Below are 61,253 nucleotides of genomic sequence, written 5' to 3' on the forward strand. Positions count from 1 at the left end.
CAACGCACCATATGAGAGAACCAGAACCAACATCTGTTTTTCATTTCCACATGCATTTTACCTCAGACAGAAAGGTGTCTTAGAGGTATCCAGATATTTATGCTTAGAATTTTTCTATTTACCTATATCTTCCCTTTGCCCACATAGTTTTATAATTTCCAAATGACCACCTTCTACCACTATAGTGGTGAAGTAACAGAATTTCTCAGCTGTTTGGAATATACTTGGATTTACATGCTTTTCATGTAAAACTAAACTGTTTTTTAGTTGGTTCTGTGTTGCAGGCTTTTTTTTTCTCTAGTGATCAGAAATGTACCTGAGCTAAGCGGTACCATCCATTTAAGAAATACCATTGATTAGAAAGCACAGGATATACTTTAAGCACCATAGTAATAATTCTCTAGACTCTAAGCTTCCATCCCTAAAATAGAACAGCGTTTCTGTACCTTCCATTAGAAAAAGATAACCTTCAGAATTTGAACTAATGCATTCTGTTTTGCTGAGCTGGCAATTACTCAGTGTAAGGAAAGTAATGATGACTCCTCAAATATCCAGTCTCTTATGAGCTTAGAGCTTCATCTGTAATAAAATTCAATAGCCTTTCTAATCCTAGAAGTTCTCTATTTCTCCCCTGAAGTCATAAAGAAAAAAATTAATTAACCCCACTTTGGTTTGATTTTTGGCAGAGTTCTATCACCAACAACATGTATCAGAAACCTCCATACATCCGGACTGACACATGGCTTGTCCCAATCAGCTGCTTGCTATGCAGCGATTGCATGCTTCACAGCAACCAGTAAAGAAAGAGAAACAAGAAAGAGTAAGGCAGGAGTTCTCAAGAAGCTTACAGTCCCTCTGAGCCAATAAAAAATTATCTGGCGGGCAAAAATATCACTGTGCATGGTTCTCAAACCAACTGAGCCAAGGTACTCTGCTGTGGGAAAAAAAAAAAAGGCATGAATGAATGTTCTCAATAGAAAGTTTATGAATTTTTCCTGGGCTTTAGCAGTGACCACTATCTTTTTTAGAGAGATCCAGCATATTGCAAAATGAGTTAAGTGCCAGAAAAATTATTAACAGAATTATTAACAGAAAAACTGAGGATGAGCTAATCATACATAATTCAACAACTTGACTTTTTCTGGGCACATGAGCTCCTACTTGTGATTTACTTTGCACCCATTTCTTTCTGATAAAATGTTCTTATTTGCAGGATCAAATAAAACATCGAAGTTACGTGGTGCCCTACAGAGAACCGTGTCACTTGAACAAATCTGAAATCATATTCTGTAGTTCTTGTTCTTCATAAGCAAATGGGCTCAAAGGACAAAGCGAGAGTCCTAGCAGCCATCTCTTTCCTCCTCCTCCTTTCGCTCCCCGTAGCCCCTACAACTGTTTCTGCCTCTGGTAGTAGTTTTCCTCGGGGCTCTCTCTCACCACCCTTCCTCTGCATTCCACTCACCCACCACCCCAGTTCATACCAGAACAGCCATAACTCCAAACTGGTTCCCTTCCTATAGTCCCTGCCCACTCAAATCCATCACACTCTGTGCTCACAGACTCACCTTTCTGCAACACAGATTTTTTTCAAGCCCTTTTCCTGTTCAGAAACATTTAATGATTCCTTACTCCCCATTTAATAACATCCAGAAGTGGGGCACCTGGGTGGCTCAGTTGGTTAAACGTCTGCCTTCGGCTCAGGTCATGATCCCAGGGTCCTGGGATCGAGTCCCGCACCCGCTCCCTGCTCAGCGGGGCTTCTGTTTCTCCTTCTCCCTCTGCCTCCACTCATGTTCTCTCTCTCAAATGAATAAATAAAATCTTTTAAAATTTTTGAAATAAATTAAAAAATAATGTCCAAAAGTCTTAGAGTCAGAATCCAATTCTCCAAAATACAACTTCTGGTCTTTGAATATTTGAATGCAAAGTTTTGCATGCACGTGACCATGTTCAACCAAGCATGCTGAAGAAATTTGGCAAAGACTTCTCACATCAATGAAATAAGCAGAAGAGTTTAAAATGAATGTGGGGCTTTTTAAACAGCTGGTTCTCCTTGAGGAAGTGGCAGGGGCTACCTCAGTTTTTTCTCGTTTGCCTTTGAGAAACAATGGGTGATTTATCCTGACACCTATGGATAAATATCAGTATTCTCATCACTTAGAAATGATCAGTTGTTCTTTATGAATTTTCCTGTCACTGGATCTTTACTGGAATCAAAGCAAATGTGTTTATTAGGATTGTTGAGAGTCAGCGTGTCAGGATCACATAACCTGATGTTTGCTGTCAAAAGAAAATATGACTGGAATGGTATGTGCATATATATATGCATATATATACATACATATATATTTGTTGTTCATATATATATACACACACGGAGATGTCTATCATATTGTTTGCTATTAATTATAGGAGTTAAAATATTTTTTATAAAAGTTTAAAAAGATGAACTTTATGCCAAATGATTACCACTCCTCTAGGGTGGCATGACAGAGTATGACTCTGTTCTTCATATGTTGTTTTACTTTTTATTTTTTAATAAGCATGTGTTACTTTCAGAATCTGGAAAAATGTCTGTTTTTAACAAGAAACTTTAAAGTTTTCTTCAAAAAGTCATATGAACAGTTAACTGTGCAATTTGGTGTTTGTTGGATATTTTAAAATTAGCTACAGTGGCCTGTCCCCTCTAATGGGTTAACTTCTGAAAGGCATTTTTCAGGACATGTTAGACATAGCCACTGGGCTCAGAACTCAATAATGAGAGTTTGTTCATTTAGTCTAATCACTATTGACTAATGTGCATTTAGAATGCGATCTCAACCATTAATTAGTCATTCCTCAAAACAGTGCGATGGGAAAGATGAACATCATTAACCTTGTTTAAAAGTGAGACCAGCCAACCGTGCCCCATAGAGGAGGCCGACTCCCCTGGTTACCCAGTCATGACTGCTGGGAATCCTGCCACATTTCAGGACCACCACACATCTAGTAGGAGACACAAAAGTGAGAATTTTTTAAAAACACCTCCCATGTTTCTTTTTTTTTTTTTTGAAGATTTTATTTATTTATTTGACAGAGAGAGAGAGACACAGGGAGAGAGGGAACACAAGCAGGGGGAGTGGGAGAGGGAGGAGCTGGCTTCCACTGAGCAGGGAGCCCAATGTGGGGCTCGATCCCAGGACCCCGGGACCATGACCTGAGCCATCCAGGTGCCCCCAAACACCTCCCATGTTTCTATTTCACAAGCACTTGGGTTTAGATTTGTTCAAACTCTATAACATTGATAGTCTTGCAAACCCTTATAAATGCACCATCAGGTCTATCCAACCACTTTTCATGGCAACCAAATGTAAAATGTGCAGCATGATATATGTGCTTTTAAAACATTCACAAATTCCCCCAAATGTACTACAGAAGTATCATGGTGACGATAAGATGATAATCAGACAACAGGTGCATATTGAATATCCATTATACGCAGGGCTCCATTCTGGAACTATGAACAGGAATGGGGGAAGAAATCAGACACCTATGCTCTGTCTTTGTTCTAGGGTACTTATAGTTTGATAAAGAAACCAGGCAAATGCATATAAAACTTAAAAATGCTGTAAAAAAAACCTTTTCAATGTATATTTCTCAATTTTAGAATAAGCACTTTTTTATAATTTTCTCACAAAAAAATATATGTTTTTTGTAGTCATTTCAGTTAAGCTGAAGTTGCAATGCTTGGTGCACACATTACTTTAGAAGGTTGCAAAGGCCCTAAATTATTTATTTCATTATTTAAAGAATGCCGATGAACTACCTCTCTCAAGAAGGAAACTATGGAAGCCATTTTGAATTGTTAAAAAATTTTCCTAGCTGCCCACGGAAGGATAACAAATGTAATGAATCCGTGTGCTATTTTCCACTACACTAAGCCATCACACATAATAATTTTCTATGCTCTTCTAAAATATGCACTTGCACGCACATGTGCACACACACTCACACAAACATACATGCTTGTTGCTTTTAATGGAAGAGCATTCTCGATATCTCTCAAATGAGTGAAAATCTTGTTTATATTCTCGTCTGCCCCAGTTTATGGCCTCACAAAAACTCGCTCTTCATCCTAAGCACACACAGACTGTCCCGATTCCCCTTTTTGCCCAGTGAAGCCTCTTCAGAACACTTTAGGGAACAATGGATCTTTCTTCCTTGATCCCAGGGTAGAATCAAAATGAAAATAACAGACTTAAAGGGCCCAACCTCCTTCACGTCACCTCCGACTTCTCATTCAAAGGGGTACTTTGGGCGGCAGGTGGAGTTATAATTATAGAGTAGAAAAAAGCTACATCAGCAGCTGTTGCTTCTGTTTGTTCCCGGCTATAACTGTCATCAGTGGGCAAATTGGCATAAACAGGCCTCCACAAGTGGAAAAACATTTAACTCCTGGACTTGTCACACTCCGGGTCTTCTCGGTGGCCAAAGAAGGAAAGAAAATCTGAGTGTGCATGAGCGAAGCGTGAAACCGAGCGCAACACCGACCTGAAGGCTCCTCTTCAGGGGGAGCCTGAAATTGGAAGATTTTCTTTCCTGTCGGAGACTCCAAACCCAAGAAATAGGTTAGTGCACAAAGAGTACCCATGCATTTTCATTCTGACCTCTACTCTATCTGATCTTAATTTTTCAGAAGGCTGAAACAGACGGGTGAACTGTTAAAGAAAGTGGAGGACTGTTACCTAAAACGAGGCTGCCTGTGAGAACAAATTATGAAATGGGCTTAATTTATTATGCTCCTCTCCCCCAATTTTGGCTGTACTCACATTAGACAGAGAGACAAAGTAAAGACGGGAAAATGAGACTGGTTTTGTGGCATGGTTCCTGTCCTCTTGTAATGCCACTTACTTATGCCAAGAAGCCCCGGTTTCTTTACGAACGTCAGTGATGTCGAAGACTTAAGTTTGTGAATATAGTGCCAGAGTTTTATTTCTTTAAGGGAAACAAGGCAAATTAGAGTTGGATTGTTTTCCCACCTCTGAATAAAGACAGGAAATTTTCTTGTTTGTTTTTTTTAAGATTTTATTTATTTATTTGTCAGAGAGCACGCACAAGCAGGAGCAGTGGCAGGCAGAGGGAGAGGGAGAAGCAGGCTTCCTCCTGAGCAGGGAGCCCGATGCGGGGTTCGATCCCAGGACCCTGGGATCATGACCTGAGCTGAAGGCAGCCGCTTAACTGACTGAGCCACCCACGCGTCCCAGGAAATTTTCTTGTTTAGATAAAACGTGCGTTGCAGGCTACTTCATGTAAGAAATCTGCTAGAGGATTTACTTCCTGTGTCTAGCCCAATTCTACCTAAAACCTAAGTAGCTCTATAAGACCCTCCTCATAGATCCTTTTGAAGCAAAAAAGATTTCAAAGAAATTTCATGTTATCTGTATATGCTCCACGTTAGAGAGTAGTGGGGCAGGATTTTCAAACAAAGATTAGTTCAGGGCCATCTCAGAACTTGAATGTTTGCTGTCTTGTTGAAAAGCAATGGAATTGCAGAGAACTCACTGGAACGAGGCATTGGGGTCCAATTCTCATCCTACTCACATCTATGGAACAGATCCAAGTAGAGAGAGCCCAAATAATGGCCTCCTTTTGGTCAGCTCCAAACAGAAAGTGAACCTCCCTCAGTATTTTATGCATGACTTTTCCTTGGGGAAAGCACACCTATCCTACTACCACGGTGGCCCTTTCTTGTAAAGTGTACACAGTGCTTACCGTGCACTCAGAGCCCCACTACAGAGGTACCCACATCCAACTAACGCCACCAAAAGTGACCCATGAATTAAATTCCCATAAGAGGCTTCTTTTCAACAATTTATCTCCTGATTTCTAAGAAGAGAGCCATAAGATCCCCTTAGGAAATTTAAGGATGAAATAAATACTTCTTTACATACTTTAGCAAATAAAGACCCAAACAGTAAGTTTGGCCAGTGCTTTTGAAAATGTCAATTAATATAGCATACCGATACCCTAAATCTTCCCATGAATTAAGAAAATACATGACAGGTGATACCACAACATATTTCATATATCATATTTATTCATTCAAATATTACTGGGTGATGACTATAAAACCTGAAAATAATATTTAGAAATCGAGGCAGGTTCTAATATCACTTTTTCCAGAGACTACTTTCCTCCCCTTTTCTACCAAAAGATTTAACGCAGAGATGGTGCTTATCTCCAAATTCCAAATCGTTTAAACAGAGAAAGGCAGAATGGGGAGATGGCTGGTCAGTGGCTTGAATTTCTTTGAGACATAGACTTATGCTGAATCTTAAACATTGCTTTTTACTTGTGTTTTGTCTTCTTGCTCTTCTAGAAAAAAAAGCTCTCCAAGATGACTGTCACGTACTCCAGTAAAGTAGCAAATGCCACTTTTTTTGGATTTCATAGGTTACTCCTCAAGTGGAGGGGCAGCATCTACAAACTACTGTACAGGGAATTTATTGTCTTTGCTGTTTTTTACACGGCGATAAGTTTGGTGTACAGGTACCCTCCTTTGCATGTCTCTTATACGGCCATCAAATATCATGTAAGAATACAGTCTCAAAAATCTGAGCCTTTGGTTGCCGCTGACTTTTGCATTATGTAACCTCCTCCTTTGCATGATCCTCTCTTGCCTCTTCAACTCAGGACAGAGTATTTTAATCCACACCTAACCGTGCTTAGGATGCTAAGTAGACTCTAACTATCATATTCAGGTGGCTCTCACTCCCGCCCCACGTTAATTGATCACAACGAGGGATTAGTCATGCTGCCAGAGCTTTGCTAGAGGTACAAAAGGGAAGATTTATGCGTAAATCATCGCTCAGTGATGATTTTGAATGGCAAAGGCCACAGATGAATAACCATTTGTGCCTATCTGCTATGTCATTGATAATTTCAGTTTATGATTTGACAGCTCATAGCAACTACCCACATAAGTAAGGTGTTCGTGAGTGGTGTATATCAGGCAACTTTCCTTTCTTTTGCCTGGAATGACAAGATCTTATCCCGGATGGTGCCTGTCAATCTTACCAATACCTCAACTAAGCCTGAAAACTAATTTATTTATATCTTCTGAGTTCGGGGCATGTTACATTCACAACAGAAGATGTTTATTCTTTATAACATCACAACCTATGCCTGTCAGACTGACAGAAAATTTGAGAAAAATCATGTCCAAGAAGTACTTTCATGTCTAAAATTATAGTCTTAATAAAATTTTATCAGTAATACCAAGGAGAAGCTTTATGAGTTTTTTTAAATTAAAATTGATGCATACATTTCTACTCTGGGGAAGTTAAAACTTAAGAAAGCTAAAGGTTTTTGAGGCTGTATTTCCACCTTTTCGATGTATTTCAGTTTGTTCTTTCCTGCATACAGATGAACAAATTTGTATTATCATTGCTCCTTACCTACCTTCTTTGCAGCAGCAGGACTCCATCTGAAGAAGAGGGATAGTAATTTGGCCAGCTGATAATTATCAAAAGTAGAATAGGAAGAGCTATTTTGCTGCCTATCAAAAATATCTGTAAAGGGAAAGTTTTATTTACAAACCTCTAATGATCTTTCAGATGTGTCTTATAAATACAATATTATTTGGACAATTTATTTTTGTGTCAACTAATCCTTCAGAATATGAAATGGTGGAAGGCACATGACGTTTCAGAATAATTGTCTCATTAGTTTATTTTTACTAATGTGAGTTTATTGCTGCTACTGCTGCTTAGGATAGAATAGCATTCAGAGCAGCTGCATCATAGCCAGAAATGCTCCATGGGGCCTCAACTTTTGCTCCAGGATCTTATTTATACCCCACAAAATTGTATGCATATATTCCTTCTAAAGACCAAAGTGCTTACATTTATAACTATGATCAGTTGTGCAAATCATTCTTTGTTTTTTCAAGTTCAACTATAAAATCTTGTTAAAATAGATGTTTGATCTTGATTGAAGGTATACCAAGATCTATAGGCTGAATTTACCAAAAAAAGCCAAACATACTTGTAGAAAAATATAGACATAGTGTCATTCTCATGTGTACTAATCCTGTTTTAAAATTCTATTATAAGCAAATAATTATACTCGGCAAAAATCGTAAGACAAAGCCAGAATTCATTTCTTTGATTATATCTCTTTTTACTTTTGGATGAACTTGACAAAATCATCATTTTAGTACTTTCTAGCTAGTACACTTTCTATGTAGCTAGTAGCTGAATATTTTTTCCTCTGGCCAATTATTAATAATAACAACCCCTTTATTATCAATTAAGTATGACACCATATGTTAAGTAGTTGTATATATAATATATTCTTTAAGCCTCATAACATTCCTAACACATAGGTATTATTATCCCCATTTACCAATGAGAAAACTGAGGCTCAGAGAAATTTAAAAATAGGTTCCAAGTCCAAATCTGTAAGTGGCAGGTCTGGGATTCAAACCTGGCTTCGTCTGATCTTATGGTCTGTGCTTTCCATATTTAAATCCTTTTTGACCATTTCTATTTGAGTATCAGTAACTGTTCTGGCTGTGACTTGTCATTGGCATGACCTTGATGGGCCTGTGTAACCGGTTCCTGACTTGAGAACTTCTGACACTTCCTCCAAAGCCGAGGCGGGAACTCCAAGCCCACCCTGCACCCCAGACCCCTCTGTAAGCACCCGCTTTTCATCTGCAGCTGATTGATGGCTCACTATTACCTCATTATCCCTCTGCTTCCTGTATCCAAGTTCTACTGCCTCAAACAGGCCTTTGGCACATGTTATAATGGATTTCCCAGGGATTTCTTCCTCCCTTGGAACAGCTGTTCTCATTCTTTCATGCAAATTCATCTGTGTTGCTCCTCTTTCTAGATCTTGGCCATTACTATTAACTTGCCTTGAGACCTTTCTTCTGAATCTGAATCCCCTCCCTATAATATAAACATCAATAATAGTTTCATCAAACGAATTTCTGTCGAACAATACCAGAAAATGAGTTTTGGTCAGATCTGTAATATAAATTTTTATATTTATATTATGTAACTATAAAAACTTTTTACTTCTAGTTATATCTGTGTTGTTCTATATTTTAAGTAATTGTAGGCTGTAAAATAAACAGTTATAATATCCTTCGAAGTACAGCACATATAATCAAGAATGTGCTAAGTAGCATATTCAGGAGAGAGTAAGACCAGGATGTCAAATTTAGGGTTATTATTTAGTAATTAACTTAATAACTGTAATTCACTTAATCAAGACACTCTTTTTTTAAGCCTACCTGATGAATAATTGAAAATTGGACCCTTTCATGAGGTATTTTGCTCTAAATCCAATGTATTCATCACATAAAAGCTTAAAATATAAAGTATCTAAAAATAAAAGTTAATAAACCCCACTGTCTAATGGCCAATAACATTTATGTATTAAAAACATTGGTACTTGAACCATTCAGCAATTAAAAACTTTTGAGATACGTCAGCTTAGGTAGGAAAAAACGTTATTGCTCCTTAAAAATAATTACAATTATTTGTGCTTAATTGTTTGCACTGAATATCACTTGCAAAGCAGGTGCAGAAGTATAATATCATAAAGGGCTGTGCATTTTATTTTTGCTCCAGATTGTTACTTACAGGAGCCCAAAAACGTTACTTTGAAAAATTATCAATTTACTGTGACAGATATGCTGAACAAATTCCAGTAACCTTTGTGCTTGGTAAGTATAGGTCACACGCAGAATGCAGCCACACAGCTGTCTCCGTTAGGATGACATGGATGACTCTGCATGGGAGTGTTTCCAAGCTGGGAGGCATGCCTGAAAAGCCACTGCTTTGCAATAGAACCCCAACCACCCGCAAGGTTTGCCTTCAGGGCTGCTTTGGCTAAATTAACACCAAACAAGTTTGAGGTCATCATTTGTTATTGGACAATCAAGCTTCCTCTTCACTAACTGTCCATTTTTGCTGTCAATATTTGAACTCTAATACCCACTTACTGGGTGCTATGGCATCGCCAGGCACAAATTACTTAATTTTTTTCTTTGGAGGGCAAATTCATAAGATACAGATAACAACATATTTTTACACCCCAATCCCTAAAAAGGCTGAAATTCTGCTAAAAGCATCAGGGTCAACATGTCTGCTGTAAGAAATTGCTTTAGAGTTTCCTGTTATTTTGCAGGGTTTTATGTTACTCTGGTAGTGAACCGATGGTGGAACCAGTTTGTGAATCTGCCCTGGCCAGACAGGCTGATGTTTCTCATCTCTAGCAGTGTTCACGGAAGGGACGAGCATGGGCGCCTACTCAGAAGGACATTGATGCGCTACGTAAATCTCACATCTCTGCTTATCTTCCGTTCTGTGAGCACAGCTGTGTACAAAAGGTTCCCAACGATGGACCACGTGGTTGAAGCAGGTAATTCTGAATGATTTTGCCCTCCATGGACTACACTCAGCCTGGATGGGAACCTTCAAAATTCCTCTGAAATTTTCTTTTATTTATTCATTCATTCAAGAAACATTTATTGATGACCTACTATGTGCCCAAAACAGTCTTAAGAGGCAAAAATTAGTAAGACATAGTTACTGCTCTCAAGAAGTTTACTTGGGGGCAAAGGAGGGAAAGTGGCAAATAGTCAACTTCAAAATTAAGTGGCAAGGAGTCACATGGCCTTTAGGTAAATATACCATAATAATAATTACCATATTTATTAGAACCATTTTAATATTATCTGACCCTTTCTAGCACTGTATAGTTTATCCATTTTCATAAATATTATTTCACTTGGGCCTCAAAAAATAAATAAAACATGAGAAAGGTAGGAAGATTCAGAGAGGTTGTGACCTGCCTTGGATCAACAGCTAATTAGCAGAAGAGCCAGAATTATAATTCAGGCTTGGAAATCCTAAGTTAATATTTTTCCCAAAACATAAGTAGATTCTAGTAGGAACCAGCAATGTGAGTTTTCACCTAGGCACTGTGGCTCTGTTGTCTCTCTCTCTCACTCCTCAAAGTAGATGGAGTTGGGGGCGCCTGGCTGGCTCAGTCTACAGAGGGTGCAACTCTTGGTCACGGGTTGTGAGCTCAAGCCCCACGTTGGGTGTGGAGATTACTTAAAAAAAAAATCTTAAAGAAATAAATGCAGTTATTCAACCTGGACTCCTGGACACAGTATGCTGAGGACAAATCACGTTGGAAGGATGGTTCTCTTTGGTGTGTTAATATTTAGGAGAGAAGCTGCCCTCAATGGGATGCGGATTAAATGAGATCATTGTTGGCAGGCACTGAATAAAAGTTGGTTGTTGTGCTGGGTTGTTGTTAGTCGATCTGATAGTCTGTTGTGATATATTAATGAATACATATTTAAAAACCATGAGATGATTCTGCCTTTATATTGAGTATAGTCTCAAATTAGGTTGCTGTATCCAGTCTCCTTCTCTGAAATGGCCTTGAAAACAGATTTTTTTTTTTAAAAAGATTAGTATTCTGGGGCTTTTTTTGGAGGTCTTTATGCATGGGCATAACAAGCCTCCTTCTGACTTCAGTGACTCAGTTGGTTTGTGTTGAGCCTCTGACGGAGGACAGAACTGACGGAGCCAGGAGGGGCTAAAGCCTGTGTGGGTGCCTTTGTGGCCACCGCTGATATCACAGTGAACATGTCCCTACTGTTCTCGTTCACTCCTCAGTGTTCTCACAAAAAGCAGAAAAGGCGGTAGTTGGACAGCTTGTGCCCCCAGGAACATAAAGTTTGTGCATTGGGCAGCGGGGCCAAGGTTCCGAACCACTGCCCTCGAAGCTGGGGGAGCCACTCCAGAGGCCGGGTCCTTCCTGACTGCCCACGGCCCGCCACATTGAGGGGTTACCCACTCTGTGGACTGGCAGCCGACTCACCAGACCTCTTGTTCCTTTCCCCCACAGAGAGGGCTGACTCAGTGTGCACACGGGCTCAGTTTCCAAGCTCCCCGAGCTGGACACATGCCTCCGCCACTGTCTGACTGTCCTTGGCCTGTGCCAACGTTTCTGGGAAGAACAGGAAGTTCAGGGATGGCGGAAAACATTTGGCAGAGGCCCTGAGCCCAGAGCCAGGGCACCTGCTCCGCCTGAGGGCAGAGAGGGCTGGTAAGTAAAGCACAGGGGCCCCAGAGGGGCTGGGGCAAAGGCTGGAGGCAATGTTGAAAGCACAAGAAACCCTACTTCCTGTCAGGTGACTTTCCTACATAAAATCCCCTCTCAGAAAAAGTACATGTTCTCAAACCTCAGTGCACATTAGATATTATTAAAAAATCAATATTGCTAAAAACACAGATTCAAGATACCACCCCCAGAGATTCTGATTCAGCAGATCTGGGGTGGTGTCCAGGAATAAATGGATTTAACAAGCCCCTGGACACTCTGAGGCAGGGAGTCCCTGGATCACATTCTGAGAAACAATGGGTTTTAAGGCAATCAGAGTCTCCCTCTAACCTCTGCACCTGCCTTCATGGAGGGTCCCTGCCACAAAGATTCAGGACTGGCCAGGAGGAACTGAGTGAGAGGGCGGAAAGAACGAAGACCAGCATCTCCTTCTGAAGCATCTGGCAATCCCTTGACCGGAGCCGGATGAGCTAGGTCACTCATCTGCTCATCCCCCAAACTTTCCTTGCTTAATTTTAAGTTCGACAGTCAAGTTCCAATAGCCTGGAAAATTAAAAGGACCAAATGCACCCCATGGGGGTAATACATATGCTCTGATGTTACAGGTTAAATTTCTCAAATTAAAAATAAAATGGTTTCATTTCTGCTTACATGAAAAGAGAAATAACAGAGTGCAAAATAATATCTATCATGCTAAAAATTCCCTAAACTAGTCTGTTATCAGTTATTTACCAGAGTAGCTGTAACAGAAGCATCTCTATCATTTTGCCTATTGGCAACAAACCTGGCCTGGAAAATTCCAGTCATTCCAATCACCAGCCCTGGAAGATGTCATTCATCTTAGGTCAGGTGCACAATCCAGACCTTCTGCCGATTCAAGCGACGGCCTTAATTGGGTGTTAGCATTATGGAATGAAACTGAATCAAAACATTTTATCTGGTGTTTCACAGTGATCAGGAGAAAAAAATATTTCTCTCCAAAATTACTCACCAGAAGCACAAAAATAGGTAATGGGAAATTATCTACATTCCTCTAAAAGAAACGTTACTAAAGCTGTTGCTAAATCTGTCATGCATTTGCTTATTTAACAAAGATCTACTGAGTGTATATGATATGCCAGGCACCGTGCTGAGCACGGGAGCACAGCTCTAAGTGAGAATAGATCTGGTCCCTGGACTCAAGGATCAGTAAAGATTGCTACAAATCTTTGCTCACATGAATCATTTTCAGAGACAAGCACAACTGTATTTACAGCTGAACTTTATATCTCTACATTGCATTTCTCTTTCTCCAAAATCGGTTCCTTCTGTGCTTGGTAGCCCATAAGAGTGATTAGAAAACCATAAAATTTGGGGTGCTGGAGTGGCTCAGTCAGTAACGTGTCTGATTCTTGATCTCAGCTCAGGTCTCAATCTCACGGTCATGAGTTCAAGCCCCACATTGGGCTCAGGCATGGAACCTACTTAAAAAAGAGAAAGAGAGAGAGGAAAAGAAAAACAGTAAAATCTGAGGAAGGGGCACTATTCAGTTTTCTTAAAGCCCCAGAATCATAATGTGAAGTTCCTTGAGCTTCTTCTATAATGAGAGAGCCTGAGGAGACCCCATCAAAATTTTTATCGGCACTTATGGTTAACAGACATTAGTACAACTAAGCAAACTCCTAGTTGTCAAATGGCCTTTGAGACACAAGTTCTACCTTTAGATGCACTGGCCAGAAAGCTAGCCCTGTACTTAGATCATGTAACCTGTGATCTTCTCTCACTAAGCAAAATCGAATGGATGTTGTATAGTATTGACTTTCTGCCCTGTGGTCTGCTGTTCAAGTTCCTTCGGACGCATTCCATGACGCTGGGGCTCCTTGGTCTCTGTGAAATCTCTAGCTACTCTGAGCTCCAGAGAGATGACCAAGGGGTTGGTGGTATTCACGGCTGTGCCAGTTTTTATTCTTGGCTGAACTTTTACAACCTGAATCAGTTACCCCTATAGTCTCACATGATGCGCCCAGAACAGACAGAACATCATCCTGTGAGTGAAACTTAACTCACTTATGCACACTTGCTCTACACAGGAGAGAAAGTGCACGGTGGAGCTAGCCCTACTTGAATTAATGCCATGGATGGGTAGTCTCAGCGGGTCAGTGCTTGAAAATCCCACACAGTTCTAAAAGTTAAATCAAGGCATCCACTCACTGTTTCTCAAAGTATGATCGTAGACTACATTTATTTATCAAGGGTACTTTAATTTTTTAAAGATTTCATTTACTTATTTGACAGAGAGACACAGCGAGAGAGGAAACACAGGCAGGGGGAGTGGGAGAGGGAGAAGCAGGCTTCCTGCTGAGCAGAGAGCCCGATAGGGGTGCTCAATCCCAGGACCCTGGGATCATGACCTGAGCCGAAGGCAGACGCTTAACGACTGAGCCACCCAGGCACCCCAATCAAGGGTACTTTAAATTGCACGTTCCTGGGCAGCTGGTGAAATTGGAATATCTGGGGCTTAGCACCTCAGAATCCCCATTTCAAACAAGCTCCTGGAAACACTGTAGGATGTTTGACCCACGCTGAGAATGCTAAAAATGGCACAGCAATTCTGTGCACTAGGGTAGATGTTCCTAAATTTTGTTGCAATTTAAAATCACTAGGGGTCTTTTAAAAATACTGATGCCTGGCTCCCACCCCCAGACATTGGGGTTCAATAGGTGTTTGATTCAACCTGGGCAGTGGGAGTTTTAAAAGCTCCCCACCTGACCATCCTAATATGCAGCAGAGTTTAGGAAGCACTGTACCAGAGCATAGAGCACACTGTTAACTCCTCCAACCTCACCAGCAAGTCACCTCAGGTCTATTCACTCCGGGCAAATGAAATTCTGGGCCACCTGGACAGGTGAGGATTAAGAGCACTGATTTGGGGGGTGTTATTTCCTGTGTGTCCTGTGTAGAAGGCAGTGAACTATCAGGGGACAGGGATATGGCTGAGTAGAGATGTTTTACCCATATCAGGAAAAGAGAGAAGGTTCTCTGTCTCTGGTCAGCATTGCTATCCTAGAAACTGATTTTACTCGACCAAATCCTATTTCAAGTTTTTCAAACTATGGGTTGTAACTCATTATTGCGTTCTTTTTTTTTTAAGATTTTATTTATTTATTTGACACAGAGAGACACAGCAAGAGAGGGAACACAAGCAGGGGGAGTGGGAGAGGGAGAAGCAGGCTTCCCGCCGAGCAGGGAGCCTGATGATATGGGGCTTGATCCCAGGACTGTGGGATCCTGACCTGAGCCAAAGGTAGACACTTAACGACTGAGCCACCCAGGTGCCCCTCATTATTGGGTCCTTAAATCATTTTAATGGCTTGCAACCAACATTTTTAATGGGATGGAATGGAATAGAATAGAACGGAACCGATCAGAAAATATCAGAGAGCATACCAGCTGGAAGAACCAATCATTGTTTGGGAACCCCTGTGGTTCATGGTTAAAAAAAAAAAAAAGTCTGACATCTTGCTGTGCACAGCATTTCACAATGTGATACCATCTCTCTCCCTCAACCTCTCTTATCTCCATCTGATTTTTCCAGTTGACAAGTATTTCTAAACCTCTACTGTTGAGTTTAAAGGAGCGCTGTAGTTGACTCCAGTGGCTTTGTTCCATTCATTTTGAATGTACAGTACAGAGATGAAAATGAGCCAAGCACACTGCAATCTTCCTGAAAAAGTCATCTCTCTGAGAAAGGCTCAGATGCTGAATGCACAACTTTATCTTTCAGAAAGAACTGGCAATAAACCCATTCTGCCTTCAGGTTCTGAGATGCCGAGCTTTTAGTTCTTCTGCTAATAGAGTCTCATTGCACTTGCACACTCTGCTTTAAAAGCAAAAGACATCTGCCTCAAAAGCAAAAGACATCTGCCTCAGCTTCAACTGAGGCAAAATAGACCAACTGTACAGCAGACAAAAATCTATAAAGACTGGACAATTGTTTATCAGTGGACTTAATTAGGCCTTTGGCTTGAGGGCAATAACATTTTGCCTTAAAGTAGGAGGTCCTACTCTATCAAATCACAATTCAAGTTGCCATCGTGTGGGTGTGTTTTACTCTGATTTGAAATATTAAGGTTTCTTGGGATAAGTAGAAAAATTGCTGAGCAAAGCTGAACTGGCCAGAAAGCCAGAAGGAAGAGAAAGCAAGAGAAGTTCTGGGCACATGTAACGGCAAGATAAAATAGCAATGTCAGGGCTGTGGATAGGGCCCGAGGGTACATGGCATGGAGAGTGACAGGTCAAGGTCACAGGGTTGTGTGAGGACCAGCCCAACTGACAGGACTACCAAACTGTGGCAGATCAGTGCCTGTGGATCACACAGTCCTAAAGATGAGGGAAATGACCGCATTCTGAGAAAGATCATTGGTCTCTGGTTACAGTGGCCTGAAGTCCTGATAAAGGTAGCATTCCATTTCATAATAAACGTTCTCTCAACTGATTTGACCAACAATCTATATATATTTCCTTGTATTTGACCAATGACTTGATTTCCAAAGACAGGGTTAGTTTAGATAAGACATGTGACCCTGTGGGGAAGAGCAAAACCACCGTGCCTGTGCACTCTTGGAGGACATATTAATGTCTGGTTTGTCACCCATCTTCCATGGAGCCTAGCAAAGTACTCTGTACCTCTGGGCTGAAAAATTAAAAATCACCAGCTTTCCTTGCTCTGCATTTCCCCTTCCAGTTGGTGGGTGTGCTACCTAGGGGAGGAGCTAACTCTAGCTTTAGGGTCTGCCCGGAATAAACCCTCTGCATAGTTACGTTCTGCTAAGAAGCCAAGAACTTGCGAGCACAATGTGATCCATACTCTTGAATAAAAAATAAGCAGAGGTAAAGTTATTCTTTGGTCAAATGACAGAGATTGCAGCTAGTATATAAATGGGGTAATTTTTGAAAATTGCAGTAAAATCCCAAGAATATAACTGCTAGCCAATGGATATGAAATATCTGAGAATAGGCTTCCAGGTAAAGTATGAACCACTGCTGCAAATCTTTAAGTATAGATCCAAGACAAGTCAAGTGTATTAACTTCTTGTAACAAGGTTCAATCATGCTCTGCAAGTCTTTAAAAAGAAAAAGAAAAAAAAAAGCAGAGTATCTGGATCAGGCAACAACTTTGAGATGCACTGAGAAACGAGAAGAGAATGATCAGGCTCATTATTTTTGACATCCAGAGGAAGCCCAATTCCTCAGACACGGGCAGAACCCTTCTAAACTAATATAAATAACCTGAGCATTATCTAAAACGAGTCTCCGGTTGGTAAATATTGGCTTTGTAGTTGATACTAGGTTTACTTCAAATACTGAATAAATAGAATCTTCATTCAGCAAGGTAGTGATTTTAAGATTTTATTTATTTGACAGAGAGAGACACAGCAAGAGAGGGAATACGAGCAGGGGGGGATGAGAGAGGGAGAAGCAGGCTTCCCACTGAGCAGGGAGCCTGGACACGAACATGAGGCTCCATCCCAGGACCCTGGGATCATGACTTGAGCCGAAGGCAGACACTTAACTGACTGAACCACCCAAGCACCTGCATCATTATTTTTTAATAGCAAAAAAATTAAAACTTAAATGTCTATTCAAAAGAGGACTAAATAGAACATTGTATATGATTAACCATCAAAAACAATGATGTTGCTCTGCATATATTAAAAAAAAGATCTCCAAGATATAATAAAAAAATAGAAACAAATGACAGATATGTATGTAGTGTAAAGCCATTTGTGTTCTTAAAAATTAAGGCTGTACGATATTTCTCTGGAAAGATACACAATACACTGGTCATAGTGATTCCTTCAGAGAGGGAAACTTTGTGGCTGGGAAAATGAGACTAACTCTTCTTATTAATATTCTTTTGGCCCTTTTGGGTTTCTGTACCATTTGAATAACTCAAAAATTTTTTAAAAAGTAGAAAGTCAAGTGTAAACTGTAAGCTTTTAAAGTACATATTTGAGGGGCGCCTGGGTGGCTCAATTGGTTGAATGTCCAGCTCCTGATTTCGGCTCAGGTCATGATCTCAGGGTCATGGGATCCAGCCCCACATGGGGCTCTGTGCTCAGTGGGGAGTCTGCCTGAGATTCTCTCTCTCCCTCTCCCTCTGCCCCTGCCCCCCCCAAATAACTAAAAAATAAAGCACATATTTGTATGAACAAACCCTGGTACATAATAGACATTCAGCAAATGTTTGTTAAATAAACCTGCTCCCATATTTCTCCTCTCCTCTTACTCAAATCTCTTCTTTCCTTGGTGTGCAGGTTGGCGGGGTGGGGCGGATAGCTAAAATTTCATAATGTATTATGCCTTGGCACTTCCTGAGTGCTAAGTATGTGCTAAGCATTATGTTAACCTCTTGACATGCAGTCATCATCTCAGGTAATTTTGCAACGTCCCTGGGAAGTAGATATTATCATTTCTCTTTTACACCTGGGAAAACTGAGGCTAGAGATGTCACTGCAAGCTCAGGCAAACTGTGTTATATACATGCACACACACAAATAAAGACTGTAAAAAATATACTTTTAAGATATGCTGTGGGCACTATGAAGATCATACACTCATTGCCCTTCCAAAGGGTCTTGGCAGGAGAAACTTTTATGTATGACATTCCTATAATAAAAGGCAACAGAGAGCACAGTCTGGGAGGTTTGAAGGGGAGAAATCCCAGGGGAAGGAGAAGACAGGCATCAAGGAAGGCTTCACAGAAGGGGACCTGTTTGATCAGGACTGTGAAGGGAGCGAGAGATCAGGAGGAAAAGTATGTGATTCATGGTTTCCACGCTATACTAAGTGCTTTGTTATGTTAACACCTTTTATTCTTTTAATCCTAACATATTTTTTTTAAGATTTTATTTATTTGTCAGAGAGAGAGAGAGCACAAGCAGGGGGAGCAGCAGAGAGAGGGAGAAGGAGGCTTCTCTGATGTGGGACTCAATCCCAGGACCCTGAGATCATGACCTGAGCCAAGGGCAGACGCTTAACCGACTGAGCCACCCAGGCATCCCATTAATCCTAACATTTCTAAGTATTCATGTTCCCAAATTTAGATGAATAAACCAAAACCTAAAGAGGAAACCTTCCCCAGATGTTCTAGTCCACATTTAATGTCACCTTACTTCCTACTGGCCATCTCTATGACGGATTACCAACATGCCTTGCCTTATATATTATTGTTAGATAACTTGTGTGTGCACTCACACATACACACTCCTTATCTCTAATACAAGTATAAACTACTTGAGGCAAGAACCTTCATTTTATGCATTTTTAATATCTCCCCATTGTATGCTCACATAGTAACCATGAAAATATTTATGGTAAATGTATTAGTGCTAAACTAATTCTGCATAATTACACTATTTTTGTTTTGTACTAAAGGTTTTATGACAACAGATGAAAGAAAATTATTTGACCATCTCAAATCTCCTCATCTGAAATACTGGGTTCCATTTATCTGGTTTGGAAATCTTGCAGCTAAAGCCCGAAAGGAAGGTAGAATCAGAGACAGTGTTGATCTGCAATCATTGATGACTGTAAGTACATCACAAACCATCAGTATAAGATGCTAATCAAAGACCAACAGGCATCTGGATGTAACAGGTTGTTCTGGTTCCAAAGGAACCAGAAAGACTGGGCTAGTATCAGAACCCTCAACATGCAGGACAGGAATAATACATAGGTTTTAAGTCATATTGATTGGTGGTGGTTGTTTAGAAACTCTGTCTAAACAGAATTAGGCTTTGTAATAGGCTCTGTAAGAAAGTGTCCCTTAATCGATTAGCAATTGCTGCCAAGAGTTCTGAATGATCTGGTGCCCACGTGGCATATTTACCACCCCTGGCTCCAGGATCCTAGAATAAAATCTAGAGTACAAATAAACCTGCCCAGTCAGTTCCCGCAAACTGGAATTTCCTGAGGTTAAGCCAACTTTTCAGATACTCCAGGAAACAAAATGATGTTTTCATTAAATGAAATAACCCTGAGTTCATCTGAGAAACAAATTTACAGAAGGGCTAGATAGACATGTACCATGACAGTCTCCTGCCTGAATTAGGCAAAAATGGGTGAATGATATAAAAATAACTCCTAAATTAACAGAAACTCTTCTTCCCAGTCTTACATAATAACTTATACATGACAAAGGGGGGAAAAAATCAATAGATTCGAGTCCTTCCTGCTCCAAAGAGAGATATTTTCTATTAAGTGTTGTAAAGTCCTCATTTGAGGGGGTGGGGGCGTGCAGGATGTACCTCTTTTTTTCTAAAATCTATAGTAAGCATGTTTTCAAAAGAGGTAGGGAAACAACAACAAAAAAGTCTGCTCTCCACAGAAATTTACCAAAATGGATAGAAATGACTTATTTAAAATATTAACCCCTGCCTTCCCATCACCACTTTGGGCCAATATACATGTTGGAAATTATGGATGCAACAGAATAGGGGATAGTTATATAAAGTCCTGATTTAATATTTTTTAAAATGTCCAACTGTAGTCGTCCTTTTTGCATTGTGGAATGATGTTGATTGTCATTTTCAGAATTTTCCTTTTGGAGTTGCCTTCTGAACCAATTACCAGCCTTACAAAGTCAGCCTCATCATTTACAGACATTCATAAAAGCCACAGCCATATTATGAATCCCAGGAAATATTTATTGCAACACCCATCATTTTAGTAAACTGTGTTTTATCTGTTTTTGGCTTAGGAGATGAACAAATATCGCTCTTGGTGCAGCCTCTTATTTGGCTATGACTGGGTTGGGATTCCGCTGGTCTACACCCAGGTATCAAACACTTCGCATGTGGTTTTTCCTCGCTACTTACTGCGGGTGCTGGGCGCCGGGCTCTCACTCAGGCTTCTCCCCATCGCAGGTTGTCACGCTGGCTGTCTACACCTTCTTCTTCGCCTGCCTGATTGGACGCCAGTTTTTGGATCCCACCAAAGGTTACGCGGGGCATGACTTAGACCTTTACATTCCAATCTTCACTCTCCTGCAGTTCTTCTTCTACGCAGGATGGCTCAAGGTAGCCCATGGTCTCCGTGCCTGAGATCCGCTCTGTAATCCCTGTCCTGTTCTACACTCTGTACCCTGGTCCTTTACTGAGTCACTCGTTCAGGAGCCCTTAAAAGGTAGATTTAACATTTAATTGCCCAGAGATGTCATTATTTTTAAAGTAGGGATTCAAGAGGTGGTGAGTACCGCATTACAGCAATCTGAAGCGAAGAGATTACAAGAACACTCTTTTATGGCTTCTGATTTTTGTAAGTCTTTGTGTGCTCCCATTAAGATTATAGTAATGTAGGGGCGCCTGGGTGGCTCAGTCGTTAGGCATCTGCCTTCGGCTCAGGTCATCATCCTAGGGTCCTGGGATCGAGCCCCGCATCGAGCCCCGCATCGGGCTTCCTGCTCAGCAGGAAGCCTGCTTCTCTATCTCCCACTCCCCCTGCTTGTGTTCCCTCTCTCTCTGTCAAATAAATAAATAAAATCTTAAAAATAAAAGATTATAGTAATGTAATTAAAGTAATAACTGTAACTGCCTTGATATTTTATGCCACAATAGGCAGCTAGGCAGAGTACAAGAGAGTAAATAAGAAGCCTTAAGCATTAGTATTGTGTTATTATCTTGGTTCGGCTCAACTCCATAGTTAACTGCGACTCTCTGAAATCCCACTAGCTGTCCCACATTAAATGCATCCCATTTTCAAAACCAGAACTGAGCCTCAGAAAATGATTCATCAGAATCAAAACCAGAAACACCGGGATTTATGACGACATTCGGTTTGCCAGGAAATTAAAAACATCAGAGCCATGAGAAGGACTTGTCCCACCATCAGTACAGAATTGCACTTGTCCCCACCCCCAGCACCCCCCTCCCTTCCCCTCCCCCCACCCCACCCTGGACGCATGCGTAGACATCATGGCCTGAGTCTTCCAGCTCTTCTGTGAACTTCCGAAAGAGAAGTACACATACACACAAAGATAATGGCTCCATTCATTGAAATCTAAAGACAGTTTGAAGATGACTTGAATAAAATCCAATTGTCCAACGTTTGACCTTCCAGCCAGCCACATGTTGCATGTGGGCACTGAGGCGGCCTTCCAGGCTGTGGCAAAATTTTCCCCGCCAGTGCCTTTACTTTTTGGTTTGAATCGTAACCAGGGAAAATAAACATGTCGGCACTTCAAAAACTAAAGGCGAGTCCTTTTTAATTGGCGAAAACATTTTCAGCCAGGTGACAGTGATTCTTATTTTTACCCATTTAAAACAGAGAAAGAGCAAGAGAAACTAATAGCTCTCGTCTCCCATTAGAGAAAAAAAGAAGACTCTAGTCTTAGAAAATCACCACGCTGGCCCAAATGCTCCATCATTCCGGTCTTTTATTGTCCTGTCCCCTGAGTTGTGCTGAGCTTTTTATTCTTTGCTTTCTGTCCATATGAGGTGTTTGCCCAGTGTGTTCAGAACCGTTAGCAGTTCCTGCCTTCTGAAATGCTCTCTAAAATATTAACATTCTGTTCCTTTATAAAATACTTTTAAAGGCAAAACATGAAAATACAATCTTAGCTCCTCTAAGAGACAGACAACCCTAAAAGAAGTATGTTCCCACCCAATGGATTATATCTCACTTTCTAAGTAGCTGCTTTATCTTTCCCATCCTAATATTTATAAATCTTTTCAAAGTGTAAAAAAACAACAACCCATCTTAACCTTATACACAGTATATTACTCAGTTATTTGCTGTAAAGGGAGCTTCTAAGAAAGTAAAGGATATTTTTTGAGATAGTCAATCCAGAAACATAAGTATCATTTGGGTAGGTAAATGTAGACTCTAATACTATATACAGGACTGATTCCATAAAAGTGAAATTCTGGATGTAACAAAAATATTTTTAGGGTCTACCCAGTGGCCCGTTAAGGAAAACCCCAGGCCAGAAAGGGTGGATAACCCCTGGAAGTTGCAGTAAAGGACTTTGACGTGGATATTGCTGTGAAGCTGACTGATTCGGGGCACAGGCACTGCCCAGTTTTGTCACTTACAAGAAGGGAGATGTGCCTCTCCAAGTCGATGGTTCTCAACTCCAGCCACACACTAAAATCTCCGGGAGCTTCATCCAGTACTGATACCTCAGCTCAACCTCACCTCCATTAAATCAGAATCTCTGAGGGAGGGACCCAGGCATCAAGGCCCTTTAAAGTTCCCCAGGTGATTTGGATCATCCAAGATTGAGAACAGCTGCTCTAAGTGGTTAGTGGTTAAACTTAAATCCTAAAAACTAAGTAGGTAGATTTTCTGCCAAATAGTCTGAGAATATAGAAACTCAACTAATCAATGGTGCCTTTATTTTATACACTTGTTTTTCCCATCTAGACCCAATGTAAAATCACACACACACACACACACACACACACACACACACACACACACACGGACATATCTAGATAATAAAAATCAAAGGGATTGTTTTAAGATTTATTTATTTATTTGAGGAGAGAGGGATAGTGCGAGGGGGGAAGGGGAAGAAGGAGAGGGTGCAAGAATCCCAAGCAGATTTTGCACTGAGCGCAGAGCCCCATGTGGGGCTCGATCTCACAACCCCAAGATCATGACCTGAGATGAAACCAAGAGTCGATGCTTAACCAACTGAGCCGCCCAGGCACCCCTCAAAGGGATAATTTAAAAAGGAGCATTACATATTTGGCATATAAATCTCTCATCAAGTCTCTTCAATTCCGGAACACAGTAGATCATTTCATATTGATTAACTATTAGAAAATATGTGAAAAAAAAATGCGATAAGGACCTACCTAAACTTTTCCAGTGGGAAAACTGACTTACCAGGTACCAGAAAATCCTTTAGAGTAAAACAAAATGAGACAAATTCCAGCTTTATGACTTGCTAGCTCTCTGACTCGTTCATTTAGCTGTTATGTCCAATAAATGTGAAAAGTCCTTGTATTATTCTCTTTAATTGTGCTTTAAGTCTTTCTTTGCTGTTTTATCTTCCCCGTGGTTACATTTTGTCTTATCACCTGGGGCCTTGTAAATTCCTTAAGGTCACAGGCTACGTAGCCCTGCAGGTGCCCAACATAGTGCCTTGCACCTCGTCAGTGCTCCTTCAACTCTCACTGGCTCGATTTGTACCTGAACATCAATCATTTGGCTCCTAAACGGTACACAGCTTCTCCTGGGGAGGGCCTGCACTGTCCCCAGCTGAACAGACAGATCACTGGAGACCAAACCCATGCAGGTGCTTCATTCGTGGTTTGAGAGTCAAGTCTCACTTGTGGATAAATATCGGTATCCGTGAAACGACCCACCCCCCCACCCCGGGCTTCATATTATGAAAGTAGCAAAGGGCATCATCTTCATCACCTTCAGCCTGCATTCTTAGTCTTCACAAGCATCATGATGGACTTATTCTATGTTCTCAACTGCAGGTAGCTGAGCAGCTTATCAACCCATTTGGAGAAGATGATGATGATTTTGAAACCAACTGGTGCATTGACAGAAATTTGCAGGTTAGAGGAGCTTCTCTTTCCTGTGCAAACATTAATAATGAATCACTTGTGATGTTTCAAATCTGAACAGACTCTGAATACAGGCCCCTGAACTTTAGAGCTTTAGTCACAGATGAAAGAGGTTTGGCTTTTCAGTATGTTGTCTCACATCCTTCTGGAACCTCACAGGCCCTGGGTCTCCGTTGCAGTGAAGTTTAGTCCCTTTTAAGCAGAATTTCAAGCCAATTTTCTTTGTAAGTTTCTTTATTAGCTTTACACAGCCTCTTCCATCTTCCTATAGAGCAGTATTTTCATCCATTCTTTCATCTGTTTTCTGTTGCCACCCAAGTGAGGTTAGCAGGGACATAAAATGGCAGCCAGACATGATCTGGTGTGAGGTGAGTTCCTGAATTCATGTGATATAGGAGCCTGCGGTCAGATGACTATGCAGCTGGACACTGGGCATGTGGGCTACACCAACTTGTGTCTCAAATCTGCCTGAACTAAACCAAATGGACCCCAGGACCCTGACCCCAAAGCACTATTCCAGAGAGGTTTTTCATGAAGAACCAGCATGAGAGAATTTTCCTCTCTGACAGGACTCTCTTCAGACCATTCTCTTGCTCACAGGCTGAGAAAAGAATTTCAACTTGTCTACTTGCTTTAGGCTCTTACTCGGCTCCTAAAGAGGTTCAAATGTTTCACCGTAGATCACTGTTGGTTCACCAACTGGCCCAAACATGGAGGGTCAGCAGAGAGGGAAGAAAGGCCACTCCAGATTGGTAGGTGGCAAGTTGACTAAGCAAGGGGACTGAGAGACCAGACTTGGCTTGGGTGGCTGCAAGACAGGTAGATCTCCATGCCCACCTGCTGGAATCTTCCAAGTTTATACAGAGGCCTTAAGTGGGTTCAGCCACACTTCCAGTCCAGATGGTCTCAACAACACGTTGCTGTCCCAAGGCTGTGTCCTTGAAGCAGCTCCATTGTGGGAACAGTGAGCAGAATGTACATTCCAATGACAGGGTAGGGGTGGGGGGTGAGGGACCTACGATTGCCTGGGTTCAGCTCTCGGGTCAACAGAAGTTACTTCCTCTCCGTGACCTTCTCCAACAATCACACTGTCAGTCTGTCAGGGAGGAAGCATAATGGTTAGGCCACTTGCTCTTTGTAAAAATTGGATTTGCAGAAGATTAATAATTTATTCATGCATCAGTGTGTCAAAGTCAGGAAGAGACCGCTATATATAGCCCTAGGCAGTGTAGACTTGCTGATATAGTTTTCCAAACAAACAAACAAAAAATCAGCCCACATAAGAAATGATATCAAGTATAAGTATGTTTATGGAATCAACAGAATGGGATATTGAGAATCTTCAACTTCCTGTAATATCTGGAACTATGAGTTTGCTGTCAGGATAGCCATTAGACAACATGGTAACTTTGAACAAAGAAGAAAAACGTGTCTCTCCCGCCTCCAGGTAAAATATAGCTAGCTCCATTCTGGGAATGTGGCTTGATAAACCAAGTCTGGGCAATTTTATAGCCCCACTTAACCCCCATTGCCAAGTGCTCTTGGCAGTAAACAACACGTATAACTGTGCGGCAGCCCTGGTTACAACAAATATGAACAATAGACATTTGTATATTTACTCTTTCAGACTGTTCTATCCTCCTGCAAATCCCATCCACCCACTGGAACTTTCTTTCTTAATACAACTCACAACCGAATTAACTCTAACAATAAAACGATGATTTTAGGTCTCTCTTTTAGCTGTGGATGAAATGCACATGAGCTTACCTAAGATGAAGAAGGACATTTACTGGAACGATTCTGCTGCTCGACCACCTTATACATTGGCAGCTGCTGACTACTGCATACCCTCATTTCTGGGGTCAACAGTCGAAATGGGGTAAGTGCATTTTTAAAAATCATCAATATTTAGAAAATAATGAGGGCACTGTTCTGATTTTTTATGTCCTGATCTTGAATTTACTTTCATGACAACTCTCAATTATTAATATCTTAGGAGGCTAGACTTTTCAAATTTTCAGATATAATTAATATGCCCACGGAAATTTGAGAATAAAGAAACTATCGTTTCTGTTTTTTTTTTTTCTTCAAGATTTTATTTATCTATTTGAGAGAGAGAATGAGAGACAGAGAGCACGAGAGGGAAGAGGGTCAGAGGGAGAAGCAGACTCCCTGCCGAGCAGGGAGCCCGATGTGGGACTCGATCCCGGGACTCCAGGATCATGACCTGAGCCGAAGGCAGTCGCTTAACCGACTGAGCCACCCAGGCTCCCTCGTTTCTGGTTTAAATGTGGTGTGTGTGTGTGTATTTGGGGGTAATTTGCACTTTACCTTGTTTTTATACCACAGAAAACTTTTGCAATAGTTATGAAACTATCCTCTTTTTTTTCCTTCCAATTTGAAAAGTAGTTTAATTATTCAATTATATAGTCATTTAATTATGACTATCATAATTAAATGTATTTGTAACAAGTATTAATTGAGTGTATACCGTGTGCAGGCACTGTGTTAGACTATGTGGAGACAAGCAAATCTTAAGGAATGAGGTAAGTTTTATCAAAAGTTTTCTCTAGGATTTTAATTCAACTATGTTTAGTAGACCAGTCAGTCTCTGTTCTGCAGTTTTAACATAACAATCTGTCCCTGTGTACTTAGCTTTAAATAAATGGGCTGAGGCCTGAAGTAAATCATGCACAGTTTTTGAATAATTTTATTAAATCTGATAATGTATTTGATTTTGGAGAAATGTGTGAATGTGGGGGAAGTTTAAGTATATTTGTTGAAGGCAGATGCCACAGTTTCTAAGTAATTTAAAGAGAAGACTGTGGACAAATTTAGAAAAATAAGAAGAACCCCTCTAAAAAATTGTAGAAAAGGCAAAAAACTTTTGCAGGATTTTTCTTATAACTTTTGGCTAAACTGTTTGCTGTTCTTTGAGGCCAGCCCTCAGCAGATTTGTGAGGCGAGTTCATGTCCTGTCGTTGCCCCCTGGGACCTTCTCTCCTCTCCCCCACAGTGTTCAGCCCTCCTCTTTCCCTACCATCAGGATATCTAGCTTCCACCATATTCCTATAAGGCTTTACCCTTGGCAGAATGTCTCTTAATCCTAACAAATACTGGTTTATGGCACTCCTGCTCCAAAGAGGCCTCTGAGGCTAAAAGCCTCTCAAGATCCAAAGGAAAAGATGACAAAGTAGAATTTCAGGAGTTGTGGCAAATAATGAGATGATTTAGGAGCCAGGAGAGTTGCCTTGTTGTCCTCAAAGCACACCTTAGAGAAGTTTGCACGTTCTAGACTAGGCTTGCCTCTGCTTCTAGAAGGCCTGCTAAGCCCGGTACTCCCCTGGCCAGGGCTTCCTCCAGCCTGGGGTGCTCATCCCTCCCCCTAGCCGGTTGCTTGGGCTCCACGAAGAGTCATTCACTGTTGTTTGCACTTCTCAGCCTTTTGTCATTAATTCTTCAGGAGCAGTTTCATGGATTTTGAAATCCTTCTCAATTTTGAAAAGTAACTGATATTTTTCTGTGAGTTTGTTTTTGGACATCTCAGTAGGCTTTAACCTTTCCCTCCATTTCCGTCACTGTTTAATGCAAAGTGTTTGAAGATCTAATTTGTAAGAGAAAAGAAAGCAGCACATTTGATAGGGTCGGGGAATCATGGCAGTGATGCTATTTAGACCGTCAGCGCCCTTGGACTCTATTGCTGTTGTCCATGTAGTTGTTCGTACAGGATGGTTAAAATGGTATATTTTTGGTCTCAAGCTTTTTATCTTGATCTGCACATTCATCCCAATCATCATAATTTTACATTCTCATGCAAGTGTCCATGTTCCTTACAAAGTATTAGGATATATATTTCTCCTATTTCTAAATATAGAAACTCAGACTTAGGGATTTACAAGACCTCAAAGAAAATATCTACCCCCAAATAATTATTGAGAAGATTAAATGAGATTGTAAACCTAAAACACTCCAGATATAACCATAGAGCGTTGTCAGTATTGACTTGTGTAAATCTCTCATTTGTGGACGTCAAAGTGAGGCATAGAAAAATTAAACAAGTCTAAGCCATTATTTGTATTAAGCCAGTTCTGGGAAATTTAGGACAGAAAATAAAATGCTTCAGAGAAAACTAGGAGATGTGACATTTAAGAATGCAGCAAAGTTTTTAGCTGTCAGAGAGAATTCCTGTAATTAAGACGGGCTGTTTGTTAGCAGGATGGGAACAGGCACAGGCAAAGGCCAGAGTCTATTAGGGGAGGCATTTAACTGGACTCCTCTAGAACCAATTGATCAAAGAAACAATTAGGCAAAAGCTCACTTGGTCTTGATTTTCTGCATGAATGAGGAACATTCAAGGGGAGCCTCACAACCCAGGAAAAGTCGCTCCAAGAATGCAGGCTTTTGGAGAATTCACAGAAATGCCCTCTTTGATCCATCACTGTCAATTCCTTTCAGGACTGTGCTATTAGACAAGCTGTTTCTGGTTGCTTGTGATGGAAAACCAACTCCACTAACATAAGGAAAAAGAGGTTTCTTGGGTCACATCTAGAGACTAGTCTCACTTTGAGTGTGGCTGGATCCAGATGCTCAAAGAATGTCACCAGGACTCACTCTTGCCCTCTCTGTTCCCGCTTTTCTCTCCACTGGCTCAGGTTTCAGGAAGGCTCTCCCCTCCTGATGGCAAAATGGCAAGATGGCAGCCAGAAGCTTTAGGCCTACAACCTTCTCAGCAAACCCTATGGAAAGAGTACATCTCTTCTCCAACTCTTAAAATTAAAGTACTGAATTAATTGGCTGGGCTTGGCTAACATGCCCATTGTTGAACCAATGACTATCAACAGGGAGACATGATGTTTTGAATAGCCAAGGCTGGTTCACATGTCCATCTTTGGACTAAGGGGTGTGGCCAGCCCCAACCAACCATATGGAGTAGATGATGTCTTAAGAAAACTAGGGTGGTGGGGGCGCCTGGGTGGCTCAGTCGTTAAGTGGCTGCCTTCGGCTCAGGTCATGATCCTGGGGTCCTGGGATCGAGCCCCACATTGGGCTCCCTGCTCATCGGGGAGCCTGCTTCTCCCTCTCCCACCCCCGCTGCTTGTGTTCCGTCTCTCTCTGTCAAATAAATAAATAAAATCTTTAAAAAGAGAAAAAGAAAATTAGGGTGGTATTACCAGGAAAGGGTGAATGGTTTGCTAGGCTGACAAAAGCAATAGATGTCCTCTGAAATCACAAAAGATAATTCTCTATGCATTTTATTGTTCACTCACCAAATACAAGGTCAATATCAAGAGAGCCATCTGACTGAGGCTCAGGGAAAAGGGAAGGCAAGAGTAAGGATTATTGTAGCACAGGTGATTTTATTGATGATGACTGAGCCAAGGAGCCCTTTGCATTAGAATAAAGACCAGGTGTCAAAATAGTATGGATGCAAACATTTCAGACAAGTGTTTGCTGCTTGATGTGCATGTAAAATCCTTTCCTGGATGAGTTAGTTTTTTATTTTCTTATTCTATTGAGGATGTATGTTCCCAGCATATTTAATTCAGAAATCAAAGTTCCCTTATGTTTTCATGTCAATGTTTCAAGCTTATGATCACAATTCCCATGACCCAGAAATTCTAAAAATTAAGGCGATGCCCTTCAATAACTGAGCAAAAGTACTGTCCAGGGGCAACCTGAGAAATTACTCTGCTTCATATTTTCCTTCACATTCAATACACGGCTCATTTCCACATAAAAAGGAAATTCCTTAGAGACAATTCCTCTCTTCTCTATATTCAGGAACATGTTCCAAATATTGCCATATTTTCTACACATTTATCAAATGTATATTAGTGAAATAAAGTTTTTCCCCATTTTTTATCTCAAGTACAAATTTACAATATCATGTTTTTCCTTGTATCTTCACATACACAACAAACTCATCCATTTATTCTAGGCAAAATATGCTTTCAGGGCCTGGTATATGGTAGGTTATATACCAAATGCTAGGCAGAGGCAAAAAAAAAAACAACAACAAAACAAATACCTCTTAAGCTCACAGACATAATGAGGAGACAGGTTATAATACAATGTGGTAAACACAGCAATAGAGAAATGCTCACCCAGCCCGGTGAATCAGACAAAGCTCCTTGGAGCTGAGAAGTCTAATGTGCATCTTTAAGAATAAATTAGGAGCTAGCACAGATAGGAATAAGGATTCAGCAGAGGGTAAATGCATTGTGGTGATCTGCTGTTTTAATTAAGGCATCCTGGCATTGTCTTTACCGTGAGACACTATTAACCAAGACGAAGAGAACACAGGCAAGCAGCCATAAGAAGAGTTGTCCATTAAGACACACATAAAGAAAACACGGCCCAAGCCCTGAAATGCAAATGGGTCTTCTTTGGGCACTACTAAACACTTATGTCTAATAAGCCAAACTTTATCAAAACAAACCTAGAATGCTTAAACTCATGCCAGCATTGCTGAAAATAAACTTCTTTTTAAAACAAACAAAAAATAAGATCCAGGCCTAGCCTACCACAGCTAGCTGGAGGTAGAATGCTTTTCACATTATACCATCATGAGTCACTCTAAAATCCTTATTCTTTTTTAAATACTCGGGATTATCCATTAGCGCAAATTTAAAAGTCTCTGAGGAATGGAACACATGGAAATGAAAGACCTGAAGTCTCATAACTCCCTTTAATCCTATCTTGAAAATCAAAACCACCAAGAGTAAAGAAGCAATAATCCCTTAAAGGCATTGGAAAAACCCCAATGAAATATCTATCCATAACAGCTGAAGGATTCCAAACCCTGGAGAAGAGGGGCTGTTGCTGCTTACGAAATGGATCACACTAGTGTATACACATGGGACTGTGCTCGCGCTCACTGTCCTGCTGATGTAGATGCATGCGCTCAGCTTGGGAACCTTGAACCTCTGACTGCAGCACCATTTAAAGAACACTGCTTTATTGGGCTTTCTGCCAGGATTCAAATATGTCACCGCTTCCTCACATTTAGAGCGATCTTAAGGAATGGGTCTATGAAGTCAGTTCAGGACGCACTTAGAAAAGAGGAGAAATATAAATATTTTTGTAGGAGTTCCTTCTGGTTCAGAGCTGAGGGATTTATTTAAGATTTATTTGGTACTGTAAAACTGCAACCACTTTACCCGGAAACAATGACTTTTACTTATCTATCTTTATTCCAAAGTTTCTAAGAATGTGTAGAGATAATACAATTACTTTTTTGCAATTATACATATATATTTAATGTGCACAAAGCATTAGGATTGCATGGTATAGTCAGAAGTATTCTTAGTGATACTAGCCCAAATATACCAAAACATGTATTTAACAAGCAAATACTTTATTAAATTGTGGTTAAATACACTTCTAGATGGATGTTTTAGTCAGTAATCCTTTCTTAGGTAACTATATTCAAATATTTTAGCTTTACAAAAAAATACACAGTCTGATATATACTATTGCATGTTTGGTTATAAACTACCAAAAATATCTCAATTTCCAAATCACTAACTTCAACAAAAATGTATTCTTGGAACATTGATTTTCACTTAATGTACCAGAAAGGAAGGAGAGATGGAACCTCCCAAGGAGATGGCATTAAGTTTGTAATTTTAGAACTTTCCCAGGGCTTCTTTCATATGCCGACATGGGTTCACTACTGGCACTCAATTTTCACCTTCTAAAAGATATAAGAGGTATAGATGACTTAATTTCCTTTTCTAGCAAAACTCTCGTAGAATACGACAGTGTGGAAACGTGGGGGATTGTAAGTGAACCCCCACTTTGGACCACAATTTATTTTTGTGTCAGCCAGCGGAGGCTAAGTGAGCATAACCAGAGTGGTAACATGAGGCTAGATATGCCTGTTCTTTTTACCAGATTTGCCATAATCCTCAGTCCAAACTAGCAGAGAGGCAAGAGAGAGGTAGCAGGAGGGTGGCCAGCTCCGTGTGCACCTCTCTGGGCTAAGCAAACCTCCCATGATGCTCCACTTCTGGAGACTGTCCCCCAGCAAGGGAGTGCTGGGCAGATACAGCCTTCTGTCTGCTGGATTTTCCTCACAACGCTTGGCCCCGCACCTCCCAGCACAGAATAAGAGTTACCTTTCCCATCTCATAAATCCTGGGCTACCGCTTTGACAAGCTTCTGCAGTGCAGATGGTTATAAATAACAGCCTTCGCCTCTGATGGCTTTGCCATGAATAAATGCTCCTCCACACGTGCTCCTGCTGCCCTGAGAGATTTTCAGGCAAATTATCGGCTCCCTCCAAGGCAGCTGCCTGACTTTGAGTAACACCAGCAATTTGAAAACAATAAATCTGATGTGAGAAGTAGAACTCATCATATTAAACATCAGTTTCCTAAATTCCTCATTAAAAATCTGTTAAAATGACCTAAATTAATTGAATTTAGGTTGGCAAAATACTGCTTTAAATGTGGCACAACAAGAACAAAAATGGCGACCACGTGAGGTGATGATGTTGGCTAACCTTATTGTGGCAAACATTCCACAATACACACATGTATCAAGTCATCACATCGTACACATTAAACTTCAGAATGTTCTATGTCAGTTGTATATCAATAAACCTAGGGGGAAGATTAAAAAAAAACAAAACAAAAACATGGCCCAGACTAAAAAAGGCAAGCATCATCCACTTGTACCCTTCAACCTTTGGAAGCTCTATTTTTACCTATCATACACATGAGAAAGGGGTTGCTTTGTAAAAAGCTTGCTCAAAAAAAAAAAAAAAAGCATTAAATCTCTCAAGTCATCAGGGTTGTTTTGGTCTTTCCATATCAGACACACCCCAAGGATTCTGAAAGTCACCACCATCTCCAGCAGTCTGGTCCCCTGCCTCTTATTATGGCAACAGGAGGTGACAAGTGTTCTTCAGCACCCTGACCAGCTCAAGCAGCTTCTCAAAAGCCCTTAATTAAGTCACTACTGCTCATGCCTTCAGATATCTGTCACTGGCAAAGGGGACTGTGGGGCTGATGGTGTTCTAAGTGCTCAATAGATATTTCGAAAATGTAAGTTGTTCGTCTTTTTTAACAGCTGAGATTGAAATAAGAACACATCCAATCCTGGCGCCAATGCGACCTGTAGAAATTATGCATGCTCTCCTTCCTAGGCTCGGCTTGCACCAATTAGCCTGTCTGTCCCCCACCTCCCTTTCTCAAAAAGAGCCCAATACTTGGCACAACCTTCCTTATTCTCATTTCTCCCGTATTAATGATTTACATTGTGCAGTCAGTGTTTCCTGCAGGATTCGGCCATGTCTGCTAGTGGCACGAACACCACCTGATCAGCCCCATCTTCCTTCTCCAGAAGAACCCAGTTTCTCCCGTCTCAATGCTTCCCCTCCATTCACTCAGTGCCCTCGTCTAACCATGAAATGACTTAGAGTCCTCCCTTCTAAGGCGTTCATTGTCAGTTGGCAGCTCCAAGGTGTAGTGACACTTTTAACATACACTCTTGGAGGAGAAAAGGGAGTCACCTTCGGGCAGACACTATCCTTTCCTCCAACCAGGTTCAAGAAGTCAACAATGACTTGGAAGTCACCTCTGACAGTCTGCCGGTCCCTGACAGAGACCTTTTCATATCATCTACCCTTCAAAGCTTTTCCACATCTATTACTCCTTTTGAACTCCCAAATAGCCTGTGAGGCAGGTGGAGGAAGTGGTTTATCGAGTATGATGCTGAGTCACAGAAAGGTTAAGTGGCTCTCCTAAGGTCACACAACTGGTTAGAGTCAGCCCAGGCAGCAGAAATCCTGGCTCTGCAAGCTCCCGGAAATCAATCCTTTTCCTCACCACAGAGACAATTCTCAAACTCTGTCTCTGGACACTAAGGGCTGCATGGCACTTTCCATGAATGTCCTCCTAGCTCTAATTACCTGCCTATTTAAGTCCAAGCGAATTCCAGAACGTAAGACCTTTTTCAGCTGACCTTCTCTAATGTAAAGCAATACAATGTTTCTGCTATCATTGTTTTGAGGCATTTTAAGTGGTGTTATATTGGGGCCTCGGGATTGTACTCACCCCATACTAAAGGTACACTTTAAAAGCCAAATAAGGTGGGCACCTGGGTGGCTCAGTTGGTTAAGCGACTGCCTTCGGCTCAAGTCATGATCCTGGAGTCCCGGGATTGAGTCCCACATTGGGCTCCCGGCTCAGCAGGGAGTCTGCTTCTCCCTCTGACCTTCTTCCCTCTCATGCTCTCTATCTCTCATTCTCTCTCTCTCTCAAATAAATAAATAAAATCCTTAAAAAAAAAAAACAAATAAGGAGGAGAAGAAAGTCTAAAAGGACCTAAAAGATACATCCAAACCTCCCAACTGGGAAATGAAAAACCTTAAATGTTTTCTATTCCATGTACTCTAAGCTTTAAACCATTTTGTTCTTAGACCATGGTTTCTGCTATCATACTGGGAACCATGACTATGGAAGAAAGGAGATGGGGATCATGTGCAGGCAGTGAGACGTTCGCTCATGGAAACATTTGGACGAAAGGTTGTTAGGTTCATCATGCTCGGGAGTCTCACTCCTGCTCTTTGATAGCATAAACACCCGGAGGGCCTCCTTCACCACGTCAGTCCCCCAGATCACAGGCAGCCAAGTGATCTTCCAAAGACCCACTAATAGGTCCTTCTGACTAATAGCATGGAAAGTTCCCACATCATGTTTCTCATCCAAAGCACTTCTAGATGACAACATTCATCAACTTTGCCTTCCAGGTAGCTTTTCCAGCTTGCACACTACTACCAAACAGCACACGGCTAGTTATGCCCTCCATTCTTGAGGAGTCCAAAGCTGCCCACTGCCTCTGCGTAAAGTCCAAATCCCTTGACCTAGTATGTGAGACTCCATAACACAATAAAGGCTGCCTTTTCAGCTGTCTGCCTGACACTCTTCTGTGCTTGATACAACCCAGGTATCTCCTATTCCTCACAAACACCCTAGAGTTTCCCCTGTCTTATTTGCTCAAGTCACTTCTTCCCCTTGGAATACTCTGTCCCTTCTCCGCCCATTCGATTCCTACTCAATGTCAAAAGCCAGCTCGAAAACTTGGCCCCAAATGTAGCTATTTATATACAAGCTTTCTCCCTCCTTTTAAATGATGTGATACAGTACTTATGCAGCCAATTTATTCATAGCTGGTGCTCAATAGATTGAGTCGGGTAAGTGGATAAATCTCACGTGTCCACACCACAGTCTCCTGAGGCAGGAAGGTGCAGTGGGGTCTCATTGGCAGCCCTACCTGGTGTCATTTGGTGAATCGGTATTGATTGAGCAAGAGCAAGAGCATTGCCCTTTTTGCAGTTTGTTCTTTGCAACTGGTCTGTTTTTCTCTAATTTGTGGCACAGGGCCTTAATCCTCTTGCCCCCATTGAATATACACATCCATCACATCAGTGCATAGTGAGAAAATTGTGTCCTTGGGATTTACAAAGTTTTGAAGTACTAATAGTACAACCGGGTTTCCTGGAAGATGTTATCGTTTTTACACGGTTGTGTGGTTTAGAAGAAGGCAAGGAAGACAAATCCCGTATAAAAAGTCAAGATCCCAAATGGAGGACGGAGCCTCGCCCTATGAAGGGAGATGGCCAGCTCTGCCTCAGATGCCCAGCATGGCGATCTTGGTGAAAAACCCGTGCCGTTGCTCCCCCAGTGCCCTCCGTAACTGAGTGCACTCTTGAAGTGTGACTGCAGATCTGACCTCATGAAATCCAATGAGCTGGGCGCCCGGGGCCGCTGAGGCATGAGTCTGAATTTCCCAAGTCCGTGCAACAGAATCGGAGCCGTGCACAGCCCAGCTGTGGGGGGCAGGGGTGGCAGGCAGAGGCTATCTGGTAGCCAAGGGCCCTGCTGGGGTTTTAGAATAACAGCACGAGGTTGTAATCGGATGCCATTTGGGGACATTTAGCCAGTTAATCCTCTCAACCAGCCATCTTTTATTCATAAACATGGAGGAACAACGTTCTCTTTGCTGTTCACTTTGCCCTTTCAGGTTACACCAGTATTGTGCTGTTCCAACTTTCCCCTTTGGGTCACAGAAAGTGCACCTGGCATTGTGTAGGCGTCTTGTCCCCATGGATGTCCACATGAATCCTGCACCGGGGTGGACAGAGCACAGTTGCTCCCAGAGCCGTCGTGAGCATTTGCAGTTTAAGGGCAAGGCTTAAGTAGCTCTTCTTCGAACCTCAGTAAGACGGTACATACACCACGTACTGTGAGGCCGGACTTGGTCTTACTACCCCATAGCCCTCACTGTCATCCCAATTATCCATTTTCTTTCAGCCTTGAAGGAGAAGATTCAAAAGGGTAGGATTATTTGTTTTAGGTCTCAAATGTTGAAAATTCAACATTACCAAATCAAACTTCAGCAGCAGGGAGCCCGACCACACTGCGAGGCCACATTGCAAGGCCACACACAGAGTTCACATTTCTCCTTCCTTAACCCTAGGTGAGCAGACCAGCGATGGTAACAAATTACCTGTGGGCAAAGATCGTTTCACTCATTAATCTGCACCTCCCCCCGCCCAGGCTCCCCCTTGTCACCTGATACCCATGTATATAAAAGGGATTAAGAACAAAGGTTTTGGAGTCAGATTTCTGAGTTCTGCCCCCACTGGCTACACAGCCTTCAGGAATCTCTCTGGGCCTCAGTTTCTTCATCTGTAGAATGAGAATCATAATAGCTCACACAATGAATATGATAATTAAGTGAATTAATGCATGGAAGGTACTTAAATGTCAGCTGTGTTTTGCATGGTCTTGAATTTAGCTATGATCTATTATTTTGGGGGGTTTTATGGATCCTTAGTTCATGGCCTTAGTTCACCTGTAATAAGGGTGAAGGAACACCCATTGTATCTTTATTTTTTTTTTAATGTCCAAATCTCTAGATTAGTGATTTTCAAAGTGTGGTCTGGGAACTGCTGGGAATCCCCAAAAACCAAGGCCCCCAAGACCCAAGTCCTTAAGATCAAAACAATTTTTGTAACAACACTAAAATGTTATTTACCTTTTTCAGTCTCATTCTTCCCTGAGTGTAGAGTGGAATTTTCCAGAGGCTCCATGCTATGTGATGATGTCATCACTTAACATTTAATGGAATGTGAGCTTGCACATTCTTGTATGTGTGGGTTTTCTTTTTTCATATTCCTCAGTTATTTCCAATACAATAAATAGCAATAGGTATAACCCACATAAACAAATCTCTTCGGAGTATTCAGTAATTTTTAAGAGTTTAAAAAGGTCCTGGGACCAAGAGTTCCGAGAATCTCTGCTGGACTCTCAAATTAAAATCTCCATTTCAAAATCTGGAATGCGAACATACCAGACTCTGTCCTTAACTTTGAGGCATTGCCCAGAGAGTCAGGGCCCCGAAGCTGAGCTGCCTGCCTTGTGTCGTTGTGTGTTTCAGACTGTCCGGGTCCGACTTCCCTGGAGAGGAGTGGCTGTGGAGTTACGAGAAGCACGGCCACCGCCGTTCTGTGATTAGGAGAGTCAAGAGGTTCCTGAGTGCCCACGAACACCCCTCCAGTCCCCGGAGGAGAAGCTACGGCCGGCAGGCCAGTGACAGCTCCATGTTCTTTCCCCCAAGTGGTGAGGTCAGCCCAGCCAGGGATCTGCTGGATGTGCCCTCGAGAAGCCCCCACCGTGCCTTAGGCACCCAGAAGCAACCCTGCTCCCCAGAGGGGAGCAGTAAGCTCTACTCCAGCCTGGGGGAGCTGTCCACCATCAGGGAGACCAGCCGGACGAGCACTTTGCAGAGCCTGAGTCCACAATCCAACATGAGGGTCTCCCCCCACAAAATGCCGCAGGTCCCCGAGGTACTGATCACAGTGGCTGAGGGACCGGTGCCCGTGTCAGATGGCTCCACTGCCTCCATCCAGAGTGCAGATTTTACTGGGGTAGAGCCAAGCAGAACTGGACAGCAGGAGGTCCCTGTGGGGTTGATTCCATGCCCCACAGAGAAAGGGACACCTCCTAGGGACCCCAGTCCCCAGATTAGTTCAGCCAAAGATGAAAGAAACGTCCACACGTTTGCCTCTGGGGAAGACCCTAATGATGACAAGTTCCTGAAAAGGTGGAGCCTTCCGGGGTTCCTGGAGTCCAGCCACACCTCACCAGCAGGCCTTAGTTCAGATCCCGTGAGCCCTCAGCCCGTTCTTTTACTTGACGCAGAAACATCCTCAGAGACCAGTGGAATCAACATTGTGGCTGGCTCCCGAGCCTCTCCTGATATGCTGTATTTAATGGAAAACCTGGACACCAAGGAAACAGATATCATAGATTTTAACAATGAGCCAGCTGAGGAATCACCCAAGGGAAGACCAGAAAGCTCTAGGACCTGGTTCTAGCTGAGGTTCTTACTTTCGAACTGGTCAACTTTTTAAAAAAATTCATAAGCTACTTAAAACTGAGGGCATTTGATCCTAGCTTCTGAGAACTGTTATAAGGTGACTTTCACGGAAGTCACACAGACCACAGTGACATATCTTAACCAAATAGGGAATCTTAATAAAATATATATATGACTTACAATTCAGAGATTATGTTAGATTTGGAAAGGGCCTCGTAGACGATAGTCCCCCAGTTTTGCTTACTGGGAGACAAAGGATGCTCTCCTCCCCACTTTTTCTCTTTTCTTCAGCTCCTCAATCATGAAGAGAGGGAGATGTGTCACACAATGCCACAAAAGCTCCTTCCTGATACTGACTCTTTGAGGCTTTCTAACCGTCTCACTCCCCCTTTCTAGAACTGTTATCACTTCTTGATTCTTAAGCTTCATCAGCATCACAACCTCCATCTCCCTTCAGTTTCTTTTCCTCTGTTTTCTTTTATTCTCTCATCCTTTTGTCTTTCCCTTCTACTCTGTCCCACCTTTCAGGTTGCACTATTTTCTCTTGCCAACTCTGCTGCTTACTTTTTGCCCTGGTTTGCAAACGATGAGGCATTGGCCATGCCTCCCACAGGGCAATCAAAATGTCCGCAAGTCCAACCTGACACACTTAGGCCTCCCGGTGGAAGGCGCGTGGGGGCTGATGGCAGCCATTGCCATTCTTTCTGTAGCCACACCCTGGCCTTGAACACTGGAGAAATCGGAAGCCAAGAGGACAAGGAACCTGCCTAACCAAGTGCTTATGGAACCAAAGAATAACAAGGCTTGAGTGTATTTAACTCGAACTCCGAAGCAAAAATCCCAATCATGTCACAACATGGGACCAGTTACTGTGTCTGCCAGGTTGTTTGGCATGAGGTAGGATACTGGAGCCAGGAGGTTAAGGGGGTCCAGGATGGCATGATGGGGACAGGACGTTGACCAATTCCCTCCAAGGAGTTGTTGAGGGTGGCGGTTGGTTGGGGCCTCCGACTTTGTGTGGAGAACGCTGTGTCTCACTATCTCTGTTGTATGATGAAGCTTGACTACATATGACTTAACAAATAAAGTAACCCTAATTGCTACCATTTATCAAGTACTCATGGGTCCAGGCAGCAGCCTGTAAAGTTCACAGAGAATTTCACTAATCCTCACAGGAATCCTATGGGTCAATATGCTATTCTCTCCATTTTAAAGATGAAGAAAACAGAGCCTTTGGAAAAGCAAAATAGTGTGACTAAATCACACAGCCAGAAAGTGGTAGAGCTCGGACTCAAACCCAGGTTTACCCAAGAGTCCAACCTCTTAACCTGAGTGCTCCCTCACTGTGTCATGCCACGTATAAGGCCCTGAATCGGCCAGCAATTTGCCCACAATTTTGGAGGATGCCCCAAGGAAGCCATGCCTGACCTTCTCCAGCCTTGGCAGGCCCTCTGAGTCCTCCCTGCTTGAGTCTACCTGGTCTTTTCCTTTTTTTAAGATTGATTTTATTAATTAATTAATTTATTTATTTATTTGAGAGAGAGAGAGTGGAGGAGGGCAGAGGGAGAGAATCTCAAGCAGACTTCAAACTCAGCATGGAGCCCAATGCGGGGCTCGATTCCATGACCCCGAGACCATGACCTGAGCCACTCATGAGGCTCACGAGATGCTCAACTGACTGAGCCACCCGGGCGCCCCTACCCAGTCTCTCATGCATGCATACAGGAGGGCATTGCTCCCCACTTGAACCCAGCCATGGTCCTCTTCATTTTTCTGAAAGAAGAAAGTTGGCAGAACCCTCCCCCCCAACTTCTCCCAGCATGCAATGTTATAATTAGCACATTTTTATAAGACACTGCATCCACCTGGGCCACCCAAGCTGCACGACAGCAGTGACATTTACTTCAACTGGGTTTTCTCAAAAGACTAAAAGGAAATAATATTGGAAGAAATACTATACATTGATGGTTCTCTATGTGGGTCAAGAGTGTTAGCCCCTGGGAAAGGACCGATGTTCCCAAAGCATTTGTACGGACTAGGCAATCAAGCATATATCATATAATATGATATCACGCAGCTGAGAGCCAGGAACCCTAACCCTTTCCCAGCCTCTTAATGCTATTCTTTTGGCTGTTTCAACTTAAGACCCTCTACTCTCTTCTCTTTGGCTTTAACTATTGCTCAAATTCAAACAAGTTTCTACTTAGCTGCTTTCAAAATATAACCAATTTTTGGGCGCCTGGGTGGCTCAGTTGGTTAAGCGACTGCCTTCGGCTCAGGTCATGATCCTGGAGTCCTGGGATTGAGTCCCGCATCGGGCTCCCTGCGCAGCGGGGAGTCTGCTTCTCCCTCTGACCCTCTCCCCTCTCATGCTCTCTCTCTATCTCATTCTCTCTCTCTCAAATAAATAAATAAAATCTTTAAAAAAAATATAACCAATTTTTGTTCATAAATCCAAGGTGATAAATTATACACAAACAGAATGTATGATTCTAGGAGTCCACTCTCCCAGACTAGGAGAGTATTCATTCATCTCTGCTTCCATCTACCCCATATGCACCTTTGTTTAGAGAACTGTTTAATTTCCTTAAGATTTCATCAGACTCTGAGGTGGGCTCCCATTTCCTCCTTGCACTGGAAGCTGAATAATGACTCACTCAATGAGCCCATGTGGTTGAATTCAGCTATAAATTCAAGCTGGCAATTGCCCACATCATATGAAGAAATTCTCTATTCATTCTAAAATGAGTTTTTACCCAACACAGACCAAAGCTGCAAAAAAAAAAAAAAAGATTTCTCTGGTGCCTGACTTCATTGCCTGCCTAGCCCATTTTTTTCCTGAGCTCTGGAAACTTCTACCCCCTAAATGGCCACCCGGCCTGGTGGCTTAGTCTTTTTGGCTTGTCCATTCCCAGAACAGGCTCTGCTGTGCATCAGATGCAATCCTTAAAGCCAGAGAATGCAACGAGGCCGAGCCCATTCTGCTGCTTTTTCTCTCTGCACCTCTGGAGCTGGCTGTGCCCTGACGCCTGTCCACAAGTCAGGGAAGGTAAAGGCCCATGAACTTTTTCTCTGTCGTCCAAGAATTCAGGGATGACTGGCCCCCCACAAAACAAAGAAGGCTGTTCTCTCCCCTCTTTAATTGTCTCGTGTACTTCATGGCTCACCGCCTCTGCCACTCCAGCCATCCACTTTCAGCTGGGTTCAACTAAGCCATGGAAAACACATTTTAAATGGAGTGGAGAAATGTAAAATTGTCCATTCATTTAAAGACTCACACATCCTCTTTTTTTTTTTAAGATTTTTTATTTATTTACTTGTCAGAGAGAGAGACTGAGCACAAGAAGGGGGAGAGATGGAGAAGGAGAAGCAGGCTCCCCGCAGAGCAGGGAGCCCGATGTGGGGCTCCATTCCAGAACCCTGGGATCGTGACCTGAGCCAAAGGTAGACGCTTTTAACGACTGAGCCACCCTGGCATCCCCTTATACAACCTCTTTTTCAGTGTCTTCCCCCTCGTTTCTTCTTCTCCAGAGAAGAATTTAAAGATGAAGAAAACAGAGCCTTTGGAAAAGCAAAATAGTGTGACTAAATCACACAGCCAGAAAGTGGTAGAGCTCGGATTCAAACCCAGGTTTACCCAAGAGTCCAACCTCTTAACCTGAGTGCTCAGGTTGATTCAGTCCTCGGTCATTTTTCTAAAATCTTCTCATCGTAACATCTACTCTCTGAGAATCCGCTGAGCCCAGGCAGCCGTGAGGTGTAATGAAATGAGGAGTACGAAACCAGTGTGTGACTTCTGCCCCTATAGCTTTATGAACTTGAACGAGCCCCCGTCCTTTTGACTCTCATAGGCTCACCTGTGAAATGGGCTCTTCTCTGCACCATCTCACTGGCCCTTGTGAGGGGCTGGCAGGGTTTATGAGAAAAGGCGGGGAGCTCCAGGCAGCAATGTCTTGTCGATGGGCAGGGCTGGACTTGATGCCCCCACGATTCTGCAGGAAAAAGGACTTTCCCCTTTCCACTTTAGTCATTTGCTTGTCAAGATGCCTTTATTCTCAAGGATTCTAATCTCTTTCATTCAAGAAAGCTTGTCGTTTCTCTTTTGGCTTCATTTTTTTTCTTTCATATGCTTCCCAGAGTCTCCCACATCTTCCTTCTTTCCAGTGTTTCATCATTCCTTCACTTTTCACCACACGTACCCCCAGACTTCATCACCATGGCAACGAGTGCCTCCCCTGCCCAGTCTATGTATCAATCCCCTCAGTCAAAATGTGGAACTAGGAATAATTAATTGCTCCTGTTCTTTCCACTATAATTCTACAGGGCTTAGCACCCCTGGTATGAAGTTAGAGAACTGCCTTAGGGCAGCTAATCTCCCTAAACCTGCTTCTATATCCAGTAATTTTGGAATAAGCACCACAACTGTAAAAACTCCTAAGCAAGAGCCAAATTCGAATCTGATTCCACATGCCCTTCCCTCATCAAATCATCACGTACTGACCCACAACAAACATTTTCTGAAGTGCTGGGGGGTGTTAACAGTAATAACCAAGGATTTTCCTCATTTCGTCTTATCTGACTATCTCCTGGAGATCCTCAATCCTTTCACGTGCATTGTTTTTCTTAGTTCTATGAACCCTAATTTTTAGGATAGTCATTCCCACTAAAATGGCCACTGAGTCAAAAGAACCAATTCGAGAATGCCCACCTTGTCCTCCTATTGCAAATCCTAGAAAACCCAGATTATCCCAACCCACTGGCACAGCTGGAGAGAGGCGACCCCAACAGACATTCACCTCTTTCCAGCCTCCCTTCACACCTCTGCTGGGCCTGCGTCCATGGCCAAGGCAAATAGGAAACAGAAGCACATACCCGGGAAAACAGCGGCCCAAGAAACACATTTGCCTGAATGACTCAATTAACTCAGACCAAGGATTTCCGCTTTTGTGCTGTGTTGTTTTGTTTCTGAATTAATTCAGAAAATAGGCCCAAATCTTTTTGCCTACTTTGTCACAGGTAGATGTAGCCAGGTGGTTACCTGGACCCATCTTCTCGGAGCTTCTGGTTTTAAACACTTACCGAACAGAGTCAGCAAAGGGAATGCTGCATCTTGTATCCTGAAACAAGTAAGAACATTTCTAAAACAGACTGTGTACAGAAATGCTGATGTGCGCCGCCCCCCCTCCCCTGCCAGGTTCTCTGTCCAGGCTAGTGGTTCTCCACCAGAGATGATTTTGCCCCCAAGAGGTATTTGGCAACATCTGGAGATGTTTGGGATTTGGGGAAGCACCACTGGCCAGGGATGCTGCTAAAGTAAACATCCTACAATGAACAGGACAGAACTCTACAACAGCTATCCGGCCCCAAATGCCAAGGTTGGGAACTCTGATTTAGGCCTATAGGAAGGTTAAAATGAGACAACCATCAGGGAGACTAATGAAGAGAGATGAGAAAGAAACAGGACTAGGAGAGAGCAGATGAACTCAGCCACTGGCTGAACTCCTGCTCTGTGCACCAGCTGCGAGCTAGGCACCACTTCTCCCTGATGCGAAAGGAGCCGATAGGTCAAATCCAGAAAAAGTGGGTACGAACCCCGAGGTTCACCCTTAGAGAATTCCTCAGATGGCTCTTACCAGGACGAGTGGCTAAACGCCATTGCTAGCCTGACAGTGTGGCTCACAGAAAGTGTGGCGACAATATATTCTACCAAATATTATGTGAGAACTTGTGCCAATCCACTGCTAGATAATGGAGAGCTTCAGCCTTTATATATGACTCCCTGAGGACCAAACAAATAAACCACATCTTCTAGAGAAATAATTTGGCATTTCGTTTTGTACAGAAGGGATTTTTTTAGTAGAGAATTGTTTCAGTGGGTAGGATGTCTACCTCTTCCCCATAGGCCAAGCAACCTGGTGGATTTCCCAGCGCTCCCAGGAGAATAACATCAGAAAACTGGTGAAGTCCTGGATGATGTCACCAGCTTGGCTTTTATTCATCATCACTCGTGAGACATGAGGCAACTGCTGAGTGTCAGCCATGAAGCTGAAGCTGGGCGCATGGGAGTTATGATCCTCCGCCTCCCGCATCATCTGTCCTTCTCTTCCTGTTTGTTTGTATGTTTCTTTCCTTTCGTCCCCAATCCTGTTTCCCTCCAAACTATTTTAATTTGTTTAATGTAAAGCTCTTTGTTTGTAAACATTCTTACACCACCTGTATTTGGGTGCAAATGTTAACTTATGTAAATGTTTTTATATTACAGGTCTCATCTGTTTCTTTGTGTGTCTGTTCACTCTGTACAATGTTTTTAAGGTCCTCCCAAGCTCCCTTGTGTACCTCCCATCCATTGCTTCTAACTCTGGCATATTCTGAGATGTCTTATAGCTCACTCATCTACTCCCCTATTGCCTCCATCCCTTTCACGGTAAGCTCTTTCAAAGGCTTCCTTCATGGCCCCATGGAGTGCATACCCTAGAGCAGAGTCACAGGGTCCTGGAGTCTGGATATACTTAACCTGAGCCCCTCCTGTCAGACACACTCCAGAACCGCAGCGCTGGCTGGCCTTCCGCCACACATGGTTTCTCCACCACCGCCTCCCTGCCCCGTGCTTGGTACCACCTAGGTTATGAATTTTTCCCATCTAACAAATGTAAAGTGACACCTAATCATTGTTTACTTGGCATTTACCTGCCAATTAAGTATTACTGATCACTGTATGACATTTACCTGATTTACTAATGACATTAAGCATCCCTATAGATACTTCTTAATTCTTTTAGGACTTCTCTTCTGAATTGCCTTTTCAAATTCTTTGCCCTTTTATTTAATGGGGTTTCTGTGTTTTTCTTGTTGATTTTCAGGAGTTCCTTCTATATTCTAGAATAGTAGACCCTTGTTGGTTTTGGATGTTGCGACAATCTTTTCTACCCTTTGAGTGTCTATTAAAAGTGCCCGCCGTGGTATTTTTTGTTGACTAGAAAGCCTTAATTTTAACATAATCAAGTTCATCAAGGTTTTTTGTTTTATGCTTTTGCAGTTTTGGATAAGAAATCCTTCCGCACCCCTATGTCATGATGCTCTCCTACTCTCCTAGATTTTCCTATGATCTTTACAGTGGTACATAGGTATCCAGTTTTATTTTCCTCCATAGACTGAGGCAGGTTTCCCCCCATTGCCCCCTGCTAAGCAAGCAGTCTATCAGTTCCGTGTATTTCTTGAAAAGCAGATACACTGGTATGAAGGAAAGTAGCATCTGAGAGAGGAGAAAGAGAGGGTATGAACGGGAAAAGAGAAAGCTGAGTCATAACTCCATAAAACTCTAACTCCTCCCCACTAAATACAAACTGTTTCCAAAATGCATCCCCTCCTGTTGTCTTTTGACTAGTGATTTGCCCATTTGAATGCCTGAAGGTTGTAAACTCCTGTTACACTAGACTGCATAAAAATCCACTAGAAATAAGCTATCTCTTCCAACAGGCTGAGACGGAACTATAAGAGCCAAGCCTGATACGTGAGGAGCTCTCGCTGAAGAAGATAGAGCGACTGTGTTATAAGGATAGCTCAGGATCCCGCAACGCTCAAAGGAAGGCAGGATGGAATCAGAGAGGCGGAGTCCACAATCAAACTGTGGTCCAGGTTCCAGCTGCGGGATCCTCGGACGGAGAGGTATTACAGCAGGAGGCCACCGTCCCTGGAGGCAGCAGGAAGTCTGCCCCTCCCCAGGGGGCCCTCCAGGGCTTTCCACCGTCATCTCCACCCTCCTGGAACAGGCTTTGCTCAAAGATGGGTGGATCCTGGGTGTTCACGGGCACCCTCAGCCCTGTCCTGAGTCCCCGTGTAAAGCCACAACACTAGAATTCCTCAATTTGGCTCCTAAACACAACCAAGTATCATCTGCTCTTCCACTGAAAGAGTTCCGCTGACTTTTAGCATCCGGGCGCATGGGCTTCCCAACAAAGAACCTAATAAAGTGCCCAACGTGGTCCCTCCCTAAGAGAATTACGTGCTGAATTTAGGGCCTCACCTCTGCATACACTCGCTGGGAGATGTTCATTACCCAAGGATAGATGAGGGGGCATCCCAGAAGCCCAACGAAGGGAAAGTGCAAGGGCAGAAGCACTTAAAATACAATGTGATTGTCTGTGCCGGAGTTGGATATATGACTTTGGTCTGCAGCAAAAAACTGGTGGTCGGTGGCCTGCATCTGAGTTCCTTACAGCTCTTTCTTGTCCAGGATTCTCCAATTGACCACAGTCTCCACCACTGCCAACTGCCCCACCCTGGGCCTGCTTCACTTGGTTGTGGCCTATTTGGCCCTGGGGGGTGTCCTGAGTTGGCAGTTCTTTTACTAAAGCATCCGCAGCTCCACGGAGACCTCAACCACGTGAGGTTGAGGGCAGTTTTCCCTAATCTGTGCAAAGAGGGAAAGAATAGGAAGATGCAAAGCTAACGGTAGCAAGTCATCGTCCTACGTATTACTATAAACTCCAGCAGCCCCAACCTACCAGCCACACATGATAAACCTGTATTCTGTCCTCTTTCTGACCTGCTTCTCCCGGTGAACTGTACAGTCTTGGTGTTCTCCCTGGCTCACTGACAGGGCAAATCATTTGAGCCGCAGGGACTCCGGCACTAGCTGGCTGCGCTTGACCAGGCCCCATTGGCAGCAGGCCTTGCGTGGATGTCAGATCCAGACAACCCAGGAAGAGCATGTCATTTGTGTGTCGTTCCCACTGGAGAAACTCTAGCTGCTGTTCATAGTAGCCGGCCAGCTGGCTGTCTCTTGCCACGGGTGGGGGCGGCCTAGAGCCCTCCGGCTATTTCCAGCCATTGACCTCAGTCTGAGGTCGGCTCCCGAGCAAGCTGCATGGAACATGGAATAACAGGGGGCAGCTCCACAGAGAGGGTAGATAAAAGGATATGTAATTTTTGAAGTTAGTTAGTTAGTTAGTTAGTTAGTTAGTTAGTTAGTTAGTTGACAAAGAGAGCGCACGCACAAGCAGGCCGAGCGGCAGGCAGAAGGAGAGGGAGAAGGAAAAGGGAGAGGGATAAGCTGCTGAGCAGGGAGCCCGATGCGGGGCTCGATCCCAGGACTCTGGGATCATGACCTGAGCCGAAGGCAGATGCTTAACCGACTGAGCCACTCAGGTGCCTCAGGATATGTAATTTTTAAAGATTTTATTTATTTATTATACAGAGAGAGAGATAGTGAGAGAGGGAACACAAGCAGGGGGAGTGGGAGAGGGAGAAGCAGGCTTCCCGCTGAGCAGGGAGCCTGATGCGGGGCTCGATCCCAGGACCCTGGGATCATGACCCGAGCCAAAGGCAGACGCTTAATGACTGAGCCACCCAGGTGCCCCAAGGATATGTAATTTTTTAAAAGCTAGATTCACCCCTGTAAGGAAAAGGGCAGGTCTACCTACTAGTAGAAGAATAAACAGCTAAGCCCTAGTTGGTAAACCCTGTTGGTGTGGGGAAGGGATGGCCGAGAAGAAACCTCTAAAGCCATAAGGAACTGGCTTTGTGTTCAGCTAACACCAAGTCCAGAGTCACTTTCCTCAGAATATACTTCAAGGGACACTCAGAGAGCCTGTGGGAGGCCCTGAGGAGATGGAGAACAAAGAGTAAGAAGCCCAACATCAGATTAGAAAGGAGCCTCTCCCTGTTTCCCGTCAACATTTGGGGGTCGGGTCCAGCCCCCCCAGCCACCAGGGCGGTTTTCTGAGCTGCCTCACCTCTGCTACCTGAGGCCACCCCCACGCATGGCTTTTGCAACCCCCACTCTGTTGTTACCCTCCCCAAACAGGCAGTGCAATTCTGCTATAAACAACGCTGCTAAGATCCAGAGCTGTCCAGAGTTGGCGGCGACATGGAGAACTTGCAAGCTGCTGGTATCCAATCCCATCCCTCAGGGACTCCAGGGATCCCAGCGAGCGGACAGGGGTCACGTGGGCACCCCAGCTGCCCAGCCCCCACAACCAGGGCTCACACCTTTCCTGTGTCTGTGTCAGTGGACGCGCATGTTTCTGCTGGTCCCCGGGGAAGGTGATGGGAGACAAATCAGTGGTCTTCCCCAGGGGTGCAGGGGGCAAAGGGAGCTCTTGCTTTTACTTCATGTTCCACTCAGAAAACTCAACCTCAAATGTGGCCTAATCACCTTTTGTCAAGAAGAGAACATAAAGGGGATGAATGTGAACTTTTGGATGCAGATTGTGTGGGTTCGAATTCTGGATCCACCGCTGCTCGTGCAAAGTTACTTAACCTTTCCGTGACTTGGTTTCCTCAGAGATAAAATGGGGATCATTGTAACGCCTGTTATTGTTAGTATTAAATGAGTTGATACAGACAAAACTCCTAGTATATCGTGTGTCATATAGTAAGCACATAATAAATGTTTGCTGCCATTATTATATCCTCATAGTATTAAATAGGATGGTGAATAAGAGCTGCGGGAGAGGTTCTAGTCAGGCCCAGATAATTCCTAGATGTGTGATCTAGGTCAAGTTACCTGACCTGCTCTAGCCTCTATTTCAACAACTATAAAATGGCGTTGACGCCCGTATCTTCTTCACTGGGTTGTTTTAAAAATCAGATGGAATAGTGGATGTAAAGTAATTAACAAGGGGCCTGATGCAAAGTTATGGCTCCATAATTGTTAACTGCCTTTATTATTATGTAATGAAGTGGGCCTGACTTTAGAGCAAAAGTAAGATGTGAGAATGTTTAATGTTTTTTTCCCTGAAGGTATAAAAAGGACTCCTTTCCTGAATCAAAGATAGAGGTACAAAATTTCTTCAATGTCCTGCCTTAAAGTGAGTTGACAAAAGCATATAGCAAACTCCACTTGCAGAGGCAAAGGCCCAAGAAGGGGACAAAGGCGGGGGGGGGGGGGGGGGGGGGGGGGCGTTCCTCCAACAGTGCAGCCCAGACCTGCCTCCAGGTGGCAGCATTTTAGCATGTTGCACTTCGGGAAGCCCCGGGGTCAGACCCTCCACTTTCACCCACCTAAACCAAGGGTCATCGTGATGTTTATCTGTGAGGGCTGCTGAAGTTTTTCAGGCGCACTAGAAACTGCCTCTGGGAGAGGAAGTTTGGGACATAGGACTAGAGAGTAACCAGGGCCATAACTAGGATGTGCAAGGGCCCCTCTCTGTATAAACAATTTGAGTCACCCCAAATCAGTGTGCCCCTTTCTGGAGGCCCAATCTTATGCCAAAAAGAAGAAGAAGAAGAAAATTACACTCACCCCAGGAGTGACCACTGGCCAGGCATTTCCTTCTTGAAACCAGGTCCTGGTCACAGGGCACAGGACACCCCCATCAGCCTCAGGACACCTGTCCGATGGTACTGCCAGCCCCACCCTCACCCCAGTCCTGCCACCAGGGAGGGCCTTGAACGTGAGAGACCAGAGGAAGGCATTCCAAAGCATGGAAGGGCTTCGGGTGGGAAGGAGTCTTGCTGGGGCGGGGGCTGCTGGTCTAAGATGATAAAGGAGAAAATAAAGGAAGTATGGGGTAGTGTAGGAGAAAAGGGGAAAAGGCAAAAATGAAGAGGGGTATCCCACATAATCTCCCAGGCCCACTCAGTAACCCCAGTGCCTTATGTGGTCTGCCTCCTCCTTATTCTGAATAGCAGGCCAAACACCCGCTCCTGTAATCCAGGGGCATTACCAGATTGGAACTAAGGACAGCCTAGTCACACATAATTTGTTTCTTAAAACTTTGGTTCACATTTCACATTTCTTCAAATGCGTTGCCTACCAAAGAGAAAAATCTAAGAAATTGGCAGCTAAGAGTCTTATCAGGAGGGAAAACAATGTAATAAAGATGAGTATGTTGTCTGAGATCAGGGAGGTGATTCCACAGGTGTGTGTGCTCGGTGCCAGGGGACGTTAGTGAGGGTGAGGAGGTAGATCAGGATGGGGACAGAGAAGGCAAGGCTGCCCCAGTAAAAAAGTCTGACACACTGTCCTGAGCAGAGCTAGGGAGCTTCAGCCTTCACCGTATCTTGCGGGCCCCTCAGATCCAACTGCTCCTCTCTTCTCAAATGGATGGGACATTATGGAATAGAGAGTCCCTTCATCTGCAGGACACCAAGGAACAGACCTCTGAGGCTGCTGATACCCCACTGGCACCAGGCTGGTTACAGAAATGCATCCACACTGGGTCTCCATATCACTGATCTGCCAGTTCCTAGAAACTCAGGGTGAGAAGGAAATTTTGGTGTCGCCCACTGTGTGACAGAATCCTCTCTACAGTATTATCGCCAAGATCCTTCCAGCCAGAACCCTCCAGCGAAAGACAACTCGCCCCTCCCAAGGTGACCTACTGGACGCTGGAACGTCACACTCAGTAGATGGCTCTCTCCACACTGAGCCAAAAGCTGCCTCCTGCCAACCGGATCCCACTCATTCTCGTACCCCCTCTGGGTTCATACCTAATCTGTCCACCCTTCTCCATACTGAGGACCACCTGCAGACATTTGAAGAATGCCATTATGCTGCGTCTATAGAAGCCTCCCACACGCACACGCGCTAATGCGCACATGAACGCGCGCGCACACACACACACACACCTTTTCTTGAAACCAAATCTTGCTAAATAATCTTTATGTTTTACGATCCCTTCACCATCCTTCTCTTTCTTTCCACTGAAGTCTCAGAATTTCACAGTAGCCCTACTCAAATGTGTACCCAAAAGCAAGCATAATACTCATAATTTTGCGTTTTTTTTCCCACCAGGACACAGAGGAGCAGCACAATCCACTTCCTTGTTACAGACATTTGGCTTCTATCCATATAGCCCTATAATGGGGCGGGGGGGGGGTCATGCCTGTTCTTTTCACCGCTGTAACCCCTCCCCCAGAGGTTAGACCACAGTCTGGCACTGGGCGGACACTCAAGAAATGTTTGTTTAGTAAATGAATGACAGTTTGAGAGTATGGGCTCACTTTTATTTTTGTTGTAGTAGTCGTTGATGGTGGTGGTTGTTAGTAGTCAGGAAGAACGTTCTATTTTGGGTATATTTAACCCCATCTAAGTAGACACATCAAGTGGACAACTGGATATCAGACAAGTCTGGAGATTAGAGGAGAGGTCAGGGCTGGAGAGAGATAGTGGAGTTACCAACTCACAGAGAGTGTGGCCCTCTTTCTACATGGCCTCCTAGAGCCTGTGACCAGTAGAACATCAGCCTCTCCTCTGCCCCCCACTCAACCCAAGTAGTAGAACCCCCCAGACTCACTCATCTGCCCCCCTCTACCCCGGAGATTCCAGTCCTGAAGGGGGAATGCTTGCCCTCTTTGCCAAAGGGAACTCCACAGGAAAGATTGGAATCCATCGCATATGCATCTTTGTGAGCAGCACGGTCAGTTTCTTTTACAGCTAGAGAAGGTCAGCCACTTCCAACTCTAACACAAATCTCTATCTCAGCACATGGCTGGGAACTTAGAGACCAGAGAGCAAGGCAGGGGCATTTGTGTGCTGTCTCCTCACATCCGTCTACCTAAGACACGCTCATGATAGTGGAATCCTGGGGTCCCCACCGTCCGGAGGACTCCCGGGGCCAGGAGTGCCCTCTGCTGGTCACAATAACACCAATGCTCCTGAGAGTAACTAATAACATCAAGAGTCAATTAGTGATCATAATGCCTACCACTTATCATGAGCATTTACCATGAGCCAGACTTGTAATAAAAATTTTACGCAGGTAATCCCATTTAATGCTCATCCTAACCTTACCAAGCCCCCTATTCTACTGTTTTCCCATTTTCCAAATGAGAAAATTGATCAGGGCACTGATTTTCTCAAAGTCACGAAGAGGAAGGTTGGTTGGTTGGCTGCTCTACTCTTGGTCATCCCCTTCAAATGCCTCAAGATAGACAAAAGCCACTGCAGAAAGAAAGGGGGAATTTAAACACGTATGTTTTTCCTTGTAAAAGTAAACACATTATTTTGGAAAAATTGGAAAGAAAAATACATCACCCCACATCAGAACAACTGTTAGCATTTTAATATGCTTCCTCTTTTTTTCTTCTTTCCATCTTTTTTTTTTTTAATAACTGAAATCAAGGTGTAGTGTAAATTCTTCACTGAAGAGGATTCTTTTTTTTTTTTTTAAGATTTTATTTATTTATTCATGAAAGACAGAGAGAGAGAGAGGCAGAGGGAGAAGCAGGCTCCCAAGGAGCAGGGAGCCCGATGCGGAACTCGGTCCCAGGACCCTGGGATCATGACCTGAGCCGAAGGCAGACGCTTAACCATCTGAGCCACCCGGGTGCCCTGAAGAGGATTCTTAAAGATTTGTTTTCTTCAAGGATTTTCTGTTCTCAGATGAAATTTTCACATTTCTTAGTCAAAGCAACAGGTATGTACTTGGACCTCCAGGAAGAATCTGACCTAGAGCTCCCGGCCAGGACTTCTATAATATCCTGGCCTACCTGAGCGCACTTCCCAGAGAGCCAGGGTTGCTATGGGGAATGAGCATGGGAAACCTCAAGACAGGTCACACGGCCAGTCAGCCAAGCGCACTGCCCTCAGGGCAGGTTTTGAGGGTGAACTTTGGGGACTGGTGCCTAGCTCACTTCCAGCAGAGGTTAGCACGGAGGCTCTGAGCAGGGGGATTCCCCCAGGCAGCCATCTCAGGGCCTGGGATTCTTGGCGAGTTTCCCTCTGGCCAGCATAGGGATGTGGCCGTGTGGCACTCCTCGTCCGTCAATCTGTTTCACTTTTCTGCAGTTTCCTGGAAAGTGGCTCTTCCTTGCCAGAAGCCTCTGTGCCTCTCTCTACCTTAGAACGAAGCTATTCCCCTCCAGGGCAGTCCCTGTGGAGCTGTGGCATCTTCGGTCAGACTCGCAACTCTGCCCCTGGCCAGCTCAATGACCTGAGCACCGCTGAACTTCTCAGACCTGTTTCCTCGTCTGGAAGATCAGGGTAACTGTTCAGGTGCCCCACAGAGTTGTGAGGAGAGATCAGTGGACGTCCATCTGAGTACCGAGCACATAGTAAAAGCTCAATAAATGGTGGCTATTGTTCTAGAAACCTTCTCCAGATAGGTGACTCCTGAAGGAACGTGGAGAGCAGCTGTCTGTACGGAGGGCAGCAGGAGACCACTCATCACTCATTTGGAATGTCCAAATTCCCACATCCTCTAAATTCTACGCAAACGCCAGGGGAATAGACCTACTGCCTGAATCCTCTCCTGCTCTTCCTCCCCTCCCTCCTCTCCTCCCTGGACCACTTCCTAAGAACACAGGAAGGACTCTGCCAGGAGTAATACTCAAATTATGTAAAAACTCAGACTGAAGAAGTATGATACCAGCCATGGAGCTGAAATGGGGTCTTGAGAGCCTCCTGTTACACCACCCTATTTCCTGGATTGTGGGGAGGTAAGGGGTCTCAGGAGAGGGGCCAAGGAAGCTGGTGCATTGGGGAGAATCCTCAGAGGCTCTGGGCAATGGTTCTTTACCAACCGATATAGCAATATGTTTACATTTTAACAACAAATATGGCCAAACCACCATGTACCGACTGATTTATCTCCAGTTAAAACCCAGGAAAGTCATTCTGGGACCCCCTCCCAAGAATATAAGGGGCCACAGAATGGATTAAGCCCATCTGGGGTTCATGCCCTGCTCACAGAGTGAGTTGAGGAGAAGAGCTTTACCGCTCAAGAGTCTACCTAAGTGTTAAAACACCCCTATCCACGTCATTCCTCACTGCACACCTTGCTGTTGCAATAGGAAGGAGAGATCCAGAGGTTGGATGATCGCAAGTCAAACACGATGATGAATGTCTGAGGTGGGATGTCAATGCCGATGTCCCAGACTGGGCCCGGAAAAATAAACCACCAAACCCAGTGTTGCAGTCCAGCACCAACCCCTTATGCCAGTCATTCATTCAGTCATTCATTCCACTAATACCTGTTAATCCCACCTTGGGTGCCTGGTGCTGTCCTGAGGGCTGGGCATACAACAGCGAGCAAGACCACTAGAGTCTCTGCACTCATGGTGCTCAGCCTAGTAGGGGAGCCAGACATGAAAGTGTAATACAGAGTGACAAGAGCTACAATGGGGGAAAAGACAAGGCGCTAAAAGAGCAAAAGAGGGCCCCTGACCCAGAAGTCTCACTGCATTAAATAATGCGGTAGCCAAGCCCTGAGGGCAAGTGGGAGCTGGCCACATGAAGAGGTGGGGGAAGCATGCAGCAACATGGACGAACACTAGAGACTGGCCGAGCCCTCAGAAGAGCAGAACAGTCAACCTGAACTTCAACATCATCATTTTGATGTGTCAAGTTTGGGGTGCAATTAATACTCACATGGGAACCTGACTTCTGACTTAACCAGAGAATGGTCTGGAAAGACTATGACCCTGTAAATCTAAATTTCCAAGCCAAAGGTGTGGACAGTTTGGCAGGGAGACTAGGTTGGGAGGGAGGCAGTGTCGCAAGGGGCTTACTGTTGGACTTTGGTGTCCTATGAACTCATGTCGAAGTCTCACCCGACTCTACTTCTTAGCTGAGTGACTTTAGCTCAGTCGGCTCAACCTCTCTGGGCTGTAACTTCCTCACCTGAAAATGGAGAACAAGGCGGGTATGTACTGTGTAGTAGTATTCGAATGAGACCCAACATGAAGTCCTCAGTGTGGGAAAGAGCACAGGGCTGACTCTTGTTATGTGCAATCCACCCCCAACACAAACATCATTTTGTGCCCAAGAATCTCAAGGCTTTTGAGAACAGAAATCTGACCTAATCCAGACGTCACAGCTAATATTTATTGAGAGTGTACATACCCCAGCCCTGTCCTCCACACCTTATGTGGGTGGCTTTATTTCATCCTCACGACAACCCAATAATAAAGGTGCTGTTTTCCAGATTTCACAAATTAGGAAACCAAGGCTTAGTGACTTGCCTCAGGTGATCAAAAGTTTCAAAAAATCTAGAACACTGACAATACCAAATGCTGGCAAGGATGTGGAGCAATGGGAGCTCTCATTCATAGCTGGTGTGAATGCAAAATGGTACAGCCACTTTGGAAGACCGTTGGGCAGTGGGCAGTTTTTGATGAAACTAAGCATTCTCTTCCCATATGATCCAGCAATCATGCTCCTTGGCATTTACACAAAGAAGTTGAAAACTTTATTCATAATTGCCAAAAATAAAAAATAAATACAAAAACTTGGAAGGAACCAAGACGTTCTTCAACTGGTGAATGAATAAACTGGAATATTAGTTGGTACTAAAGAGAAATAAGCAATCAAGCCATGAAAAGGCATAGAGGAAATTTAAAGGCATATCCACTAGGTCAAAGAAGCCAATCTGAACAGACCGTGATTCCAATTATATGACACTCTGGAAAAGGCAAAACTATGGAAACAGTAAAAAGGCTAGTGGCTGCCTGGAGTGCCTGGGTGGCTCAGTCAGTTAAGAGTCCAACTCTTGATTTCAGCTCAGGTCATGATCTCAGGGTCCTAGGATCGAGCATCGAGTGGGGCTCCATGCTCAGAGGGGAGTCTGCTTGAGATTCTTTCTCTCCCCTCCCTCTGCTCACAACGTGCTCTCTCTTAAATAAATAAATAAATCTTAAAGGAAAAAAAAAGATTAGTGGTCCCCTGTTAGGGGAGAGGGAGAGATGAGTAGGCAGAGCACAGAGCATTTTTAGGGCAGTGAAACTATTCTGTATGATACAATAGTGGATGCATCATTATATATTTGTCCAAATCCATAGAATGTACAACCGCTGGAGTGAATCCCAGTCAGACTCTGGACTTTGGGTACCAAAGACGTGTCAGTGTGAGCTCACTGATTTTAACAAATGTACCACCACGTGTGGGATGTCCATAGTGGGCGAGGTTGTGCCTGTGTGGGGACAGGACTATGTAGAAACTCTCTGTAGTTTCTGTTCAGTTTTTCTATGACCATAAAACTGCTCCAAAAAAAATAAAGTTTACTAATGAAAAAAAAGAAAGAAAGAAAGAAAGAAACCAGGCTTCAAACCCAGGAAGTTTGGCTCCGGAGTGCACCTCTTTAACCACTATACTATACTATTCCCCAACTTCTGATGGTAGAAAAGTCCAATTTTCGGTAGAAGTAAAAAAGAAAAAAAAATTTGTCCATGTAAAGTGAAACAAGGAGATCCCTGGGCTTTGGAATGTGCTTCCAGCTCAGGCTGCCAGCCCTTCTTAATCCTTTCTAGAGGACTGGCGAGCCTTCCCAGCGGATGACGCCGCCTCCCGCCTCCCACATCGTGTTTGATGAAAAGCACCTGACATGTGGCTCGAGGCCAGCATCCCCAGGGCGCTTTGGTCTGGAGAACAGCTGTGAGTCATCTGGGGCACCAGGAGTGAAAGTTTTATCAGCTGGCCTTTCGAGAAGCTGCCGGAAGATTATCTGCTGGGGTAGCCACACCTCCAACTGCTCTATTTTTAGAGAAAGACATTCTTTCCAGGGCTACGCTTCTGACAAAGGAGCAGGGCAGCTCTGCCCAAGGTACAGCCAGCGACCCTCAAAGCACTTCCACTGGTTTGCCTGACTTAGGGCTCATTTTCTGCAAGTCTGTGGGCTGCCATCCAAAGCATTTAACGAAAGGATTTATCAAATGCTCGCTCCTCCTCCAGCTGCGGGAACCTGGTATACACTGCTTTCTCCCCCTGGAAGGGGGACATAAGCCATTGTAAGATACTATTCAAACAACAGCATCTTGCCAACATATCAAAGAATACCATTCAAAGTCAATACAAAGCTTTTCTTGCTGTATGGCAACAAAGTATCTGTATGGGAGCCCAAAGGATTAATTTGTTTTACTATTCCATGGTGCGGGGAGGAGTTGGGGTGCTGCACAGTGGACCAAAAGGACATAGAATTGGCCCAGTGGGCTTTGGGTCTTCCCAACACCGAATTAGGAAGCCAGCTGGGGCCCAGGAACTGAGAAAAACGGTCCCAGAGCTGACCTTTAGGACTCCCTGCAATAATCCCAGCCCAATCGCTAATCATAACACTAATAATAAAAGGATACTAATATCAACAATTTTTCAAGTGCCTTCTAATGGGCAAGAGACTTTAAACACATTATCTCGTGACAACCCCATGCGGTGGGTGTGACTACTCCAATTGTACAGGTAAGTGAACCGAGGCTCGGAGAAGGGAATGGCAGAGATATGCGAAAGGAAAATAAAAAAGGAAGGCTGGGTCAAGGTCTTTGCCATTTTAACTTAGTATCCCAGAATTTAAACTAGAACAAAAATAACAATGTTTTTCTCAAGCACAGTCCCCACCCCCACTTACCCACCCTAACGAACCTCCGTTTGCCCCGCTGAATAATACAGCCTGTGTGGGGACACTGAAGTCACGCAGTGGGGAGTCTCTGCTGCCGAGTTTGATGAGACCTTACGGCCCACCTGGTCCAATCCTCTCATCTCCAGATGAGGGAAAGGAGAGGATGAGAAGTTAAACAACTTGCTCCCAGGCACACAGCAATTAGAGGAATTCCAACACAGATGCCTGGAGTCCAAATAGGGGCCTTTCCTACAGCACCCTGCCCTCCCATCAGTGTGACTCTAACTGGGCAGGATTCAAACGGAGCCCCACAATCTGAATGACACCTTTGATGGGGCAATATTGAACCAATGCTAGTCCTCCCTCCAAAAGTAGATGGGAGAGGGGCACCTGGGTGGTGCAGTCGGTTAGGCATGTGACTCTTGGTGTTGGCTCAGGTCGTGATCTCAGGGTTGTGAGAACGAGCCTGGCACTGGGCCTCACGCTCAGTGCAAAGTCTATTTCAGATTCTCTCCCTCTCCCTCTGCCCCTCCTGCTCATGCTCTCTCTCTATCTCTCTCTCTCTCTCCCTCTCTCTAAAATTAAATAAATAAATCTTAAAAAAAAAAAAAGTAGATGGACGAAACTCTCCAACAAGAGAAAAAGAGAAAAATACAGCTTGTCCTAGGCCTCTGGGGAGTTCAGGTTAGTTTGTGGCCTTTCAGAGCTCATGTCCCCAGACCCCCAATCTACTCACAGAATCTACTCCCGTAAATCACATTAACTGCTCTTCCGTCATTCTCTCATGTAAATACACTTCATAAGGGAAGGGTCACAGAAAGCTACCAGCAAAAACTTGTGGCAGGTGGTCTTTCTCAAACTCCTCCAGAGTCCCTGCTTCTCCAAGAAGATGCCTGTTGGGCTTCACTCGGCTCAAAGAAATCCTGACAAGGTAGAGAGGGATGAGTGAGCTTGCACGGCCAGGCGCATCCCCGGTTTCAATTTGTCCCATCCCAGTGTTAGCTCAGCAGTGTGCAGGGGACGGCAGGTGACAGCCAAGGAGAGATGATATCACAGCCTCTGGCTGTGCCAATGTTCCCTTACCTCTCCACGCCATGATGAGCTGAAGGCATGCCAGAGCCTCCAAGATCAGCTTCACTGTCCTTGTTCAGTGGCTGCCCACTACTCACCAGGCTTTTTGATAGCTCACTGGTTGCAAAAGTTGTGAGGTTGCTCCATCCATCCCAGGAGGTTCTAAGTTAGCAGCAATTTCAAGGATGTGGCTGGACCTTGGGCAAATATTGACATTCCTTAAAGACGTGATGTCATACCAAGCAAGGATTGATTGATAAGAGAGAAAGTATGCAGTGGGAAGGGGGAAAGCCGACACTGTATTAAGCTTCTACTATGTTCCAGGCATTTACTGTCACTCAGTCCTCACCATGACATTCTTATCTCTATTTGACAAATGTAGAAAGACCTTCAAAGAGATCCGGCAACCTCTCCAAGGCCATCCAGGCAGGAAATGCTAGAACTACAATTCCACCCCAGATCCACCAAACTACCAACCCACACACGCTAGATGCGTCCATGGCAGGCACTGCGGGTTTCCCACCTAACCTCTCCTTTCTTCCTTGCTAATGGAACCCTGCTCGTATGAGGCAGCGAGGTGCCCAGCTCCAGGTGGCCCCAGAATTCAGTAGCATCAACCATTCTCTGAAAGCCCCTCTGGCTACTGGGCCTGATGCTTGAGCTGCAGCTTAGAATCCATTTCCTCATGAAAACCGTCTTAGACACAGAAGTCAGTGGGAATGCAACCACTGTATCATCACTGTACTTCTGTTGTTCTATGGATGCAGCCAATTCTTGTAGATTAACCTGGGATGCCACCATTTATAGCATTGTTTCTACGGGAAAATGCATTAAAGATTCACCCACTCCTTGACCCCTACCTACTCTGCAAAAAAACAAAGAAAAAAAAAATCACAGCGACTTATAAGAGACTTCATGAGTCCTGTATAAAGTTTATAAGCAATTCCAATTTCCAAAGCCTACTTTCACATTATCAACCCTTTACTTGTCAGAAAGATCGAAGAATATCGAGAATGCCAAGGAATTTCTTGAAAGTATAGTTGTACAATGGGTCTTGCTACACCATCCTACTCCACCTTATTAAACTGAAAGAAAAGCTGAAGAAAACAAAAAGGTATTCTAGGCAAGAAGAAAAAAAAAATACTAGCTACTGTATGCATTTTACAAATACAGTGCTGCTTTTCCTGGAGAGGGCTGGCTGGCATTAGGACATAGCCCAGGGCGTCTCAGCCTCGCAGGGCTGCCAGCTGGGGCCTGGCAATTCCTCGCTGTGGGGGCGCTCCTGGGCACCACGGGATGCTGAGCGGCCGCCCTGGCCCCCACCCACTACATCCAGGAGCACTCTGAGTTGTGACAAACAAGAATGTCTTCAGACGTTGCCAACGTGCCAGACATGTCTCTTGAAGGGCAAGGTCACCCCTAGGTAAGAACCACAGGCAAAGGCTGACAAGTGGGGAGGACCTGTTGACTCACAGGGCTGCATTAAACCTGACAGAGCCACGAGACACCCCAGTGAGGTAGAAAGTCCCGATCTGTGTCCTGGTAGCCAATCCCGCCCTCCCTACAGTAGCGCGCGGCGGGGCACTGAAACGGCCTTCAAGAAAGCCCGCCTCAGAAGAGGTGTCCCTCATTGCTGGCTCCTACGGGGTGCCGGGCAGACTCCCCTCCAGGCCCGTTTTCCCCGACCTGGGTCCTTTCACTCACCTGTAGCCTGTAAAGCGGCTGCCGTGCCCACTGCCGGTCACTCCTCCCCTGGCTCTCCACCCCGGGAGGCGGTGAGGCGCTGAGGCGCTGAGGGTTAGTTAGGGTGAAGCGCTGAGGC

At 43.8% G+C, this 61,253-nt stretch overlaps 1 protein-coding gene across 1 annotated transcript; it reads left to right on the forward strand.

Annotated features, from left to right (window-relative positions):
* Window positions 1–4,483: 4,483 nt before the first annotated feature.
* Window positions 4,484–39,087, forward strand: BEST3 (bestrophin 3). The gene is made up of 10 exons (XM_025883359.2): window positions 4,484–4,607; window positions 6,359–6,528; window positions 9,624–9,718; window positions 10,183–10,416; window positions 19,552–19,706; window positions 20,876–20,953; window positions 21,042–21,194; window positions 24,609–24,689; window positions 26,426–26,577; window positions 38,148–39,087. The coding sequence occupies exons 2-10, from the start codon at window positions 6,377–6,379 to the stop codon at window positions 39,085–39,087; spliced, it is 2,040 nt and encodes a 679-aa protein (XP_025739144.1). The 5' UTR covers window positions 4,484–4,607; window positions 6,359–6,376.
* Window positions 39,088–61,253: the final 22,166 nt, after the last annotated feature.

This window comes from Callorhinus ursinus, unplaced genomic scaffold (genome assembly GCF_003265705.2).
Source record: "Callorhinus ursinus isolate GAN/ISIS: 27379988/994484 unplaced genomic scaffold, GSC_fseal_2.0 scaffold14, whole genome shotgun sequence".
In the NCBI taxonomy this organism is placed as follows: domain Eukaryota; kingdom Metazoa; phylum Chordata; class Mammalia; order Carnivora; family Otariidae; genus Callorhinus; species Callorhinus ursinus.

Coding starts and splice junctions, on each gene's coding strand:
- BEST3 (XM_025883359.2), top strand. CDS start 6,377: ATGACTGTCACGTACTCCAGTAAAGTAGCAAATGCCACTTTTTTTGGA. Junction 24,690..26,425: donor GCATTGACAGAAATTTGCAG/GTTAGAGGAGCT, acceptor CGATGATTTTAG/GTCTCTCTTTTAGCTGTGGA. Junction 26,578..38,147: donor GGGTCAACAGTCGAAATGGG/GTAAGTGCATTT, acceptor TGTGTGTTTCAG/ACTGTCCGGGTCCGACTTCC.